This window comes from Bos javanicus, chromosome 23 (genome assembly GCF_032452875.1).
Source record: "Bos javanicus breed banteng chromosome 23, ARS-OSU_banteng_1.0, whole genome shotgun sequence".
Lineage (NCBI taxonomy): Eukaryota > Metazoa > Chordata > Mammalia > Artiodactyla > Bovidae > Bos > Bos javanicus.
The window spans coordinates 42,636,533-42,708,621 of record NC_083890.1 but is presented as its reverse complement, the minus strand read 5'-3'; the positions used below and the strand labels follow the sequence as shown (position 1 = coordinate 42,708,621).

The 72,089-nt window shown below is 46.7% G+C and overlaps 1 pseudogene; it reads right to left on the bottom strand.

The window, feature by feature from the left end:
• Positions 1–49,483: 49,483 nt before the first annotated feature.
• On the bottom strand, positions 49,484–50,480 carry LOC133235968 (tumor suppressor candidate 2-like; annotated as a pseudogene).
• Between the last annotated feature and the right edge of the window lie 21,609 nt (positions 50,481–72,089).

Genomic DNA, 72,089 nt, shown 5'->3' with positions numbered 1-72,089 from the left:
TTTGGGTGAACTCTGGGAGTTGGTGATGGACAGGGAGGCCTGTCCATGTGTGTGCTGCAGCCCATGGGGTCACAAAGAGTCAGACACGACTGAGCAACTGAACTAACTGAACTGAAATCCACACATTTTCATCTTGAGTAGCCTAGTTCTTCCCTGCTCCACAGCTTCCAAACCTGGAGCACAGTTGGGCAGGCATACCAGGTTTCTTCCATGGGAAGGAGATGCTATTCCTGCCTGTGACATCCAGGTGAGGGGCTGTACTGCCCCAGGGAAGAAGGCAGGTGTGGCAGAAAAGTTCTGGACAGCAGTGGAAGGCCTGTCTGACCAGCCGGTGGAGCATGGGGAGAGCAGAGGTAGAGGTCCCGGAGCGAACGACCAGGGAGACAAGTCTTACCCCACCGGCTAGTCGGAGCCTGTGGGGAACCTGAACCGGAGGGCCCAGCTCCCGCTCCGTCTTCGGAACTCCATGGGGGCCTCTCCTGTGGAATGAGCCTGGTGAAACAAGAGTCTGCTCCACAACAGGGACAAAGGTGGTGTGGTGCTATTAGGGCGAAAGCCTGAGGCCGTGCTCCTGAGCCTTTCTTGGTGCCCCTGTATCATGGAAGGATCCAGAACAAGAAAGGTGGCCACAGGAGCTGCCTGACAAGCTGTCAGGAAGGCTGCTGTCAGCACAGCAAGGTGACCAGTAGTCCCTAGTGCTACAGGGCAGAATGTCCAGGGCAGAGATTGACCAGGAAGGATAAGCTGACCCCAGGGAAGGGTGTGCCGTGCTGGCAGGAGCTAAATAAGCTGAACAAATTATAGAGAACAACTGACCTGCCTGAGCCAAGAGAAGAGACCACAAACATCACTTATAGAAGTCTTCATCAGCAGAGACTAGATCGGATGAGTACCCCCTCCCTACCTGGATCATCAAAGAGACCTGGAGGATGCCAAGGCTGCCACACAGGACTCTCTCCTTGACCACCAAGATCACATTACACCAGACACCAGGGAAAAAAGAGGAGAAGCAGGAAAAGCCCAGATGATATATTAGCTACCTATTCTTGTGTAACAAATGACTCCAAAATTTAGAAGCTTAAAAAACAATCAATCTTTATTATTTCAAGGCTTAAAAACTATAAAATTTTATGACCTCGCAGTTTCTATTTTGAGTCAGGAACTGGAGTATGGTTTAGCTGGATAGTTCAGCCTTTGGGTCCCTCACACAGCTGCAGTCAAGATCAAGATGAGTAACTGTTATCTGGGGACTTGACTGGGGTTGGAGGACTCTTTGCACGATGGCTCACTCACCTGTCTGGAAAGTTCATGTTGGTTGTTGACAGGAAACCACGGTTTCCTGGGCCGCTTGGGCATCTTCATGATATGGCAGCCGGCTGCCCTCCAGAGAGAGACAGATCCAAAACAGCAGGGTGGAAGGGGCCGTGTTTTAAGTGACTTTGCCTCAGAAGTCACACCAGGACTTCCACCATATTCCTACTGGTTACAGAGAACCACGCTGGTGCGGTGTGGAAGGAGGCTACACCAGGGTGTGAACACCAGGAAGTGAGGGTCCTTGGGGACTATCTTGAAGGCTGGCTAACATAGTAAAGAGTTTATCTTTGGAATGAATGACCATGACCATGCTGAATCACCATGAAAAAAAAGTGATTTAACCAGAAGAGACTGTATGGGTCTGAAGTCCATAAGTAGAAACTGCTATACATTTAACAGGGAAACTTCCCATTTTTCCTGATCTACCTGACAGACTTTGCTTTCTTGGTCTCCAAAATCACTGCGGATGGTGACTGTAGCCATTAAATTAAAAAGATACTTGCTCCTTGGAAGAAAAGCTATTACAAACCTAGCCAGCCTATTCAAAAGCAGAGACATCACTTTGCCGATAAAAATCCGTCTAGCCGAAGCTATCGGAGAAGGCAGTGACACCCCACTCCAGTACTCTTGCCTGGAAAATCCCATGGACGGAGGAGCCTGATAGGCTGCAGTCCATGGGGTTGCTAGGAGTTGGACATGACCGAGCGACTTCACTTTCACTTTTCACTTTCATGCATGGGAGAAGGATATGGCAACCCACTCCAGTGTTCTTGCCTGGAGAATCCAGGGATGGGGGAGCCTGGTGGGCTGCTGTCTCTGGGGTTGCACAGAGTCGGACATGACTGAAGTGACTTAGCAGTAGCAGTCAAAGCTATGGTTTTTCCAGTAGTCATGTACGGATGTGAGAGTTGGGCCATAAAGAAGGCTGAGCACCAAAGAATTGATGCTTTCGAACTGTGGTGCTTGAGAAGACTCTTGAGAGTCCCTTGGACAGCAAGGAGACCAAACCAGTCAATCCTAGAGGAAATCAATCCTGAATATTCCTTGGAAGGACTGATGCTGAAGCTGACGCTCCAATACTTTGGCCACCTGATGCAAAGAGCCGACTCACTGAAAAAGACCCTGAAGCTGGGAAAGATTGAGGGCAGGAGGAGAAGAGGGCGACAGAGCATAAGATGGCTGGATGGCATCACCGACTCAATGGACATGAGTTTGAGCAAATTCCAGGAGATAGTGAAGGACATGGAAGTCTGGCATGCTGCAGTCCATGGGGTTGAAGAGTTGAACTCGACTTAGCAGCTGAACAACAACCCATAATGATGGGGCTTCAGAAGCAAAGTCGATATCACTTACTTGGAAAATTAAAGGAAAAAAAGCTTTATTATTTGCCCAGTGCTGAGTTGTGACTGCTGCTGCTGCTAAGTCACTTCAGTCGTGTCCGACTCTGTGCGACCCCATAGACGGCAGCCCAACAGGCTCCACCATCCCTGGGATTCTCCAGGCAAGAACACTGGAGTGGGTTGCCACTTCCCTCTCCAATGCATGAAAGTGAAAAGTGAAAGTGAAGTCGCTCAGTCGTGCCCTACCCTCAGCGACCCCATGGACTGCAGCCTACCAGGCTCCTCCACCCATGGGATTTTCCAGGCAAGAGTACTGGAGTGGGGTGCCATTGCCTTTTAGTTAAGCAAATATCTTGTAGGTGTATACTCAAGTTCAGTCCTGTGTTTGATGAATGAGTGTTTCCTCTAGTTCATGGTTTCTTTCCATTCACATCTTTCATGCTTAGTTCTTGATTACTCTTCTTAAAAATGGATAAAGTATTTGATCTTCCCCTTAAGGAGTTTATACTATGGATAAGGAGTGGAAAAAAAGAAAAAGTCTACTTTTGACAAGATGCACCCCGCTCCCCCCCGCCCCCCCAACCCCCCCACCCCCCCAACCCCCCCCCCCCCCGCCCCGCCTCCACGCAGAGCAGCACACTCACTGGCAGGATGGGATCCGTGTGAGGTGACAGCCCAGTGAAGCAGGCTCCCTGCAAATCCACGTTCAGGGACTTCAAGCACCAAGAGGAAACATCAAGTTCCTTGTGCTTCCTGACTACAGGTAGCTCAGACTCTTCACACTGGGATCCTGCTCCTCGCTGGGCGAGCCGGCCATGAAAGGGGAGAAACAAGCCACCTCCCGAGAGGTTCCTTTGCTCACAGTCCTACCCCAGTGGCTCCGGAGAAGGAAAAAACCTTCCAGGACACTGGGTCTGGGGAATGTGTTTTTCTGAAACAGGATTCTCCCAACACATCAGAGCCCAGGCTTCAGGATAATTGAAACCCTTGGTATTAACTGAAGAAGGGGATGGAGTAGAGGAGGTGCGGAGTGGAGAACCTTTTCCTGCTATTGCTGGAAAAGCTAAAGCTGTGGTTTTGGAGAAACAAACAGCCCAGTGTTTGGCTTTGGACCTGAGTGGGGAGGGATGGGGGAAATGCTCGGTTCCATCCACTTTTGGGCTTGGTAGGCGACTGATGGCTCAGCCTGGTGAATCAGGGACGGAATTCCTAAATACTTGTGATTTTAAAATGTGGAGCTTTGCAGCAGGGCACCCAGGGGCCCCTGCGTCAAGCGCGTGTTATGAATTTGTCAGTCTGCAGATATCATGACTTTGCACGGCAACTGGCACATCCACTGAGATACTCAATAAACAGCGCTCGGGGATGATGGAAAGAAGTTACACAGGTTGGTATGTTTGTTTTCATGTTCTCATTGCAACACCATAGGGAGAGCAGAGCAGTCTAGTAGACAGAGCGAGAACTAGAAAAAATTCTCATTCAGCATCATTTGCCTCCCAGTGGTAGCTAGTACCGTGTCTTTGGGATATTGGAGAAGGGCATGCAAACCCACTCTAGTATTTGCTGGAGAATCTCCATGGACAGAGAAGACTGGCAGGCTACCCAGTCCATGGGGTCGAAAAGAGTCGGAAAAGACATGACTGAGTGACTAAGCACAGCACTAAGAACCCCCACAAGCCTGAGAGCTCACATGGAAAGGTATCAAGACAATTGATTTAGAGAAACTTCCAGAAGAATCCTGGGCGGGAGAGTGGATGATCTGGGGTACCTTAGCCTAGAGCTGACTTCCCCAGGGGCTGGGGCGCTGGCCTTGGACTTCAAACACCATATGTAGGATCCTTCCTTCCTCGTGTTCACCAGCTTGACAGCGCTAAGCTTTGTGCCTTATTCCTAAACAAGACTGCTGCCTTAGTTGTCTCATCTGGAAAGTAGATACAAAACTCTGACCTAGGTTATGGGGCTGTAAGATTTTAATAAAAAGATATCTGAAGTAAACAGCGCAGCGCCTGGAGTGAAAACCGCACCTTCTCTCCTTGGCCTAATCTGTAATATGAAGGAAACCTCGCCTCACAAAGTCATGGGGGTTCAACGAAAAACATATAAAAGCACTATTATGTCTGCTATATGGAAGATTTAATAGGCTAAAACTGAGAAATAATAACATTTGCACAATAATAATTATTATTGTGGATTTCCACCTTTATAATTTCAGAAAGGAATTTGAAGCTGTTTGCTCTTATTTCTTCACTCCCGCTGCCCCAATCCCTGCCCTCACTGACATGCCTTTTTTGTAAATTTTTCTGAGTCTTTGAGAGCTTGAGTTACAGACTTCCTTGTCCCAAGGGGAGTCAATAGACTCTCCTGTGCTTCAGGGGCTGCATTTAAAGATAACTGGCAGCTAAACCAGGTTCAGCTAGGGGAATTCATCTTCATGTTGAACAGGCAGGCTGGACTGCCCCTAAAGATGAATATCGAGAGGCTGGGAAGGGGACGGAGAGCAGAGGCGGAGAGGCAAAATCGCCAGCGGTGGCAGACTAGGGCTTCGCTCCGGGGCAACACCTGGCGGGGGGCAAGCCTTTACACAGCTCCAGCTGGGTGGCTCCCCAGGAGAACCAGCCTTCATCTTCATGGCCTGGGGTGCCTCAGGGGTGGTCGCTGTGGTATCGGGGCATTGCCCAGTGAATTCGAAGCAGCAGCAACATCTCACAGTAGACCAACAGCGATGCAGACGGTGATGCCCATCAACAAAGACACAAGACTCCCTCCTCGTGCCCTGCCCTCCCTTTCAACCCATTTCTACCCCGTCCTGGAACTCTCAGACCATAGGAACAAATAGTCTACAAACTTCCTTCATAAAACAAATCAATCCTTCATGATCGAAGGGCTCTGACATTTCCGGCGGGCATAGAGGTGTGAGGTGGGTGGCATGATTGCTCACTCACTTACATCTCATGAGACAGAAAACAGCATCCCCCATTCATCCTGCTGTTGGTTCTGTTCTCCAAGGTGTTTCAGGTAAACAAGACACAGAGTGCCTTCTCTGGGGCCTGATTTCACGTAACCTCTGGATGGTTAATTCTAAGTTCCAGCTTGACTGGGCTCCTGAGGGCTCAGCTATGTGGCCCAACAATTTTCTGGGTGTTTCTATGAGAATGTTTTGGGGATGAGATTAGATTGCCCCTCCTTGATGTGGGCGAGCCTCGTGCCATCAGCTGAAGGCCTGAAATAGAACAAAAAGGTGGGCCCTCCCCTGAAAAGGCGAGAATGCCTGCCTGCCTTCCAACTGGGACATCAGCTTTTTTCAGCTTCAGACACAAACTGAAGCACTGCCTCTTCCTGGATTTTCAGTCTGCCAGTCTTGAGAATGGAAGCGCACCGCCGGTTCTCTTGGTTTGCAGACCTTTGCACTCACCTTGAACTCCACCATCAGCTCCCCTGGGACTGCAACTTACCAACTCTCTTGGGGCTTGCCTGCCTTCATAATGACACGAGTCATTTTTTTAAACAATAAATCTCTCCTGTTATACAGATGTGTGTATCTATCTACACGTGTTACTGTTGGTGTTTAGTTGCTAAGTTATGTTCTGACCCTTTTCGACCCCGGGGACTGTAGCCCACCAGGCTCCTCTGTCCATGGGACTTCCCAGGCAAGAATCCTGGAGTGGGTTGCCATTGCCTTCTCCAGGGGATCTTCCCAACCCGGGGATCAAACCCTGTCTCCTGCTTGGCAGGTGGATTCTTTACCGTTGAGCCACCCAGGAAGTCCCTACATACAGATATAAATACAGACAGATGGCGATCTAGGTGTAGAGACATCCCGCTGGCTCTGTTTCTCTGGAGAACCGTGAGCAACATTTCTCCTTTCACCTACTCCCAAAGCCCATCTGCCTCTTGGTCAAACATTCTCCTTTCTTTCATGCGACTGCACATATTTCAGTAAACGCAACACCGGGAAGCCCTTCAGAGAGTAGCCTGAACTTTAGATCAACTGCTTGAAATTACAACTCCAGCTCCAGGCCTGGGGTTTTTGTGCCAAATTCTGAAAAAAAAAAAAAAAAAGATAAATGAGAGCAAGAGAGGGGAAGAAAATAGAACGTGAGACCTTGATTGATGTGGAACATCTGAAAGCACTCCTGGGTGGGTTATCTTTAGTCCAGAAACTTGTGGTCTCTGTTTGTTTTTGCACTTAACAGATTGCTTCTATTTATACTGGTTTCATTGTCGAAAATCAAAGGGGAAATCCATCCTGAGGAACACAAAAATCACCTCCAAGCTGGACAGTTCATCAAGTGAGCAAGATGAAGTTTCCAGCACTACACACTAGACCAAGTGCTCGGGGCAGGAAAGGGGGCTGATTTCCACAGAAAGAAGCATCTCCCCTGGAGCCCTCGGGCCTGGGGAGGCATGGAGAGTTTTCTCTGAAGCCTCCGTGGCTGGGTTATTAGGTTTGTCTCAAGCTTGTTGAAAAGTATTTATTAGAGGCCTTTTTGATCCTTCTTCTGTCTGATACTCCATAACTTTTACGACATAGAAATAACCAAAATGAAGAAGCTGAGACAACTTGGAGATTATTCGCCAGTTCTCCCAAGACTGCTGGCCATTTACCCGAAGAGGAGGCAGGATAATTTATGGAAGCGCGACTCGTCTGTAGGAGTGAAATAAGGCCCCGTGCTCTGCAGCAGTCATAATGAACAGAATAAATCCCGTCGTTATGCAGATGTTCCACGAGGGCTGTCAGCGCGTCGGGGAGAATTTACTCCCTGTCTCTGATGCTCGGGACAAACAATTCCACAGGATGGAAAACAACACGGGAGGAGAAAGCCGAGCCTGGCTCTCTGTCTGCTCTCGGAAGTTTTGCTCTGCGTGTTTTCCCAGCAACAAAAGACAGGGAAACTTCTTTCTCATCCTAGTGTTTTGACCTGGAAACATTTACAGAACCCTGGGAAACAAGCGAACTCTTCACTTAGGATTTCTGAGTTGTTTGTTGTTGTTTTGAGTGACAGGTTGTATGCGACTGTGGGAGTAGCTAAAATAAGACACTGGCTGGTTGCTTTGTAGAAACTGGAGATGATTTCCATTCTGTTCAGCCTGTGTAACGTAGTGCCCCCTTTAAAGAAATCCAGAAAAGATGCTCTCCAGAGTCTACCGGTCATCTGTGGCCATCAACACCTTTGCCAGTCACAGCAAACTCCGCCAGAAGTCTCAGATACCTAACGGTATCCCCAAGGAGCCATCTCCCCTCACTTCTCTGTCTGGTTTTGTTAAGATTTAGACAACGGCTGTGGTTTTTGGACCGTGCCAAGGAATTATATATATTCAGGTCTCCGAGCCACCTACAATTACTTGTCTTGGCTCTGATCTGCACTGTTCTCAGGCCGGTGGTAATTCCACCATAAACCATGTCTCTCTCCTTTTATTGGATTTTATTCGGAGGGAGGGGCTCCTCACCAGGAATTAGTTTCTCATTAGAGGTCTTCGTCAGAAGCACCAGCTTGCTTTGCTAGAGCAACCTTGCAGGGACCAGGAGTGGCTGTGCTCCGGCTACTCGGCCCCGTGGGTTTACCCTGGCAGGTCCGTCAGCCAGGTTCCCTGCCATGTGGGATGCACCTGACTTGTTTCCCAAAGTGTGTGTATTGGCACCTTTCCTTGGCCTCTTTTTTAAAAAAATAATCTCGTCTGAAAAGCAGAAGTGAACATTAATTTCTCTGGGAAACATTCCAGAGAGCGTAAAGGAGAAGATAGCTTGTTTTTCCTTTTCTGGATTTTCAGGAAATCATACCAAAGAGGAAGCAGTTCTCACCAATTGTTCATTACTCAGAAACATGTAATTTACACCGCAACCCTCACTGACAGATGATCCAACTTACATGGGGGTAGGTAAAAAATTCTCTTTTCACATTTCCTAAAAGAAAGAGAATCACACGAGACAAGGGGTGTGCAGTGGGCTTGGGCTGTTGACCCTTTTTTTTAGAAGCCGAATAACTCCAAACCAGCAGCCTTCTTTAACCTGAGACTCTCTCACAGTTTCTGCATAAATTTACTATAAAAACATAAAGCAAAACATAAAAGGAGGATGGCAACAGTAAAGTAGCTATGCCACAAACTCGACAACAATTATCTGTTCTATCTAGGGCACACTTAACTCTCTAATTGCTAATTGTAATTTAAATGAAAACATGTGTTTCTTGTTAAATTCATCAACTCCATTTTTAAGTGCTACTGAGGAGAGCTGTGATTAAGGCTGACTGCACACCTCGGGTTTTTGCCAGCCCGGGGCTCAGGTAGTTATTGGGATGTCATCTCAATTGGAGGCTCTCAATGGTTGGGCTGCTTTCTGAACCAGACAGCTCAGCAGAATGGAGGGCGGGGGCGACTGGGAGGCATCACTCAGCCAGAATTCTTTTGCACGTCGTCTGCTGCTATCTCCGGGAAGTCCAACTGTTAAGACCCTGAGAAGTTCATCGGGATCCAGCCCTATCTGGAATCCAGCTTTTTGCCTCCTAAAGGTACTCAGTGGTTGTTGTTCAGTCGCTAAGCTGTGTCCAACGCTAAGTGGTGACCCCATGGACTGCCCTGTCCTCAAAATCTCCTGCGTTTTGCTCAGACTCATATCCACTGAGTTGATGATGCCATAAAATCATCTTATCCTTTGTCTCCCCCTTCTCATCCTGCCTTCAATCTTTCCTAGCATCAGGGTCTTATCCAATGAGTTGGTTCTTTGCATCAAGTGGCCAAAGTATTGGAGCTTCAGCTTCAGTGATTCCAATGAACATTCAGGGCTGATTTCCTTTAGGACTGACTGGTTTGATCTCCTTGCTGTCCAAGGGACTCTCAAGAGTATTCTCCAGCACCAATTTCAAAGCATCTATTCTTCTCAGAGGAGTTATCAAATTCTGACCAACTGGAGAAACCTCCTTGCAAAAGAGCTGGTTCTCTCTGTAACTCTGCTGTTCCCACGGATGCCATCCATCCACCACAGGCACAAGAAAAAGAATCAATAACATGATGCTTCTGAAGATTCCGAATGGCAGATACCATGTAAGGACTTCATGCAACGGTCTGATGCCAAGTAGATGCTCAGCAAACATCATTCTCATCCTCTTACCAGATAAGCACAAAGTTGATATGAAGACTTTAAAAGGAAAGAGCTCATTCGTTCAGCTGTGTTTAGGGAAAAGCCAGTCTTAAATCATCGAAGTCTGGAGTAGAGAGAATAGGGTCTAAGTACATTATTGTTATGTTCAATTAGAGACAGTAATTAGAAATGGCTAATTAAATAACATTTTGTTTATTTTCTATTGAGCTAACAAGAATAATCTGTTAATAGTTTATCAATCCTTGTGGGAAAACATTTGTAGAGCATTTGGGAGTCTGTATTTGCCCAGGTTCTCCAGAGAAACAAAACCAATAGGCGATACATATATATATTTATTTATATATGAATTTAAGGAATTGGCCCATGTGACATGGGCTGCTGGTTGCTAAGTTGGAAACAAGGACAAACTGATGGGGTAAGTTCCAGTCTGAGTCCAAAAGCAGGAGAAGACGGGTAGGCTAGTTCAAAGACAGAGAGAATTCCTCCTTCCTCAGCTTTTTTGTTCCATTCAGGCCTGGATGGAACAAAATGGACTGGATGGGGCTCATCCACAAGAGGGCTTCCCTGGTGGCTCAGACAGTAAATGAAGTCGCTGAGTCGTGTCCAACTCTTTGCGACCCCACAGACTGTAGCCCACCAGGCTCCTCCATCTATGGAATTTTCCAGGCAAGAGTACTGGAGTGAGTTGCCATTTCCTTCTCCAGGGGATCTTCCTGACCCAGGGATCGAACCCAAGTCTCTGAACATTGCAGGCAGACGCTTTACCGTCTGAGCCCCCAGGGACGCCCCTGCAATGCAGGAGATGTGGGTTCAATCCCTGAATCAGGGAGATTCCCCTGGAGAAGGGAATGGCAACCCGCTCCACTATTCTTGCTGGGAAATCCCATGGACAGAGGAGCCTGGCGGGCTACAGTCCATGGGGTCACGAAGAGTTGGACTTGACTGAGCAGCTAGTACTTTCATCCACAATAGGGAGGGCGACCTGCTTTACTCAGTGTACTGATTGAAATGATAACCTCATCCAGAAACACTCCCACAGATGCACACAGAACAGCATTTCATCAAATATTTGGGCATCCCGTGGCCTAGTAGACACACAGAACTCACCTTCACAGGTCTAAAGTTATGGTATACGATATGTGAAGCACTGTCTGCGTGGTATGTCATGGAACATGTATGGATTTGGAGCCAGGCATATTTACACTAAATCCCTGTTCCTCTGCCTACTCAGTCTGGGTCCCTGGAGAGTCACATGTCTTCACTAAGACTCAGTGATACTATGGCCACTGGAGATGACAAGTATCTGCTCATTGTGTTTGTTGCCTGTGTGGTTCTGGATGCAGGCAGCGTGCCCCATCCATGGATGAGTCTAGTGCCAGAGCCCCCAGGCCCCAGGCATGTGGGCTCCGGGGAATTAGGATCTGTTTTCTGCTACTGTGACCATGACAGGAGCATTGCTAGCAAAGGACTAGTGACCTGGAGGCCTGGTCCAGTGGGCGGGTCCTCCATCAGCCACTCCCAATCACGTATTCACTTGCTCTTCTTCACCTGTTAGATTGCTCACGGACCCTGGAGGACTTGGTCAGATCTACCCAGCAAACTCACAGGCTTAGGACACCCCAATTCTTCTTCTCCCTCAGTCTCATCTTGGGGCTTAAGAGACTCTTCTTTGGCTCTGTTCTGATGGAATAGTATTATGGTTGAATGCATGCATGCATACTAAGTTGCTTCAGTCATATCTGACATTGTGGCCCCATGGACTGTATAGCCTGCCAGGGTCCTTGTCCATGGGATTCTCCAGGCAAGAATACTGGAGTGGGTTGCCCAGCCCTCCTCCAGGGGATCTTCCCAACCCAGGGATTGAAACTGCAACTCTTGTGTCTCCTGCTTTGGCAGGCGGGTTTTTTTTTTTTTTTTTTTTTTATCACTAGCGTCACCTGGGAAGCCCTATGGTTGAGTATTGTCTTTCTAAAATTTGTATGTTGAAATGCTAACTCCTAATACTTTAGAATGTGACTGTTTTTGCAGATAAGAGCTTGCTAAAAGATGATTAGATTAAAATGAGGCATCAGGGGGTGTCCTTACGAGAAGAGGAAACTCGGACACACAGACAGGCAGCCATCTGCAAGCCAAGAGAAGAGGCCTCAGGAGAAACCAAGCCTGCCCACACCTTGATCTTGGACGTCTAGCCTCCAGAAACCCTGAGAATATAAGTATGTGTTGTTTAAATCACTCAGTCAGTGACAGCCCAGTGTGTGTGTGCTTCCTAAGTCAATTTAGTTGTGTCCGACTCTTTGCGACCCTATGGACCGTAGCTAGCTAGGCTCCATGGTCCATGAGATTCTCCAGGCAAGAATACTGGAGTGCATTGCCATGCCCTTCTCCAGGGGATCTTCCTGACCCAGGGATCAAACCCACATCTCTTATGTCTCCTGCACTGGCAAGTGGGTTCTTTACCACTAATGCCACCTGGGAAGCCCTATGACAGCCCTAGAAAAATAATACGGGACCTTAAAACACTAAAGACCATCCCTGGACAAAACAGTTGTCAGCTCCCCAACCAGCAGCTTGATTGTCCAGAAGTCCTTGTATCATAAGAGCTTGTATCAAAGGATGATGTCCTTCCCTTCAGTGGGACAGGATTAATGATGTGGGTTCTGTTGACAAAAGCTCTGCTCACAGACAAGCAGAAGTGCCTGCCCAGGAACATACTTATAGGTATGTCCTGGTCAAGGATTAAATTTTTTTAACAACAGAATTTGGTCAAGCTGATTATGAACATAGATATAATTCTTACCGATAAACTTCTCGGAGAAGGCAATGGCACCCCACTGCAGTACTCTTGCCTGGAAAATCCCACGGATGGAGGAGCCTGGAAGGCCGCAGTCCATGGGGTCGCTGAGGGTCGGACACGACTGAGCGACTTCACTTTCACTTTTCACTTTCATACATTGGAGAAGGAAACGGCAACCCACTCCAGTGTTCTTGCCTGGAGAATCCCAGGGACGGGGGAGCCTGGTGGGCTGCCGTCTATGGGGTCGCACAGAGTCGGACATGACTGAAGTGACTTAGCATAGCACCAATAAACTTCTGGATGGCTTCCCAGGTGGTGGTAATGGTAAGAAATCCACTTGCCAATGCAGGAGACTTAAGAAACACAGGTTCAATCCCTGGGTCAGGAAGGTCCCCTGGAGAAGGGCATTGCAACCCACTCCAGTGTTCTTGCCTGGAGAACCCCATGGACAGAGGAACCTGGCGGGCTACAGTCCATGGGGTCACACAGAGTCAGAGGCGACTGACACAGCACGGCATGGTGCAAACTTCTGGATAAGTAGAGTTTCAGGTGGTGCATTAGTTTCTCAGGGCTGTCGTAACAAAGTACGCAAACCTGCTGGCTTGCACCACAGAGGTGTTTTATCTTACAGTTCTGGAGGCAAGAAGTCTGTGTCCTGTGTGCCAGCAGGAAGACTGAAGGAAAGTCTTACAGAGTCCAGGTTGACTAGACTGCTCCACTCCAGCAGGAGAAAGAGGTTTAGCTTCTGAAGAGATTTAAGCAAAGGAGCCTTGGGCTTGGGGATTCAGTTCAGTCACTCAGTCGTGTCCAATTCTTGCGACCCCCATGAATCGCAGCACACCAGGCCTCCCTGTTCATCACCAACTCCCGGAGTTCACTCAAACTCACATCCATCGAGTTGGTGATGCCATCCAGCCATCTCATCCTCTGTCCTCCCCTTCTCCTCCTGCCCCCAATCCCTCCAAGCATCAGAGTCTTTTCCAATGAGTCAACTCTTCACATGAGGTGGCCAAAGTACTGGAGTTTCAGCTTTAGCATCATTCCTTCTAAAGAAATCCCAGGACTGATCTCCTTTAGAATGGACTGGTTGGACCTCCTTGCAGTCCAAGGGACTCTCAAGAGTCTTCTCCAACACCACAGTTCAGAAGCATCAATTCTTCAGCACTCAGCTTTCTTCACAGTCCAACTCTCACATCCATACATGACCACTGGAAAAACCATAGCCTTGACTAGACGAACCTTTGTTGGCAAAGTAATGTCTCTGCTTTTGAATATGCTATCTAGGTGTGTCATAACTTTCCTTCCAAGGAGTAAGCGTCTTTTAATTTCATGGCTGCAGTCACCACCTGCAGTGATTTTGGAGCCCAAAAAATAAAGTCTGACACTGTTTCCACTGTTTCTCCATCTATTTTCCATGAAGTGATGGGACCAGATGCCATGACCTTAGTTTTCTGAATGTAGAGCCTTAAGCCAACTTTTTCACTCTCCTCTTTCACTTTCATCAAGAGGCTTTTGAGTTCTTCTTTACTTTCTGCCATAAGGGTGGTGTCATCTGTATATCTGAGGTTATTGATATTTCTCCCGGCAATCTTGATTCCAGCTTGTGCTTCTTCCAGCCCAGCGTTTCTCATGATGTACTCTGCATATAAGTTAAACAAGCAGGGTGACAATATACAGCCTTGATGGACTCCTTTTCCTATTTGGAACCAGTCTGTTGTTCCATGTCCAGTTCTAACTGTTGCTTCCTGACCTGCATATAGGTTTCTCAAGAGGCAGGTCAGGTGGTTTGGTATTCCCATCTCTTTCAGAATTTTCCACAGTTTATTGTGATCCACACAGTCAAAGGTTTTGGCATAGTCAATAAAGCAGAAATAGATGTTTTTCTGGAACTCTCTTGCTTTTTTGATGATCCAGTGGCTGTTGGCAATTTGATCTCTGGTTCCTCTGCCTTTTCTAAAACCAGCTTGAACATCTGGAAGTTCACAGTTCACATACTGCTGAAGACTGGCTTGGAGAATTTTGAGCATTACTTTACTAGCGTGTGAGATGAGTGCAATTGTGCAGTAGTTTGAGCATTCTTTGGCATTGCCTTTCTTTGTGACTGGAATGAAAATTGACGTTTTCCAGTCCTGTGGCCACTGCTGAGTTTTCCAAATTTGCTGGCATATTGAGTGCAGCACTTTCACAGCATCATCTTTCAGGATTTGAAATAGCTCAACCGGAATTCCATCACCTCCACTAGCTTTGTTCATAGTGATGCTTTCTAAGGCCCACTTGACTTCACATTCCAGGATGTCTGGCTCTACGTGAGTGATCACACCATCGTGATTATCTGGGTCATGAAGATCTTTTTTGTATAGTTCTTCTGTGTATTCTTGCCACCTCTTCTTAATATCTTCTGCTTCTGTTAGGTCCATACCATTTCTGTCCTTTATCGAGCCCATCTTTGCATGAAATGTTCCCTTAGTATCTCTAATTTTCTTGAAGAGATCTCTAGTCTTTCCCATTCTGTTGTTTTCATCTATTTCTTTGCATTGATTACTGAGGAAGGCTTTCTTATCTCTTCTTGTTATTCTTTGGAACTCTGCATTCAGATGCTTATATCTTTCTTTTTCTCCTTTGCTTTTCACTTCTCTTCTTTTCACAGCTATTTCTAAGGCCTCCCCAGACAGCCATTTTGCTTTTTTGCATTTCTTTTCCATGGGGATGATCTTGATCCCTGTCTCCTGTACAATGTCACGAACCTCAGTCCATAGTTCATCATGCACTCTATCTATCATATCTAGTCCCTTCAATCTATTTCTCACTTCCACAGTATAATCATAAGGGATTTGATTTAGGTCATATCTGAATGGTCTAGTGGTTTTCCCTACTTTCTTCAATTTAAGTCTGAATTTGGCAATAAGGAGTTCATGATCTGAGCCACAGTCAGCTCCCAGTCTTGTTTTTGCTGACTGTATAGAGCTTCTCCATCTTTGGCTTGGGGATAGCAGACACAAAAGAAGGCAGGAGGAGAGGCACAGAAATGCGGAAATTAGAAACCCTAAAAGTTCCAGACGCTTTCAGAAGCAAGTCACCTACAAAGGATCAGGCATTGAGACCACTAGTGGATTTCTGGCCAGCAATCAATGCCTCTGAAATTTGGAGAAGAAACTTTCCCAGGACCCTAGTTGAAGAATTAGTAAGGATTTCAAATGGCCACAGCAGAGCCTGAAACCAGGCAGCGAGCCCTGGTGGGCTTACGTTACTGATGGCGTCTCACACCCATGGAGTTGGCCGGGGGCAGCATCAAGTCGCAACAACAGCGAGGCTGCTGAATGTTCCCTTTGATAGAAAGGCTGTCTGAACTGGGGTGGAGGACGGCATTTTGCATCCGTTCATTAGACAATCTCACTGGGGTCACCTCCATAGGGACAAGAGCTGTATGTATCTGAAACCAAGGCATGCTTTGTCCTTTGACCTGCGTGACCGTAGTGATGGGCTGGGACTGGGCAGGAAGTGAAATGAGAGCAGACACCAGGCTGTCTGCCCTGGCAGCGGCAGCCGCCTGCCTCCCTATTGATGTGCAGGTTTGGGCTGCTGCCTGGCCTTATCAGCTGGTGACATCGGCGCTGCCCCCTCCTTCTGTGAACTCAGAAAGTGCTTCTGAGGGCAGTGAGCACCCGTTAGCAAAGACTCTGTACCTCCAGATAAACAGCATGCTTGCAAGGAAGCAGAGGCCCTGCTCCCTCAGAGAAAGTATCTTGAGAGCTTTTCCACATAAAGAAAATAAAGGCAAAAATGAAAGGCCTCCCCCCATACATAATATTTCTGCTACAGAGCATCTTGGTGCTGTTTTGACTGCCCTGGACCATACTGAGGGGCTTCCCTGGTGTCTCGGTGGTAAAGAATCTGACTGCAATGCAGGAGACACAAGAGATGTGCGTTCAGTCCCTGGGTCAGGCAGATTCCCTGGAAGAGAGCATGGCAACCTGTTCTAGTATTCTTGCTTGGAGAATCCCATGGACAGAGGAGCCTGGTGGGCTACAGATCATGGGGACAAAAAAGAATGTCATGAGTGAACACTCACACCTGCCACACCAGATTGTACTGACCCTCTCATACAGAAGTTTTCAGATCTAAACAACCTGTAATCCTTGAAGGGATGGAAAACAGAAATCATCACTGCAAGAAACACATATCATCCCTGAAATACACACAGCTTTGACCTGTCTTTTCATTCAATGGACTTGTATTAAAAATAGAAATGTCAATTTTAAAGAGAGACCAAAGGTAATAAGTAAATAATAGACATTTTGGTCACATTCTAAGTAAATGATGTGACATTGCATCCACTTTAAAATGTTGAGTAATTTTTTTAGCCTTGAAAAATATTTTGGTCAGTGTCCTAGGAAAAAGATCATTTTACTAAGTCATCACATCTCCAAAGTAGGTCCGCTGTGGCTTTTATGTTTGATTGTTTGTTTCTGCTCCAATTCAAAAGGTTCTTGGAAATCCAACATACTGCGTAATTGAAGAGGCAAGAGAAACCGGACCTGAGATCCTATCTGAATAAGCTGACGTTCTTCCAGGATTGAAAGAGCATCTATCATCCTAACACTGCTTCTGTTCCTTCAAAATCTGGCTTGAGTTTTACCTCCTTGGAGATCAGTTCTGAATACACATCCTATTCCTTTAGAATGAAATCTTCACCACGTCCAATTTTTTTCTCTTACATTCTCAAACAGGATTATATTTGCTTGTCCTTAATCGTTCTTTAGTTTCTACAAATCTTTGCGTTTTTCTCCCAGTGTACAGGTTATTCATCTATGCTGGAAATCAGTCTCTGAGACTAGCATGGGCCTTCCTAAAGCACCTCAGATAGGACACTGTCCCCAGGGGCTCCAAGCTTCTTGTTGTCCACCTCTCTCACTCTGAATGTTCATGCTAATCATCAAAATAAACTGATCTCCTCCAGGGAAACTGTGATTTAAAATCATGGGAAAATTCTATGCTCAGAGAAATAAATTATGTAAGGATTTTTCCCACAATACCTGAAATCTCATGTATAAAGGGCACACTTACTCTATGAAATATATTGGATAAATACATTATAAGTCCCAGTGGTTGTTAAATAAGAAAAAATACAATTAAGGTAACAGCTGTGATAAATGGCTTAAACCAAACAATAAAATTCTTAGTAGTTTAAAAGAAGCATGGTAAATGGAAAGAGTAGGTGACTAGGAATCAGAACATTGGCATCTTGATTGGGACATCAGTTTCCTCGTCTTAAATAAGGGGAGTGGCTATGATCTTTATGAACTCTGGGAACATTCCACATCTACCTTTTTTGTAGAAGCTGTTTTTAAGCTTACAGAGGTATCCTGTGCCCCTTATAAAAACATACCCTCCCCATTACTCCTCCCCGCCAGGCCCTTTCTGCATAGAGATCTGAGTCCTTGTGGGACCAACCACCTAACTGGCTCCTCATTTCAGAACATCTGGAAAGATGCTTCTTTAATGCAGATTAGGACTTGTGAAGACTTAAAAAAAAATTCAGGTAGAAGAGTAAATTGTTAGTGCCTGGAATGAATTCTCACACCTTCTACTCCCTCTCTCCCCACCTGTGATGGTGGTAGGAATGGAGTCCAAATTTGTCCTGCAATACTAACCCACCCTTCAGATGTGATGTGGTGTTGAAGTAGTTGAAGGAAGATGATTTGTATTGCCTTTAGGAATACTCTGGGTTCTTAAGGAGCTAGCCTGGAAATTCTGCCAGTTTGTAGAATATGAGTTTCTTAGTTGCCTCATCTTAAAGGAAGTTACCCTATTGCTTTGTTACTAACCGTTTCAAAAGTCAGTGGCTTACACCAACAATATTTATTTGGTCACACCTCTCCAATCAAGCTAGGATTAGCAGGGTGGTTCTTCTGCTGGTCTCACTAGTATTCATTATGCAAATGCAATCTTTGGCAGCATGGCCAAGGTCAGGCAGTCCAAGATGGCCTCACGCACAGGTCTGGTGTTTCTCAGGGCTGTCAGCCAGGATGTCTCAGTTTTCTTTCATGTTGTCTTCCTAGCAGGGTATCCTGGGCTTCTAACACGGTGCAGCAGTGTTCTAGAATGAATGCTCCCAGTGCATACGCACTTATCAAATTTTTTCTTGCATTGTGTTCGCTCATGACCCTTGGTCAGAGAAGTGCATTCGGATGGTGGTAATGCATTCTCCTTTTCAGAAGTTAATGTGAACTGGTTTCTGCACTTCTGTCCATTTGCTTTCTCCAGGTAAATCATGACAACCTGAGAATTCTAAGGAAAGTTTATTGGGGTGGAAGGAAAACAAGTTGGGATGCAATAGATAGATACAGAGAGAGGCAGAGAGACCAAAGATCAAAAGAGCATTATTTATGATACTGAAAACTAATGAATAACCCACATGTCCACTGAAAAGACACTTTGTTGTTGTTTTAGTCGCTAAGTCATGTCTGACTCTATTGCGACCCCTAGACTGTAGCCCACCAGGCTCCTCTGTCCATGGGATTTCCCAGGTTAGAATACTGGAGTGGGTTGCCATTTCCTTCTCCAGGGGATCTTCCCAACCCAGGGACTGAACCCAAGTCTCCTGCACTGGTAGGTAGACTCTTTACCACTGAGCCACCAGGGAAGCCCCCAAAGATCCTAATTAAACAAATAAGGATAGGATACATCTATATTATAAACATATTAAAAATGATGTTATATGTTTTTATCCTTTGAGATAGAAAGATATCTACACTATACTGTTAAAAGGGGAAAAAAAAGTTCTATTTAAGAAAAGGAGAAAAAGATAAAGAAAACAAACCATGAAGAAAACTACATGTACATATAGAAAAATGTCCAGAAAGATATAACCAATATGCTAGCAGTGCTTCCTGTGGGGTGTGACTGTGAACATTCTATATGTTACTTTTCTGTGACTTTTCTGAACTCAGTTTTTTACAGTCATCACGTGTTATAAGTACATCAAGCCACAAAGCAACAACAACTGTACAAATTAAAAATTCAACTCGTGGTCTCGGTACAGCACTTCGGCAGATCACAGTCCACTGACCTGCCTTCCCAGACCTAGTGCCAGGGGAGCAGAGAACACGGGGAGGGTGTGATCGGCTTGCGGAAGTCAAGCAAGATGGCAGCGGGCATTTCACACAGAGGCAGTGAGAGTTCGGGGGAGTTGGAGCTAACCACCTACCCAGGCTGCTTACTCCTCATCTCTGCAGTCAAGAGCCCTTCTGCCTTAGGAAGAACGACACTCATATCTGTGCTGTGATTTGGGCTGTGAACCGTCCCCTCTGCTACTGCTAAGTCACTTCAGTCGTGTCTGACTCTGTGCGACCCCATAGACGGCAGCCCACCAGGCTCCCCGTCCCTGGGATTCTTCAGGCAAGAACACTGGAGTGGGTTGCCATTTCCTTCTCCAATGCATGAAAGTGAAAAGTGAAAGTGAAGTCACTCAGTCATGTCCGACTCTTAGCGATTCCATGGACTGCAGCCTTCTAGGCTCCTCCATCCATGGGATTTTCCAGGCAAGAGTACTGGAGTGGGGTGCCATTGCCTTCTCCGGCTGTCCCCTCTGGGCAACCGCTAAAACAGTTTAACTAGGAGAGCACGTGCCAAAGACTCAGTTTGGGTTTATAGCTTCAAGAGCAGCAGAGAGTCTGAAACGTCTCTCTATCTGCAAGCTCACCAAGTAGCCTGACTTGCAACAGTTTCCTGGAAGCTGGTTAAGACAGAAGACCCCTGAGTTCGATGAAGAAGTTTACCTCTCACAGTACCACTGGTATCCAGAGAGTTATCATTTTCCTGGCTGGTTCCCTGAGCCTGGTTCCCACAGGATGCTCCGCAGACCGCCAGGTGATGCCAGCTGCATATGTGGGGGGCTGCGCTGCAGGAGAGGAATCCCAACATGAAACCCGAATCTTTTTCAATGGGCTGCAAACCACTCGCCATCTACCCTGGAAGGAGACTGTCCTTACTGTACGGGACACATCTGCTCTTTGCTTTGGAATGAGACATGCTGTCCACTGTAAGTCCCCAGTAGGTCCATGTTATGAATAGCCTCCCTTAGAGGAAATATCTGGCAGCACTTAGTGAAGCTGTCATTCAGAATACCCAGAGTAGGTGCTGAACAAGCCATCTAAACACAACCAAACAAAAACATACAACCTTAAGCTTGTTCTTACAACTTCAAACTTGTGCTTTGTAAGTGTCTAGGAACTTTCTTGATTGAAATATAAGGATATTTCATTAATTTTTTTATTTTATCCTTTTAAAGGTTTTTTTTTTTTTTAATGTGGACTATTTTTAAAGTCTTTATTGAATTTGTTACAATATTGCTTCTGTTTTCTATGGGTTTTTTTCCTCTGATTTTTTCAACTGCAAGGTATGTGGGATCTTACTTCCCTGACCAGGAATCTAACCCGTGCCCCTCTGCACTGGATGGTTAAGTCTTAACCTCTGGACCCCCAGGGAAGTCCCTAAGGATATTTCAGAAATCTTAAAAATAAACATGGTGAGTGTTGGTTGAAGAGGGGCACTGGGAAACATCCTGGGGTGACCAAAGTGAAGTTCTCTGGCTTCACAGGGTGTGGGTTACCTGGCTGCATCGTTCGTGGAAACTCACGCCGTTCTGCCCTGTGCCTTTCACTAGGCGCACATTATGTGTCAATCAAAAACACACACACAGGCAGTGCTCACACTCACAGCTCTCACATGCTCAGGCCTAAGAACTCACCATAGGACATAAAGATCTCGTTTCACATGCTTTTATTTTTCCTCCCTGTTTTACAAACTTAACATCTCCTCCTCCGTCAGGTCACGTGTAACAACGCCTCTGCTGGATTGAATGCGCTGGCAGGTAGTGGTGGAGAAAGACAACTTAGTTACATAAACTGCTTGTTTAAAAAACCAGCTCAGCACAGTTTCTGGCATCCAGCAAGCGCTCACTGTGTGTTTCCTGAAATGAAAGTCTTGAAAGTTAAGAGTAAAATTGGTGAATGGAGGTTGAATGCAAGATGACAAAGCCCTAGGTCCAGCGTGTTTTGGAGTTATTAGTATATTTTCATTACCTCCTGCATTTTAAAGCCATTGTGCCAATTACTCAAAACACTGGAGGTGAATGAATGGGAGCTCTGAGTCTCATCTTCCATCAGGTAAAGTGTGGGTCCTGAGTGGCAGTGAGGGTCCCTACTCCTTACCTTGATTTGTCTTTTGTTCTAATTATGGAGGGAGGAGGAAGGGACATTAGCAAAGAACAGAGCGGCGGACACTGAAGGTCAGGGTCCCAGATGACAGGCAGAGCAGGGGTAATGGAGTAAGGAGTTAGCACATCCTTCCTCTTTTCTTCTTAGTCTAAACTCCCAGCCACAACAGGCAGTCTGTCCTGTCTCCAACATGAGGATTGGGGATGGGGGGGTGGAGGTTGTGTCACCAGAAATACACGTCACTCAAGCAGCCTAGAATTCCAGAGTTTCTACGTTCAAAATCCAGCATGTTAGCCTTTGTTAACCCCCGAATCAGATAGGGTTAACAGGAATGCCAGACCCTTCAGGGCTTTTCTCCAATATGTCCGCGGGCTCAGGGTCCCTGACAGACCTGCCTCTTTGTCCCTCGTCTCCCATTCTCCGTGACACTCTGCCTTACAAAGTGTCTTGAGGGATTGTCCCCCGCCTCACCACGATGGGCCAACAGCAGGTGACTGATATTCTTGTCAAGCCTTCCGTCTCCTCATACTCCCAAAGCTGGTCGTCTTCGAGCAGCCATCAAAATACAGACAACAATGCAAAAGTGGCCTGAAAAGTTTCCTTCCCAGGCTCTGGCTGTTTCCAGGCCCAGAGCATAACGTCTTGCGTCAGAACAGCTCCGTAGGTTTCCATGCCCTCCTTTCATCAAGTCTGCAAACTGGTCCACATGTCCAGGTGAGGGGCAGGCACCCCATTTCTCCTAGTTGTCCTTCTCTCAGTCAACTCGTACAACCTCACGACTCCCCCACTCCTCAAATTCAAAAGGCCTTGAAGTCATCTGGGACCTAGGAGTCTCACCAGGACTCACAGAACATGTGCTCAATTGCAATCGCTATTCTAAAAGGAGTTTCTCATCATCCTCGTTTTATAGATGAGCCTTCCATGTGTGCATGCTCAGTGATGTCCGACTCTTTGCAATCCCATGGACTGCAGGCTGCCAGGCTTTTGGGATTTTCCAGGCAAGAATATTGGAGTGAGTTGCCATTTCCTGAGGTTAAACGAAAGAATAAAGGTCGTAATGTTTTTAGCATGACAAAAATGGGTTTAGGATTTACTCATGTTTTCGAATGTTTTCATTTTTCTCTTTAGGTCACTTGCGTGTGTGTGCTAAGTCACTTCAGTCCTCTCCGACTCTGTGCAACCCTGTGGACTGCAGCCTGCCAGCTTCCTTTGTCCATGGAATTCTCCAGGCAGGAACACTGGAGTGGGATGCCATTCCCTCCTTTAGGGGATCTTCCCGACCCAAGGACAGGATCGAATCCCTGCCTCTACATCTCCTGCATTGGCAGGCGGGTTCTTTACCACTAGCGTAACCTTTAGGTTGCTTGTTGGTGTTTAGTCGCTCAGTCGTGTCCAGCTTGTACGACCCTATGGACTGCAGCCCACCAGGCTCCCCGGGTGTCCATGGGGTTTCCCAGGCAAGAACACTGGAGTGGCTTGCCATTCCCTTCTCCATTTGATCACGTAGTAATTTTCAATTGTATGAATATACCATAATTTTTTTATCCATTCTTCTGCTGATGGACTTCAGCGTAGTTTGGGATTATGAATAAAGTTGCAGTGAACATTTTTGTGCAAAAGAAACAAAAGTTAAAAATACAGAATCAGGTTTAAGCACAGGCAGTCTGAAAGAGAGCTTGCGTCTATAGTCATCCTACTGCCCCGTCTCGTGGGAGGAGCCTGAGGCCCAGGGTGTGGGAAGAGGAGAGTGAGCCAGATGCTGAAGTTCAAGGTCATCAGAGGAATGTCTGCAATGCCCACCTCCCCATCACCATCAAAAGAGAGAAGATGGCATGTGGAAGGATGGACAGGGCATTCCCTGGGACACTGTGACATCCACACTCTTGGGAGAATGAAAGGGTTTAATTCTGCCCAGGCCAGCCTCTAATTGAAAGTATAGCACATAACTGGACAAGGCGGATTAAGTTGATTTATAGCTTGTGCGGTTTGGGCTCTTAAAAGAAGCCAGACACACACACACAAAAAGCTTTCCTGAGATGCCTGAGAAGAGCTCTGCCTGGAGACAGGGACTAAGAACTCGTGGACGTGTGTCTCTGGTGTGGAGTGCATCTTCCGTGCTCCCCGCACTTAGCGTGTCCTCCGTGACAGGGGGCAGAGAAGAGGGAACGGGGAAGGGCCTGGCCCAGCAGCATCCAACGGCTTGTATCTACGAGGATCACCTCGCCCAGGAGAGAAGTCAGACGACTTGATAAAACTACCTATCCTCTTCTCCTTCCGTGATGCTCTGCAGATGAAGAAGGCAAAGGACGTTTCAACAAGAGGGAAAGACAGACATGTGCAGGTTTGGAGTGAGACCACGTGTGAAGAATGATGGGGATCTGGTGAGGTTGGTGGGCCCTGACTGATAGGAACCAGGACAGGGAGCTAAGGATGCTCCATTTGTGTGTGTGTGGTGAGAGGTGGGGGGTGTGATCTATTAACCACTTACAAAAAGAAGTAGGCTTTCCAGACTCTGTCCCGATCAAATGAATGGTGTTTGTATGACAGAATCTCTCTGATCCAATTCTACATAATAGTCCTCATGGTGTCCCCAACTCTATGCTACACTAAATAAAACAGGATGCTAACACCAGCTCGTGGAGGCCTGTTCTGAGAAGGTCTCTCGTGTCCTTAGTCTCTCAGTCCTGTCCAATTCTTTGTCACCCCATGGACTGCAGCCCGCTAGGCTCCTCTGTCCATGGGGATTCTCCAGGCAAGAACAGTGGGGTGGGTTGCCATACCTTCCTCCAGGGGATCTTCCCAACCCAGGGATCAAACCCAGGTCTCCCACACTGCAGGTGGATTCTTTACTATCTGAGCCAGCAGGGAAGGCCTGGTCCTTTGTAAAGCTGATATCTCCTTAAAGTCCTACAAATCCTGAGGTGAAACAACTAAATTGGGCAATCACAGGGGCATTTTTAGGCAGAACTACCAAGCTGGAATCAAGATTGCCGGGAGAAATCTCAGTAACCTCAGATATGCAGATGACGCCACCCTTATGGCAGAAAGTGAAGAGGAACTCAAAAGCCTCTTGATGAAGGTGAAAGTAGAGAGTGAAAAAGTTGGCTTAAAGCTCAGCATTCAGAAAACGAAGATCACGGCATCCGGTCCCATCACTTCATGGGAAATAGATGGGGAAACAGTGGAAACAGTGTCAGACTTTATTTTTCTGGGCTCCAAAATCACTGCAGATGGTGACTGCAGCCATGAAATTAAAAGACGCTTATTCCTTGGAAGGAAAGTTATGACCAACCTAGACAGCATATTCAAAAGCAGAGACATTACTTTGCCAACAAAGGTCCATCTAGTTAAGGCTATGGTTTTTCCTGTGGTCATGAATGGATGTGAGAGTTGGACTGTGAAGAAGGCTGAGCGCCGAAGAATTGATGCTTTTGAACTGTGGTGCTGGAGAAGACTCTTGAGAGTCCCTTGGACTGCAAGGAGATCCGACCAGTCCATTCTGAAGGAGATCAGCCCTGGGATTTCTTTGGAAGGAATGATGCTAAAGTTGAAACTCCAGTACTTTGGCCACCTCATGCAAAGAGTTGACTCATTGGAAAAGACTCTGATGCTGGGAGGGATTGGGGGCAGGAGGAGAAGGGGACGACAGAGGATGAGATGGCTGGATGGCATCACTGACTCAATGGACGTGAGTCTGAGTGAACTCCGGGAGTTGGTGATGGACAGGGAGGCCTGGCGTGCTGCGATTCATGGGGTCGCAAAGAGTTGGACACAACTGAGCGACTGAACTGAACTGAACCAAGATGTACTGTTATGGGTGGCACTGTGTTTCGCTTATTTCTTGTGTCGATGTTCTGACCCCCAGTACCTCAGAATGTGGCCATACTTAGAGAGGTCATTAAGCAGTAGGGGGGCCTTCCTGCTACATGACTGGCATCCAGACAGGAAGGGGTCAGGACACAGAAAGGCACAGGGGAAGGACCACGGGAGAAAATGGCATCTTCAAGCCAGGACAGAGGCCTCGGACCAAAACCAGACTTGCCCACAGCAAGATCCCAGGTGAGCCTTCCAGAACTGTGAGAACACGCCTTTCTGTGCTCTGAATCCCCAGCCCCAGGGTCTTTGGTCCCTGGCCCCGGCGCAAGAACACGGATACCATTTCTCAGCCACGTGTCAGGACCCCACGCGCCCTGCCTTGTGTCGGGCCTGCATTAATAAGTCAACTCCCCTCCACGTTAAAACCATCCCTCCTTCTGTCACTGGAGGAGACAGAGGCAAACAGTGAGCCGCCCTCTTCCCTGTGCCCCTAATCAAAAATAATCAGGAGGAAGTGGAGGGAGGCAGGAAGGAGGCCCAAGGAGACCCTAAGGTAAAGAAGGGGTCCTTTGAAGGACCAGAGCACAAGGCTGGGTGCAGGGCTGAGGGGCCTTTGTGGGGTCTGTGAGTCAAGACGCTGTCGTAAGCATTGCTTGTTTTGCAAGGAGCGCGGGAGACGGAAGAGGCACTATGTCCGCAGACCCTCCTTTCTCATCTCCGGCAGAACAGCATGCAGCCAGGGGGCGGTGGGCTTCTCCGGGTCTCCGCAGCCGGCAGCCTGGCCCACTCCCTGCTAGCCCAAAGAGACAGGGAGGCAGAGAGGCGCCCCAGGTGCGCGCAGGCTCCGGAGGGTCAAGGCTCATTCGGGAGGTCACTCCATTTAACGCTTCCCTTCTGCCTTTTCCCCTGGCTTCTCGCTGAAGCCCAGAGAGCTTGCCTGGTTGTGATTTCTGTGTATTTATTTTTCCCCATCGAATCCCGCCTTTCGGCTGGTAGTAGCCTGCCGAACCACCCGCAGCAGCGGGCCGGCCACTACAGAATAATTGGGGACGGAGGCTTCTGCTCCCCAACTTCCGTGGGCTCCTTTTGTGGGCTTTCTCCCTCTCTCCCTGCGGCGGGAGCCCCGACTCTGTGGGATGAGTCTTTAACGTGTATGCATTTGAAAGGAGCAGATGAAAGCCACTTCTCTGAGCCACCTAATTGGAGAGAATTGCGGTTTTAGGGGTGAGGGGCGGGCCTCCTAAGTGAGAGGGAGAGGGGGCGTGGGGGCGGGGCGGAGAGAAGGGCCTGGGCTCTTTTTGATGAAAATGCGGGCCTCCCCACAGTCATTCCTCTTCAGCTGCTGCCTCGCAGATGGACCCTTTAATTGAATTTTCCTTCGGGCCTGGGGGAGGGAGCCATTTCGGGCCAGAAGAGCAATTGAAGTGAATCCCCTGGCTTTGGTTTCTTTTCACTGGGAGCTGGAGGGGCAGGTGGGGTGGTTGTCAGTCGGTGTTTTCATCCTAGGCCTGCCATCCTCTTCTTTTCAGTTCACCTGATTTTTTTTTTTCTTTTCAGTTCACCTGATTTTTCTTTTCTGTTTTGAAAATCCCCACTCTGGATTATTTTGCCACACTCTGGTCTTTGTCATCAGGGTATGCGTGGAGGAAGATGCATTAGAATGGCACTAGTGGTGAAGAGCCTGCCTGCCAATGCAGGAGACGATCCCCCGGAGGAGGGCATGGCACCCTACTCCAGTATTCCTGCCTGGAGAATCCCATGGACAGAGGAGCCAGGCAGAGTACAGTTCACGGGGTCACACAGACTCGGACACGACTGAAGCGACACCGCATGCCCGTGTGTTTGATGGCTTGGATCCTGCAGCCCTTGGTGGGGTATCTGCCGGCCCTGCTGGGAAGGAGACGGTGTCAAGATCAGTGCCTGCCTCTGAGAGTCCATCCTCCATCAGGGAGAATGCTCTTTTAAAAAAAAAAGCCAAAAGAAAAACAAAACAAACAAGTAAATAGAACCAGTTGAAGCCTCATAGAAGCCAGCATGAAGTTCTCCGATGAGTAGCAGAGAGGTTAAATGGGGCGAGAGGCAACCAGGACAAGACCCTGGAGGTCGGTGGCACACAGCCTAGGGATTGGCCGGTAGAAAAAAGTGCACATCTAGAAGGCTGAGCATCCCTCAGTCCAGGGAGTGTGCAGGAGAAGAAAGAGAGGGCCTCCTTCTCTGCCCTTGTGACCACAGTGACGTGTGCCCATGATCAGGATTCTGCCGGGCGGACCGCAGAGGCCAGAGATCTGAGTGTGATTCCAGGGGTCCCGTGAGGAAGCCTGGTGGATGTCGTCCCATCCACAGCTTCAGTGGTCTTCTCAGACCTTCATGAGATGAGCAATTTGGTGGTGGAGAGGAGAGGCAAAAACCATTAGTTCAAAGGAGAAAAACAAAAAAAACAACAACAAAAAAATAACTGGTTCCTTTGTGCATCAGGGTTCACTAAGTTTGTCTACACTATTTCTGACTCATTGTTAAAATCTGGAGACACACAGTCAAATATCACATGACCCCTGAGGCTTAGAGGAAGAAAAGCTACGGAGGCACACGTAGCTCTATTAAGTAGTATTTGATAGTAAGAAAACACATTGAAATTTGGGCAAATAGTCCAGAAAGGAAGTGGCATGTGAAGAAGGAGCGCTAACTCCCTCTTTTGGGAGCCCTCCGCAGAGGTAGACACTGAGCAAAGTCCGAGCCCACAGACTCTTCTCTCAGCCCTTCGTGAGGGGTGGTGCTTCCGCTGATACAGTGGCCATTCTCTGATACTCGGGGTGGGGGATAGCAGCTGCAGCTCTCGGGGAAGGTGGGCGACCAGAAGTGGGCCTGGCACCGTCCTTCAGGAGAGGAAGAGGATTTGCGTGGGAAGAGAAAGAAGCCTGCTCTGAGTAGTTCACTGGTGGCCGGGTGTAGAGGCGGTCCCAAGTAGGGAAAGAACGGGAGGTGGCAAGCCCACCCCGGGGAGGACCAAGTCATGTGCGACGGGGGAGTGTTCAGGCAGGTGAAGTAGAACCACTGAGGCAAAGCCTCGCTTTCGTGATAAATTTAGCTATTCTTTAAGAAAATCATAAAATCAAAACAAACCAATGGACTCTTTCAAGTTCCCACTCTGGCCATTTATTTCCCTGCTGCTGCTGCTGCTGCTAAGTTGCTTTAGTCGTGTCTGACTCCTAACGACCCCGTGGACTGCAGCCCACCAGGCTCCTCCGTCCATGGGATTTGGCAGGCAAGAGTACTGGAGTGGGGTGCCATTGCCTTCTCCAGTTATTTCCCTACTGATTATCTATTCTTGTCATTACCACCTTCATCATCGCCCTGAATGTTCATGTAAGTACCATGAAGTAGCTGGTATTATCCACTTTGGAGGGAAGGAAACCAGGGTTCAAGCAGTGCAAGTCACCCACTCAAGGTGGCATTAGTGGCAGACGTGGGCAGGACTCCGAGTCACATGCTACCTTCTACAGCCGCCTCCTGCAATGGTAACAGGAGAAGAGGGTTACGACCACTCCCTCTGGCGGGGTAGGAGTTTTCCAGTCCTCAAAACGAACCTCAGCAAGGCTGGCCCGACTGCCATCCTGAGAACCCCCAGGCAGCCCTGGAGAAGACATTCCAACCCACGGTACCAAGCGAACCACACAGGGTGCCCTGGTGTGTGGTGACAACGCCCTCCGAACAGCACGCAGGTCACTATTGTAACAAACAGGCCGCGCCCCGGGCAACCCTCCAAGGCCAGCCTGTCCTAATCTTTCCCTAATCACAGGACCGCTTAAGTGTCTATTCTGCCACCTGCCGTGTTAGGCACTTTGCATTCATTATTCCAATTAATTCTCACACCAGCCCAGGAAAGTAAGAATTACGACTCTTGTTTTACACACTAGGAGATGGCAGCTCCGAGAAGGGGTCGAGCTGTGAGTCAAAAGCCAGTTCTAACCCCAGTGACTGTGCCCTCTTTCTCCTGGGCAGCCCTGAACTTAGAGCTGCACCCCACCTCCACGTCTGCCAGACTCTTGGGAGTTCAGGCTCCATAAACATCTTCCCAATAAACCAGTTCCTGCCACCCACTGTTGGGTTGTCGTCACCTCGCTTGCCTTGTCTTTCAAAAACAAGAAGAAAACCCTTCAATGAATGTATGGGTTCGTAAGGCGTTGCACATGCTGTGGAGATAGCTAGTGTTGGGGCAGCGATGGATGGCCAGCTTCTGCAGTGGCCTGGCTCCAGTGACCTTGCGGTCACTTCGGGGAGGGAGGATCCAGCTCCTCCCTGCCCCCAGAACCATCTGCCAAGGACTGGCCACTCAGCCATCGTGGAGTAACGCTTCATCAGCCCCTGATTGCTGTGTGCCAGTCACTTGCTAAGAGCCTCCCGTGTCTGGCAGGGTCAAATTTCAAAGCAACTTCTCAGCCTTGGCACCACTGACATTTTGGTCTGATCCCTGGGTGGGGTTCCATCCCTGGATCGAGAAGATCCCCTGGAGAAGGAAATGGCAGCCCACTCCTGGATTCTTGTCTGGGAAATCCCATGGACCGGGGGTCCTGGCAGGCTACAGTCCACGGGGCTGCAGAGAGTCTGACATGACTGAGCGACTACCACATTCTTCCCTGTGGGGCAGTCTGGTGCGTTGTAAGACACTCAGCGGCAGCCCTGGCCTCTCACCTCTCGATGCCAGTATCACACCCCTCCCAGTTATGACAACCAGACATCCCCAAATGCATCCTAGGTCACAATACTGCCCACAGTCGAGGACCACTGTGTTCAAGTACAAACTGAGGAGTCTCTAAAAGGATCCGGGGGCATCACGTGACTTTGGTTCAGGCTGGGGCAGAGTCTAAAGGCAAAGTCAGCTTCGACTTAGGTCATCCCGGGTCGTTCTGCCCATCTGCCCGGAGCTCTGGGAAACAGGGTCATGCCTGCAAGTTGACCTTTCAGGGAGCCAACGTGGAACAATGTGAGTCCCACTAATGAAGGACCCAAAACAGAATGAATGGGCCCCAAACCCCCAGACTTTGGGTTTCCTGAGTTGATTTGCTTGGGAACAGCTGGCAACGGTCGTAAAACCCTGGGGGAACCCTTTTCAAATCCTGCCCGGCTGCTAATTAGACGTGCAGACTTGCGAAGTGACAACCTTTCCAAGCTCAGATATTTTGTCTGTGAAATCAGGATAAACGGAAACGGTGCCTCTGTCACATGGGTTCTTGGGAGGATCAAACAGGGTGTTGAATATAAAGCTCTTACTCCCGTCCAGGCACTTAGTAGGCCTCATAAATCAAAATCGCCTTTGCTCCCACCCTTCTTTCCCCGAGACAGAGCTAGGATTTTATTTGGAACCAAACCAGTGGGGGTGCGCCACGATTTCCAACCAGAAGGGCCTGTGTGATGAAAGGGGGGGTTGTGTTTCCTTCCAAGCATGACGCCTGGCCTTGGCATAATCCAGCTCCTTTGTGAATCTTCAAGTCATCTTTCTTTGACCGTGTGCCCAGCCAGGCCTGTTGGATCAGGACTGCTGTCAGAGGCCTCATGAAAAAGGGCGTGGGCCCCTCTGCAGGTGTCCGCTGTCCGATAAGCTTGTCAGCAGAGGCTTTTCCGTGCCTGGCTCATCTGTCAGAGGTACAGGTGTGCCTGGGCTCCGCTTACACTCTTGAGTCAGGGTCATGGTTGCCAGGACCGAGGAGATTTCCCCCCAGGGAATGGAAGCTTTTATCAACCTGAATAATAGCCTGCTGCAGCCTGGAGCCCACAGAGGTCGATGAATAAGCTTCTCTTTCCCCCTACATCTGAAAACCAAGAGCTCAAGCATCCGTGTGGATCCTATTGCTGCATTCTCCGGGAAATCGGGTCGACGAGGCTCTTGGTAAAGCTGCAGGTCACAGGGCAAAAAAAAATTAAAAGAAACAAGACAAGGAAGTAGATGTGAGCTACCTGGTAAGCTTCTGTGTGTCTTAGAAGGTATGACTCATTAAACGAAGCCCAGGTTATGGCAGGGCTGGGAGTCTGCTCTTGGATAGCATCTTGTCTGCTTTCTCAGGCAAGCATTTCTCTGAAAATCAACAGAGACAGAGAAAAAGGGATAAATGAAGACGGTGCTCAAATCTGAAAATCTTTCTAATACTTGCAAATTAGAAAAATAATTTTGATGGAATAGCTTTGGGCAAGATGGAACTTGGGGAGTAATTCAGATTTCATTTATTCACTTCCTTGTTCTATCTTTAAGTCAGCAAGGCCCTCTAAGTTGCTGTGCACTTAGCAGCTTGCTTTTGCTGTGGTCTGGGGGTGGAGAGGTGGGGGTGGGGGGGGGGTGGGGGGGTGGGGGGGTATTAGTTGCCTGAATAAGAGCCTCGGAGGAAGAACCTCAATACCAGCCTGCAGGGCCCAGCAGAGCCCAGACACGTGGGGCACCTTGCGATGTGACACTTGTGAAAACTGCAGGATTGAAACACAGATTCAGCTGGGCTACTGAGGATAAAACTTCTGACAACCATGGGACAAAACCACCCTGATACCACAGAACAATGCCTGTTTGGGGATTCATGTATGGTGAAATCTATCAAAATGTAAAAGGTGGACATAACTTCTTTGTCCCCCAAGAAAACAGTAGGGTCACTCAGGATCCAGCTGTTTTGTTGTTGTATTTCAGTTGCTCAGTCATGTCCGACTCTCTGTGACCCCGTGGACTGCAGCACGCCAGGCTCCCATCTCCTCCTGCCCTCAATCTTTCCCGGCATTGGGGTCTTTTCCAGTGAGTCGGCTCTTTGCATCAGGTGGCCAAAGTATTAGAGCTTCAGCTTCAGCATCAGTCCTTTCAGTGAATAGTCAGGGTTGAATATCATCTAATAATCAACGGCCCAGACTCCAGGGTCAGAAAGCTCACGATCTGTGAGAGACTTAGGCTGCTTCCCTATCCTGTGTCTCAGTTTCTGCATCCGTCACAGTGGTCCCTGTGTGAGTTTCCTCGCGCCTTAACAAATGATTACACATTTGCTTACTTAAAACAACAGACACTTATCCTCTCACAGGTCTGGTGGCTAGAAGTCCAAAGTCAGTCTATTAGCAAGTCTGTGCTCCTTCTGAAGGCTCTAAGCGACGACTCTTCCTTGTCTCTTCCCCAGCTTCTAAGTGTTGGCCAGACACCCTTGGTGCTTCCTGGCTGTAGGCTGTCTCCACTTCTGATTTATTTTTCTAAGGACCGCCTTACAAGGCCCGCCCTAATCGCATATGACCTCGTCTTAACCAACTGCTTCTGCAAAGACTTGATTTCCAAATCAAATCACATTCATAGGTGTCTGAGGGTAGAAGTTCAACATATCTGTTTGGGAGACACAATTCAACTTGCAATAGTACCTCATGGGGTTGGCTTTGAGGATTAAATGAGATAATGTGAAGAGTTTACACCAGTGCCTGGCAAAGAGTAATACAAACTATAAATCATTGGTATTTCTAAATTTATAGCAGGCTTATAAGGGTGGGCATTATTGTTCTTCTTTGACAAAAGAGGAAGCCCTGGCTGGAGGTTAGGGCCAATGGCCTAAGGTTACCTAGTCAGTGAGTATAAGAGCCAGAACACATGAACTTTTTTTAGTCCATTAGGCACATTCATTCTAGAGCAGCTTGATTTCCCATCATGACCTAGTTCCCTCTTACTTTACTTGTAAGACTTGCTTTCTAATCAACACTGAATGTTCATTGGAAGGGCTGATGCTGAAGCTGAAGCTGAAGCTCCAGTACTTTGGCCAAGAGCCTACTCATTGGAAAAGACCCTGAGGCTGGGAAAGATTGAGGACAGGAGGAGAAGGGGACGACAGAGGATGAAATGGTTGGATGGCACCACCAACTCAATGGACATGAGTTTCAGCAAACTCCAGGAGATAGTGAAGGACAGGGAAGCCTGGCACGTTGCAGTCCATGAGGTCACAAAAAGTCGGACATGACTGAGAGATTAAACCACAAGAAATCAGCTTGATCCTGAGTGACCTCACTGCTTTATTGGGGGAAGTGAACTTTAAATAAAATAATCTAAATTTTATTCACTACTTCAGAACCTAAAATTTAGAAGGAATGAGCTAGAATAGTACTGATTCTTACATTACACAGGTCATTAGTCCTTCACCGCTGTAAGTACCATGCTAGGCCTGAGCACCAGGTAACTCAGTGAAGGAAGTACTAGCTCATTTCCATTTTTACAGAATAGAATATGTAGGCAGAGAGAGGCTAAGATGGGAAAGCTGGAAATGTGCCAGAATGGTCCAGAACTTGGACTTGACCCGGGCCGTCCGACTTTAGGCTCCAGAGTCTGTGCTTCTTCGTGTAGTATCCCGTGTGAAATGGATATATTTAAACCTTCTTTGGACATTGTGTGTGCTCAGTCACTTCAGTCGTGTCCGATTCTTTGTGACCCTATGGACTATAACCCACCAAGCTCCAGTGTCCATGGGATTCTCCAGGCAAGAATACTGGAATGGGTTGCCATGCCCTCCTCCAGGGCATCTTCCTGACCCAGGGATTGAACCCGCATCTCTTACATCTCCTGCATTGGCAGGTGGGCTCTTTACCACTAGCGCCACCTAGGAAGCCCTCTTTGGACATTAGCTTACTTTTAACTTTTTGACATTAGAGACAATACTGCAATAAACAAGCTCAAGCTAAATTTTTATGTGCATCCTGAGTTGTTTTTTTCTTGTAGGAGACGGGCTGTGTCAGAGAGTAGGCATGCTATTAAGGCTTTGGTATATAACGTCAAATTGCAAGAATGAGGGAAGGAGTTCTCAGGAAGAGAAAATGTGATCAAGCAAAAGTATGAAATGGAAAATGGCAACCCCTCCAATCTGAGTGGAATGTAGAGTGCTTGAAGACAGAGACTGAAGCACTGCCTCTAAAGTGGTCTAGAGCCAACTTGCAGAGAGGTTTGAATGTCACACTGTGGAATGTAGACTTTTGCCCAGCAGCACTCCAAAACCAGCCTCAGCTTCTGAATGGGGCAGTGAAATGATCAGATTCTGTCTAAACTAATTTCAAAAATAACTTCCTCTGTCTTCCAAAAGGAGGGTCATTTATCACAATTCAGTGCAGATCGATTGAGGGAGGAGGTTACTAGGAGATAGTAAATACGATATTTTACTTGTTTTTCAACAAAGTACATTCTGGAAATCATCTATTTTGACATATAGAAATTATAGGGAATAATACGAAAAATAATATGATGTATTAATGATATATAGTAATTCTATATCATATTCTTTTGTGTGTTAGTCGCTCAGTCGTGTCCAACTCTTTGTGACCCCCATGGACTGTAGCCCGCCAGGCTCCTCTGTCCATGGGGATTCTCCAGGCAAGAATACTGAAGTGGGTAGTCATTCACTTCTCCAGGGGATCTTCTGGACCCAGGGATCAAACGCAGGTCTCCAGTTGCAGGTAGATTCTTTACTGTCTGAGACACTAGGGAAACCCCAGGGAAGCCCATATATTTATGTGTAGTCTATGATATAAAATATAATATGTAATATATATAATGATATATTTTGGCATAGTAATCATGTTATAAAGAATAAAGGATAGCCACTCTTCTGACTCTGGAGTTTATCATCCTCATGCATTTTTTATACTTTAACTATGTAAGTCTATATGAGCAATAGATAATGGTTTGTTGAGTATTTTAAAACTTCATAGAAATAGAAATATACTCTGTGAATTTTACTGCAATTTGAGTGTTCATTCAAAATGAATTTGTTTATATTTGCCTTTGTTAATTAATATATGTGGCTCTAGATTTTTTTTCCCACTGTTGTACTACAATATTCCATTGCAAGAATATACCAGGTTTCATGCTTTTTCTCTTCCTGATGGATATTTAGGTTGTTTGAGATTTTTTTCTTTTATAAACAATGTCTGTTTATATGTCTTCTTGCGTACCTGCCAAGTGGACAGCCCTTCTCAATCAGGGTTCCTCCTCTGAACTGCAAGACAGAAGCGGTAATCAGAGTAATTCTTAAGTTCCCATGGCTAGTGTGCAACTAGCACCATTCTAGATTCATAAATGAGAAGTTAATTTCTTTCATACGCCAATGCCTGAGAACATACGTTTAATTCTCTGCAAGTGGTTGAGATGTCTTAGGAGAGGAACTGCTGCTCAGTTTGAACAATTTCAGTTTTATCTGATGGTGCCAAATTGCTCTTCGAAGTGCTTCTACCAGTTTACACTCACACCAACAAAGGAAGAGATGTACTGCTCCATAGCGTTGCCAGCCAATGGTACAGTTGGGTTTTTTATATGCTTGTCACTCCTAAAGGAGTGAAACAGTATCTCAGTGTTTTGAACTTGCATGATTACTTGCAAGGAAAAGCTTTCTTTTTTATTTTCATGGATCATTTGGGTTTCCTCCTTTGTGAACTTTCTTTTCAAATGTTAATCCATCCATCCATTTCTCAATGAAATTGTCTATCATTTTGTAGACCTTCTTTACATATTCTGATAGTAATCCTTTATGAGTGATACACATCATGGCAAGTATTAATTAAAGTAATCCTTTATGGTGAATTTTAGGAGGTTCTGAGTTCTGCTATAAGGCTAATACATGGCAGAAAGAGAGGTTTCCCAGAGGGACGGTCAACATGTGGATCACGACTCATTCAGTTCAAATATTGCATATTTTAGATGGATGAGGCTCTGTGGTGGAAGGTCTGGGAACATGAAAATAACCAACAAAGTATTTCTTCATAGTCCCAGAACTGAATTAGAAGTTTCAAGCCTCATTCAATTTTTTTTGAAGACCAGTAAGATAATAAGCTTTCTAGCCTTTTAGCAGTAATACTAGATGCCAGAATAAATGGAGCTATGTCAAAGCTGTGAATGAATATAAATTAGAACTCTAGCATTCTATTCGGATTGGGATGGAGTTCCAGGGATGGACGATGATGGTGGCACAACACGGGGAAAGGGCTTAATCCTCTGAAGTGTACACTTAGAAACGGTTAGGATGCTGCTTTCATGTTATGTGTATTTTACCACAATAAACACTTCAAAAAGAAAGAAGGAAAACAAACAAGACAGAATCTCTGCCTTTAAGGAATCTGCAGTCTTAGAGCACGCAGACAAATAGCCATCTAAATTCTGTTACAACCTTGTCAGCACCATCCTGGTTACCAAAACAGTGTTGCAGGTCTTACCACAGTGATGTCACTGGAGGTTAAAAAGGATAAAAATGCTTCTGCTGGCCATTATCCCATGACTGAAGGAAGAAGAGCTCAGAGGGGAAGGCTTCTCGCCGGGGTGTCGGGTCCCATCTCCCGGGGTAGGGGCAGGCGGCCAGTTCAGGGGTAGGGGCCGTACCTGGCATCCTCTAGAGCTAACACAGCTGGCGGGACCGAAGGCCTGCTTAAAATTACATGCTCTCAAGAATATACGTGTTCTTTGTTCCCGCGCACCTCTGTAAACAAGGCTTTTTGCTCCTGTCCCGATCAAGCTGCTCCCTGTGACTGTGTCTGTAGAAAGACTGTCACAACAGCACTTGTCAGGAGCTGCAGCGGAGCAGGCCGTGACAGCTGGTGGCACGAGGGGGCCAGCTTTCCTCTCTCTGCCAGGCCTCCCTGAATAATGTGAGGTCTTGTGTACACAAGAATGATGCTATTGATCTGCCAACAGTGCGCCCCAAGCTCTGTGTCAGGTTTGTGTTTTTTTCCTTAAATAGCTGGGGGTTGCATTTACACTGGCCGGCTCACACACTGTCACTTCATTCTCCCTGGGATCCAAGGAGCACATTTGCACTTAGTTATAAGTGCAAAGAGCCCCAGAGTGCTTATTGAGAGGATGCGGGGGCTTGATGGTGGCCCTGTCACGTACTAGCTGGGTGGCCCTGGGGAAGTCATTCGGCCTTTCCGAATCTCTTTCCTCACGTGGAAAAGAGGACAATGATACCTGTTCTGTCTCTCTCAGTATATACATCTAAAATTACTTTTTAACGGCTTTGTGTGCTTTAGAGTGTGAAGCAAATATGAGGGATTTAAAAGTATTTGCAAAGATAGAGCAGCTCTGCACTTGACTGTGGAAGGCGCCATTCTAAGGGGTCCATCAATTGCATCTTGTGGTTTCTGAGCCCACATACGTGTGGACTGATACACACGGGCACAAAAATCTCTCCTTGGACAGCCGATGCACTCAGTCCTAGTGCGGGAGTTTAAGGAAGACAACTGAGAAGGTGCCTCAAATACATATAATCGTGGACTATTAGATGCAAAAAGCCCTTCCCATCACCAGGGGAATGACTGGGTGGGGTTATATCTGTGACCTCCAAACTTTCTGTTCAGTTAAAGCATTTTTCAGCATGCTTTTTTAGTAACATGCATGTGTGTTCACTTATAAATGGTAGACATGTGCTTGATGATGTTCAGTCACTCAGTCGTGTACGACACTTTGCGGCCCCATGGACGGCAGCACGCCAGGCCTCCCTATCCCCTGTCCCGTTAGACATGTACCAGTGATTGCAGCCATGAAATTAAAATACGCTTACTCCTTGGAAGGAAAGTTATGACCAACCTAGATAGCATATTCAAAAGCAGAGACATTACTTTGCCAACAAAGGTCCGTCTAGTCAAGGCTATGGTTTTTCCAGTGGTCATGTATGGATGTGAGAGTTGGACTGTGAAGAAAGCTGAGTGCCGAAGAATTGATGCTTTTGAACTGTGATGTTTGAGAGTCCCTTGGACTGCAAGGAGATCCAACCAGTCCATTCCGAAGGAGATCAGCCCTGGGATTTCTTTGGAGGGAATGATGCTGAAACTGAAACCCCAGTACTTTGGCCACCTCATGCGAAGAGTTGACTCATTGGAAAAGACTCTGATGCTGGGAGGGATTGGGGGCAGGAGGAGAAGGGGACGACAGGGAATGAGATGGCTGGATGGCATCAGTGACTCGATGGACGTGAGTCTGAGTGAAGTCCGGGAGTTGGTGATGGACAGGGAGGCCTGGCGTGCTGCGATTCATGGGGTCGCAAAGAGTCGGACACGACTGAGCGACTGAACTGAACTGATGCTGGTATATAACATGCACTGTAAAAACATAAACACACTAAGAAATTTAGAAAGCTCTAACGTGGTCTTCCTGAAGCACAGAGTGGATCCATCGTGCCCACTCCATGAAAGGGCAGGTCTGTAACTTAGGAGTCCGTGAGACAGAAGAGATGGAGACCCAGAGAGGTGACATGATTTATTCAAAGTCACACAGCGGTCTGAGTGAGACAGCTGCTTGTTGACGACATGCGGGATCCTGGAGTTGACCTTACATTGCAAATTGAAATTGTCACACTCATCACACTTTGTTCCTAGTTTATTCCTGATGCATTGAGAGGTTTTTTTTTTTTTTTTTTTTTTCTCCCTATCTTAAAGTTCTTTTTGTTTTTCTTTTAATTTCTGGACACAGACCTGAAAGAGTGGGGTATAGATTTCTTTCATGTAACAATGTGAGAAATAATAGAGCAGGATTGTATGTCACAGATGAAAATGCTGTATTTATGCCTCATTGTAATCCATTCATTGCTTTATGGATCCGAAGTCCCCTCGGGAGTGTCACAAATCCACATAATGTTCCCGAGTGCCGGATTTGGCATTTGGATCTCTGATTTAGCTGTCAGATATGTAAAATCACATGTAGCCAGACAACTCCCCAGGGACTCCACAGCTGCAGAGGCTGAAGCACGCTGGTTATCCCAACAAGGTCGGCATTCATTTACGCCCGCATCACACTCCCCCCAGCTGCCCTCTTGCTGCCCCCTCTGACTTTAAGTGGGGCTCAGAGGGCAGGGTGGCACGAGTCTACAAGAACTCTCTCCTCCAGCCCCACAGGCGTTACTTTCAAAGGAGACGCTTGCCCATAAGAGAGACAACAGCCAACCTAAGATTGCTGGACATCTGAGCTCTGCTTACAACCGACGCGCTCCCTCACCTGCCTTTCAGTGTCCCAGGCGCCTTCACGCGGTGACTCCCCTCTCAGGACCCCGCACAGGCTGTGTAAACAGCTGGGAGGGCGGTTCTCCACCTGGACCAGGTAACGGTCAGCATGCTCTCCCATGTCTGTGCCATGCTCCACGCTCAGTCGCTTCAGTCGTGTCCTACTCTTTGCGACCCCATGGACTGTAGCCTACCAGGCTCCCCTGTCCATGGGATTCTCCAGGCAGGAGTACTGGAGTGGGTTGCCATAGCTTCCTCCAGGGGATCTCCCTGACCCAGGTATCAAACCCATGTCTGTTGTGTCTCCTGCACTGGCAAATGGGTTCTTTACATTAGCGCCACCTGGGAACCCCTACAACGCACCATGCACGTGTGCACGCCAAGTCGCCTCAGTCCTGTCCAACTCTTCGCAACCCTACGGGCTGGAGCCCACCAGGCTCCTCTGTCCATGGGATTCTCCAGGCAAGAACACTGAAGTGGGTTGCCAAGCCCTCCTCCAGGGGATCTTCCCTACTCAGGGACCAAACCCACGTCTCTTATGTCTCCGGCAGGGTTCTAAGTGCCACCCGGGAAACCCAACAGTCCACCATAGCTGACTTTAAACTGACCGGAGTCCTGATTCTGCATCCTTCCTCTTCCCCTCGTTTTTGTGGGAACTCTGTCTTCTCCCACCCTCAGGCTTCCAGTTCCTCCCTGGAGCTCCAAAGGAAAAGTGGCTCCCCTGAGCCCTCTCATTTACTACACAGTGAAGGAACCCCACCCGCTCTAACACGCTGGGCTCAAACCTGATCTCTGCTCCCCAGAAGGCACTTGGCCGTGGGTAAGTCACTTCTCCTTTCTGAACTTGAGTCTTCATTTGTCAACCAGGGATAATGCGCCCAAACTCACAGGGCTTTCTGAGACTCTGGGGACCAGGTGTGTGAAGTGCTTGGCACAGAGTGAGATTACTGTTGTTCAGTTGCCAAGTTGTGTCTGAGTCTTTGTGACCCCCTGGACTGCAGCACGCCAGGCTTCTCTGTCCTCCACTATCTCTCTGAGTTTGCTCAAATTCATGTCCATCCAAGTCAGTGATGCTATCCAGCCATCTCATCCTCTGCCATCCCCTTCTCTTTTGCCTTCAATCTTTCCCAGCATCAGGGTCTTTTCCAATGAGTCGACTCTGGGATTATAGCAAATATAAATTGGTCTCTGCCCTCAGCTCCTGGCACAAAGCTTCTAAAACCCTTGTCATTTCCTCAGTGATAAGAGCACTGAGACGTCTTTTGTTCTGAGACAAAGCTGGGAGGATCCTGGATGGAGTTAGTCACCAAAACTAGAGATTAGGGAATTTTCACCTCCACCCTCCCACTGTGCTTTGTCCAGAGAGGAAAGAAGGGCTATAAATGGAGTTAATAACCAATCAAGCCTACATGAGGAAGCCTCCATACAATTCCAATCGTATGAGGTTCAGAGAGCTTACAGGTAGGCAAACACACCCATAGCGGGAGGGGGACACACCCCAGCTTCACGGGGACAGAAGCTCCTGCACTCAGGACCCTCCCACGTCTTACCCTCCCCCTGAGTATCTCTTATGGATATTCACCTGTGTCCTTTATCATATCCTTTGATAAACTGCAGATGTAAGTGGGCAGTTCTGAGTTCTATGAGCTACTCTAGCAAATTAACCAAACCCAAAGGGGTATGCGGGAACCTCAGCTTCACAGCCAGTTGGTCTAAAGCACGGGGGAAGCCTGGCCTTGTGACTGGCATCTGAAGAGGGATGGGAGCAGAGCTGTGGGACTGAGCCCTAGGCCGAGGGATCTGGCACTACTTCTAGGCAGAGAGGGTTAGAACCGAGTTAAACAGTAGGATGCGAAGAGCCGACTCATTAGAAAAGACCCTGATGCTGGGAAAGACTGAAAGCAGTAGAAGAAGGGGATGGCAGAGGATGAGATGGTTGGATGGCATCACTGACTCAATGGACAGGAGTTTGAGCAAACTCTTCTCAAGTGATGAGTCGGTGATGGACAGGGAAGCCTGGTGTGCTGCAGTCCATGGAGTCGCAAAGAGTTGGACACGACTGAGCGACTGACAAGAAAATTGCAGGACACCGAGCTGGTGTTGCAGAAAACTGCTCGGTATGACGGGAAGATTTCTATGCATTTGGGGATCAGAAGTGTGAGTGTTTTGCGTGAATTGTAAAGGAGACACAGGAGAAAGACTCATAGGAGGAAAGAAGGTCTTTCTAATACAGCACCCAACAAATCACAGACCTGTCTCCCTCACTCCTGAGTGTCACCTGAGCCAGGTCTTGTCAATTTTAACTGGAGTCAGTTCCTTGAACTAAAGGGAGTAAGCACTAATGATCAGTCCTTCCCCTGGATCTCCACGGGGAAGCCAACACCCTTATTTTATAACCCAAGGCGCTATGTATCTCTCCACCGAGCACTTGCAGAATTTTTAAATTATGTGTTTATTGCTACAATCCTGCAGTTAATATCTGCCTCTTCACTAGCCTGTATATGTTTCATGGGGGCTGGGATCAGGCCTCTTTCTATCATATCCCCAGCTGTGTAATGCAGGAAGGAAGGAAGGGAAGTGGGATGCCAAGTGTTAGCAACCAGTTGTGGGAAGGGGATATTTTTGGATATGGTCTTTCTCAGGACCCAGGGCTCTGGTAATGCTGGGACTTGCAGAGAGAAGGGGTCAAGATCTTTAATTCCCTTCTCTTCCCTCCTCCATCCTGTTCAGCTCCTAGCCTCACTGCATCTCCATCTCTACTGGTTAAAGATAATCTGTGGGGATATTTGTGAAAACAATGGCGTGCGTTTCCAAAGCCCCAGGCATGGGAAGAGTAGGGGCAAGGAAGGCACAACAGCAGCTGAGGCCCTCCACCACCCGTGCTCCGCTGTTCTTGAGAGCAGGAGAAGGAATGGACTTTGGTCTTCAAGTGTCTAGACAAACTCAGAGGACGTCTCAGATATTTTTTTTTTTTTCAAACTCTGGATATTACACATAGATAGACCCAATTCACAGATAACAGATACCCTCACAGGCACCCTCCAGAACCCAGATAGCAACATTCCACCTGGGTTTCTCTCACTCCTCCAGGGGGCTAGACTTGATATTCGGATTCTAACCCAATCCAGATTGTCAAGCCTATGCCCCTGGCACCACTCTGCAAGCTCAACAACTAGTTGGCTTCTCACAACACTAGCCTTCACAGAGATTTTGCCAAGTACCATCCTGAAGTCTCTTTAGCCTGAAGCTTCTCAAGGCCAAGTCCAGGCAGAAGAAGGTATGTCATCAGTTGGAACCCACGGCCTATACTAGCTCTTCTAGAACAGTTGATTCTGTTGTAAATGCTTTATGGAGGCAGGTTTTTTCTTTTTAAAGGGCAGGAGAATGAAAAGATTGCCCCAATAAATAACTCACTGGTGTCATAAAAGTAAAAAGAAAAAAAGAAGAAGAATTGCTTATATCTCTAAACCAGGGTTTACAGAAGGCTAAGAATTGCCCCAGTGCACCCTCCTCCTCACAACGCAGCACAATTTTCTAGCATCAGAATCAGAACAGTTACCGGAGTCTGAATAGTCACATCAGCTCCCAGAAGCCAGCCTCCCAATGGACCACACTGCACAGGCACACCACGCTCACTTCTATTTTACATTACAACTTGGGATTTTCACTTGAGGTTTATCTATTACACAGGCCCTGATGCTGGGAAAGATTGAGGGCAAAAGGAGAAGAAGTTGGCAGAGGGTGAGACGGTTAGATAGCATCACCGATTCAGTGGATGTGAATTTAAGCAAACTCCAGGATATATTGAAGGACAGGGAAGCCTGGGGTACTGTAGTCCCAGGGGTTGCAAAGAGTTGCACACGACTTAGTGATTGAACAACTGAACAACAAAAATCACACAGGCTGGTGTTCTGTCTACTGCTGTTGCCGTGCACGAGCATTGACATATTGATGAAGACTGAGACAGAAAAGCGAGGCCTGGTCCTCCTTTAGGACACATTATAGTCTGGCAGATACAGAATCAACCAAGAGATGAAGAGCAACCCAGGAGCAGGGACTGAGTTCCAAAAGGGCGGAAGAACAGAAACCATTGTCAAGGAAAACATCACTCTTCTGTTAGTTACTGCACTGAGGCAAAGCTACAAATGGGAAGACAACACTCCGTCAAACCTTCTCCATACCAAGTATCTCCATACCAAGAGTCCCCATACCAAGCACAGAAGCCAAAGCTGAGTATAGCCTGTGGTTGAATGAGTGCTAATGAGCATAATCCAGGGCCCCTTTCAAAGTGTCCCTTTATAATACTATGCAAACATTTGAAGAGTAATTAGAATGTCTTACGGAAATTTTACAAAAACCTTGTGATCACCTCTCTGAACCACCAATTCCCTCATCTATAAAATAAAGAGACCAAACTGGACAAACCCAATGATGTTTCAGAGACGTGAATAAGGTTTTCCTTTTGTTTCTGACAATAAAAGTAAGGTGGATTCTTATTGTAAAATAATTAAGGTGATAAAGAAAAATGCAAAGAAAAAAGCAAAATTCTTCCAAGATCCCATCATCTGGAAATAACCACTATTAACTTTCATATGCATACTCTTTGAGATATTTTTGCTAATAGTTTTTTCTCCTTTTTATAAATATGTGATTGTATACTGCATAATGTGTTAACCTTTCAAAATCACATATATTGTGGACATATGTCCAGGCAAGTGTAGCTATCTCGATGTTTTGTTTTCAAAGACTGCATATCTTTCTACCAAGCAAATCCATTTAGAGGCTTTCTATTTTCACTATCAAAAATGAGACAGCAATAAATATCATTTGACATGTATCTTTGTCCACTTGTATCTTTATGATTTATTTTTAGAAATGGGATTCCTGGGCCAAATTTATGTGCATTTTTTTCTTTATTTATTTTAAATTGAAGGATAATTACAATATCGTGTTGATTTCTTCCATACATCAACATGAATCAGCCATAGGTATATATATGTCCCCTCCCTCTTGAACCTCCCTCCCAACTCCCACCCCATCCCACCCCTCCAGGTTGTCATGAGTCCCAGCTTGAGTTCCCTGAGACATACAGAGAATTCCCGTTGCTATCCATTTTACATATGTTAGGGTATACATGTCCACACTACTGTCTCCATTAGCCCCACTGTCTCCTTCCTACCAATCGCCCTGAACCCACAAATCTGTTACCTATGTCTGCATCTCCATGATGCAAGACGGTACCCAGCCCTCCAGCAAGGCTGCGGTACCCTCCCGCCCCGGGAGTTGAGCCTGAGAACGCCCATTTTCCTCGCATCACTCTAGGTGTTAACCATTCTTCTTTATCTTTGCCAGTCAAATAGTTGAAAAGGAGAAACCTTTGTTTTCGTAATAGACTTTTTATAACTCAAATGTCATTCATTGTTTAGCATGATGCCCAGCAAATAACTGATACGCAATAGGTCCTCATTCATTTCCATGGGCTCTCGGGTGAAATTAAGTTGTGTGTCCATTAAATGTCTCCATACCAACTCCAGGGTAACTTGATATGATGGAATGACTAATAAATGGACTCGGTAGAGTGTCAGTGAGGTAGAGCTCTCCCCATCACTGGAAGTATTCAAGTATCCTATAGACTAGGGAGAATAATAAAGAATCTGTCAGGATTCCTGTATTAAGAGAAGCGCTTCCTGCATTCCTAGCTGCCAAAGGTATTTTTCATTACCTTAGATGCTGTCGCTATTTGATCAGTCAATTCAGCTCAACAATTAAGTAGGAAGAAAAAGACTCAAACTGATTGTTTTACTTTTTGTAAGAATTGATTGTTCAACTCGGACAAAAATGTTGATCCCATTTTGCATGTGGAGATAGTCAATTTAGAAGAATTGTTCTTGCTGGCCTAAGCCTGGGGAGACAAATTAAATCTGACACTGCAGCAGAGGCTGGCAAGTGGGAGAAGGTGAATAAATCACTAAATCCTTAGAGTTTTTCTCTCTGGTTCCTCAGCGTTTTGCAATCCGGTGGCTGTGGTGGAATAGTGTTACTTATTGACAATTCAATAAGCATTAAACAAACATTTGCAACTGGTGGTAATTTGACGGGGCAAAATCACCAGGTGGTCTTCTGACCAGGGGACCTGTGGGAGTTATCGGACGATGGGGTGACTAAAAAAGTAGTCCTGAGAGCATGGTGTTCCAGAGTCTGGGATGGATATTCTTCCTGTTGGACTCTCAACCCTAACTGGGAAGGGTAGAAGCCACAGGAACTAGACTTGTGACCTGCACTGCGCTGGTGGGAGATGCTTGCAAGGGGAAGCGTTCGCTGTAAATGCAGACCACTGTTCAGAACTGACAGCCAGTGAAGGGCATGAGGACTGTCTCTATGGATGTTACATATTTGGGATAATCTTGAAGAAAACGCAAAGGATAATGCAAAAAGAAAACAAGGAAGTTCAGAATGTGTTGGGTGGGGAGGGGGTTGGGGAGTTAAAACTGGAATCAGGAGAAAGAGATTAAGAAAATGTGACATAGGAAAAGCCAAGGGAAAGAAATTCTTCACTCTCAGAGCTTTGCAGGTGATTTGAGAATGGCCCAGGAAAGGTGAAGCCCAAACTTCTGGAGAAAAAAAGTACAATGATGAGGAGTGTGATCAATCCTTAGTGTAAGGGAACTCCCTAAGAACTTCAGACAAGAGGGGCATGCCATGGCATTGGGACTCTTGGTTGAGGAGTGGAGGGAAGTCCTTCTAGAATAACTGTGATTGACTTTCCGGGATCAAGTATTTGGGATGTAACAGGAGGTCCTTCAGATTAATTAGTTATAAACCACATCCATCTTTACAACTCAGTTCAGTAGCTCAGTTGTGTCCAACTCTTTGTGACCCCATGAACTGCACCATGCCAGGCCTCCCTGTCCATCACCAACTCTCAGAGTCCACCCAAACCCATGTCCATCGAGTTGGTGAGGCCATCCAACCATCTCATCCTCTGTCGTCCCCTTCTCCCCTTCTCCTCCCACCCTCAATCATTCCCAGCATCAGGGTCTTTTCAAGTGAGTCAACTCTCCGCATCAGGTGGCCAAAGTACTGGAGTTTCAGCTTCAACATCAGTCCCTCCAATGAACACCCAAGACTAATCTCCTTTAGGATGGACTGGTTGGATCTCCTTGCGGTCCAAGGGACTCTCAAGAGTCTTCTCCAACACCACAGTTCAAAAGCATCAATTCTTCGGTGCCCAGCTTTCTTTATAGTCCAACTCTCACATCCATACATGACCACTGGACAAAGTAATGTCTCTGCTTTTTAATATGCTGTCTAGGTTGGTCATTACTTTCCTTCCAAGGAGCAAGCATCTTTTAATTTCATGGCTGCAATCACCATCTTAGGGGTACAAATAATACCATTTGAAGTGATCAGAGATAACTTTTTAAGGATTATAAAATTTGAAGCAAGAAACTGAAGGATTTGGAAGCCCAGGTGCTATTTTCACTGATCCTTCAGATCAACACCTAGGATTTAGGAAGAGAAACAGAAGTCAAGAACATGAGCAATGGACTCTGCAGGTGGTACTGGGGCAGGATCTAGACTGCTGGGCCACGGTTTTAGATAGCAACACGATAGGATCCTGGCTGAGAATAGAATGCATTTCATGAGGACAGGAAAGAAAGAATTTGCCCGGAAACTCACTGATCCAATCAGGAGTGTTTTAATAATTCAAGACTTGGAAAATGTTGATGATGATCTTTTTAGAGTAGACACGGAGATTTACTGGTTTCCTCTAAGAAAGGCTGCTTGGCCCAGCTGCAAAGAGAGTGGTTAGAGACAGCCTTCCCTTGTTAACTCCTTCAGGTCAACTTCAGCTTTTGAGTCAAGGCCGCATTCTTCTCAGTGTAGTCACAGCCAGTGACTAAGGAAAACTGTGGTCCAAGCGTTTAGCCATTTAAACCCAATGCAGGACTCCTTTAATGGGTAATTTTTGCTCCAGACCTCTCCACTGGGCTGGCAGAAGGGAACACGGGTGGAGCCAGGAGATCCACTTGGGTGCTTCTTGGGCCAAACCTGCTCAATTGCAATTATGAATAGAAAAGTGCAGCAAGTTAGAGCTGCGTGGCTAGCAGACATCTTTTAGTGGTTACTTCCTTCAAGGGTACTAGAGGTCACAGTCTTCTCAAGATGGCTCTGGCAATAACCGAGTAAGACTGTGACCCAACGGCCCAGCCATTTCTGCCAATATAAGGCTCCTCCAAAGACAATTGATCCAGGGCCTCCTTGTTGAACTGTGATGAACTTTGCCTGACTTGCATCACCCTCTAAAGGCTCCCCTTGCTCCATCCTGCTTCCTCCCATTTCCTTCTGTGGGTGTCACTCCCCAATAAGACGTATGCTCTCCTAACTCCATCTTAGCATGCTTTCTGAAGGATTCAACTGGCATACAGCTGAAGCCAAGAGAGGTACCTTAAACTTCATTATATTAGTCCCTATACTTTGAAGTATTTTTTAGCCTTTTCACAATAAAATGTTTTTTGAAAGGAAAGAGAACTGAAAGGGGAAGAATGCGTTAAACATAAAGTACAGACGACAAATAAAATGTCCAGATAAATCCATAAAACTGATTGCTGTGAAAATCAGAAGATATTACATAGAGCAAATATGTAAGAATGAATAAAGTGTCTGGTGATGCTTTTTAACTAGAAAGCAACTGAGCAGGGGGCAGAAAAAAAATTGTTCTAATCTGAGAAGTCTTATTTTATGCTGTCAGCAAAGCATGAGTAACAAAATAAATTGGGGATAATTTGAAAGAAATTCTTAGAAGATAGGGCAATAAATATGAACTTGTTTCATTCACCAGGCTTGGGAAAGAAGAGATACAGAACTGAAATAGGCTGATGGAAGCATATGCTCTATTTAAGACAAATAGGCCGGTTACAGGAAGAGACTGACCAGACACTGTGCCAAGAAGACAGACATCTTTGTGGAAATTCATGGGCCTGTGGATGGATACGAGCTGAAGAGCCAAGAGATAAGGGGACAAGAATAGAAGTGATGTGGTTGTGGTACAGGTCAGGGCTTATTAAATCTGGCCCATTATCAACATTGTTCAGGGGACTCTTCTTTTTCAGGGTCTACAAATAATTTTATTGAACAAATAACACAACAGCCTTCCTAGATTGAGGAGTACCCTCCCCAAACCATTTCTCAGATGCTTAAAGCACAGAGTTTGCACAGTAAGGAATTTAAAAAAAAAAATAATTTCTATGTAGAAATCAGACTGTACCCCAACAACATCATGGACTGGACTATACAAGCTTTCACATTTTAAATGTTTTCTCTCCTTTCTGCCCCCATCCCAAGGGCTCCCGTACTTTTCTCTTGACCGATCCTGAAGGGATGGGTATACTGTAGGGAAAGGGGTGGTGGGTTCCTCAGAGCTACTGGCACCAGCCCTAGGGTGCTGTGCCTTACCACAGGGTGGTGGATGTGTAAGGGCAAGGGGGATTAGATACAGTAGGTGGGATGGGGCACAGGCATCCGGAGCCCTTCCTGCTCCCCATCGTATGTGCTCTCAACTTGGGGTGGAGGGGCAGCAACTGGTTGCAGTGGGGAGGGATCAGGCCAGCCCTGGGTAGAGGGAGAAACCTCCCACACCCCAGTCCCTACTCCTAATAACAGACAGCAAATTGTCCATCCTGGGAACAAATGGGCAGGTAGGGAGGAAGAATCAGGCTTGTTCTGCCCCAGCCTCTGTCCAACACAGGAGGAATCAAGGTAGCAAACGGCTGGTAAAGGAAGGGAGGGAAAGGACGTTCCCACTTTTGTAGAGCTCCGGTTGCCCTGGGGAGGGAAGAAGGCAGACCTGGCTTGTAAAGTGCTGTAGCCTCTAGCAGGGCTGGGCCCTGGGCAAGCTTGGAAGAATGTAGGCCAGTCAAGGGCACAGGAAGCAGGCATTTCTGACCGGCAGGTGCCCGGCCATGCTCCTTGTTAGGGAAGTTGGACTGGTAACTCTGCCATCAGGCCTTGCCAGCTACCCGTCCATCTCTGCTGCTGCTGCTGCTAAGTCGCTTCAGTCGTGTCCGACTCTGTGTGACCCCATAGACGGCAGCCCACCAGGCTCCCCCGTCCCTGGGATTCTCCAGGCAAGAACACTGGAGTGGGTTGCCATTTCCTTCTCCAATGCATGAAAGTGAAAATGAAGTCGCTGAGTCGTGTCCGACTCTTAGCGACCCCATGGACTGCAGCCCACCAGGCTCCTCCGTCCATGGGATTTTCCAGGCAAGAGTACTGGAGTGGGGTGCCATTGCCTTCTCAACCAGTCATCTCTAGTCCACTTACAAACCAACACCCAACCAGCGCTGTAGGACTGCCCGGCTCACAGCTGAAGGTTCCAGGCCAGTGGAGTTTATTCACGGCTGTGACCGCAGCCTCGGTTCCTCAAAGGCGGCCACACCTTGAGCCTGGGGGTGTCTTGCTGCAGCAGGGGGTGTTTATGCCTGCCACTCCCGCCCCAGTCTCATACCTCATAGAGAATCACAGGGAAATCCAGGTGGGCCCAGCTTCACGGTGCCCTGAGGAATCAGGTTCTGATGCACCCGCCTCAGCTTGGCCAGTTCTTGGTGACGACTGTCTCCTCAGAGACTTCGTGAGGCAGATCTTCATCCTCGTCATTGAACATGGAGCCGCGGGGCATGAATGCGAAGGTGGGGCACGACTCGGCCTGGCTGTCGCACCAAAGCTTGCGCAGCGACCACCGCCTCTGGGCCACCGCCCCTGAGGCTGAGGTCAAGGGCCACAGGCCCCGAGCTTTGGAGCCGCGGGCGCTCATGTCAGGGCTGCCATAGCGGGCCCCGCGGTAATTTGGCTCTGACAGGGCCGTCGGCGCCGCCATGCCCTGACTGGACTCTGGCTCACAGATGCCGCCGCCGCCGCCTTCCAAAGGCTCCTGCAAGGGGCTTTTAAAATGAAATTTCTTGTTACGATTTCTACTAAATCATACATTCTGGGATTAGATCCTAAAATTTGTATTTTTACCACTCTCTGAGCAGCTCTAAGGAAAAATTAGGTTTGTCTGGTGGCTTAGATGGTAAAGAATTCACCTGGAATGCGGAAGACCTGGGTTGGGAAGATCCCCTGGATGAGGGCATGGCAACCCACTCCAGTGTTCTTGCCTGGAGAATCCCATGGACAGAGGAGCCTGGAGGGCTCCAGCCCATGGGGCTACAAAGAGTCTGATATGACTGAGCGACTAAGCACAGAACAGCATGTGCACAATATGCAGATTGGCTTCCCTGTGGCTCAGCAGGAAAGAATCCGCCAGCAGTGCAGGAGATTCTGATTTGATCCCTGGGTCAGGAAGATCTTTTGAAGAAGTAAATGGCAATCCATTCCAGTATTCTTGCCTGGAGAATTCCATGGGCGGAGGAGTCTGGAGGGTTACAGTCCATGGGGTCGTAAGAGTTGGACATGATTTAGCCACTAAACCACCACCAATGTATAGACTGGACCAATGTGCCAAATAAATAAAAAGTGTAATAGGTTCCCAATACATTTAAAAAATGACTACAAGCATGATTTGGTAATGATGGGGAATTTCAACTCTATAAACATCTACTAAAAGCCTCATTTGGCCCAAAGCAGAGCAGCCTAAAACTTGCCTTGCCCAAGTTTCCAAAAAGATTAAGCACACAAATGGAAAAACTACTGTCCTAGATTTAATTCTGACCTACGAGGATAAAGTAATGTTTATCAAAGACGACGAAAAAGGAGTCTTAGGGCAAAGGTCACCGAGCTCACAGACTGTGAGCCAACAGACATGGCGACAGTGTGATTCCCAGATAAGATTCATAGGTAAAGAAAAGCAAAATTCCGAGGCATAGAGAATGAAGGTCCATTGCACTCAAAATGTTTCAGAAATTTCTCAAATGGTCAAATCTCACAATGCAGATACAGGTAAGGTCAATGATAAAGAGAGAGAGAGAAAAAAAATCTAAAACGAATAACAAAAACCTGCACACAAAACCAGAAACAAACAAAACTAATATCACTCCATTACAGTCCCAGCTTTGGCTGTCTGTTGGGGGACTTAAAAAAAGAATACAAATGCTTGCATCACTCTCTGAAGTTTTGATTCAATTTGTCTAGGGTAAGAAATCAGCATAACTTTTTAATGTCCCTGAGTAACCCCAATATTCACTTACAATTGCAATACAGTGCTCTGGAAGCTCTGATTTTAAAGGACAGGATAGGAAGAAGGACACACATTTAAGAGGCATGTAAGAAAGTGACAGAGACAGTATTTTAGCAAAATGACCTCAGGCTGACAGAAAGGCAACAGCAAAAACAAAATGCCTCTCAGTTCTATTTGGGACGAGTTGGGAGATCAGGGACAGGATAGGCATGCTGTTTGGGAAGAAGTCAAGAGATCTTAGAAGGCTGGAAATGAGTAAATAGCCTTCCAATTTTCTAAAATGGAGAGAAAATGGATTCTGTAAACTACGGATGATTGAGCTTGATATGGATCTCAGACAAGATTCCAGAATGTATTACTAAAGCGCTGTTATAATGGGCACCCAAATGACAAAGCAGTGATTATAGAACCCAGCATGGGTTCACAGGAACACACCCCGTTAGTCCAGCCCATTTCCATCCCTCAGTGGGAGGTTGGCAGATAAAGACAATGTTCACACATTCCCATTCAGGCATCTGGACACTAGCAAAACACTTGGTGATGTCTCTAATGATATACTTGTGCTTAACGTAGAGAAAAAATGGGTCTGGTGCTAGAACATGTGAGTGGGTTATTAACTGTTCAGAAATCATATCCAGAGAATACTCATTAATGGAGTTATGTCAAACCTCGTGAGGGCTTTCTAGTCTTCCGGAATGTGTCAGAGAAATGGTTCACAGGCCCTGTATACGCTTGAATACTTCTGATGGGCTGGAATGATAAGCAGAATTTAAAAATAATTAGATTTAATAAAGTTAATAGTCCAGGATCTGAGTGCTAAAATCTTACAGTACATGTAGAGGAGAAATTTGATGTAAAGGCAGCTGACACTTATAAAGAGCCTTGAGAGTGTTAGTCAACAATTGATCCAATATCAGTTGAAAGCAACGTGGCTGCAAAATATTGAAAGTGACCAAAGCTGACTCTAATAAAAGTAAAGAATTGATAATGGAGGGCAGCATTTCCATCCTGTACTATGTGCTACTCAGAACATACCCGGAATTTTGCGTTCATTTCTGGGTTCCACATTTTAAAAGTGAGGCATACAATCTGAAGTGCATTTCAGGGAGAACGGCTAGCAAGGTGAAGAAAACTAAAACCAAGCTATACATAGAACAAACGAAGGAATCATCTTGCTTATTAAGAGAAGACATAGAGGGATAGGATGCCTGTCTTCAAATAATTGAAAGATTGCCTTATGGAAAAGAAATTAAACTTACCTTATGTGTTCCGAAGTGCTTAAACCAGAAGAGTACCTGCAAGCTTTGGGAAGGCAGAAAGACTTTCCATGTGTAGAGCCAGACATCAGCAATAAGCTATCTGAAAATAGAAACAGAATCCTAAGGAAACCAAGTTCTCCATCACTGGCTATATTAGGGCAGAAGCTGGGTGCTCACTACAAGGGATGCTGTACAGGAAAATCAGGTGGCAGATGAAACTGGGTGCCTCTGAAGGACGTTTAGATCCTGACACGTCATGTCACTAAGAATGCAGAATAGACTTGGACAGCACACCTCTGTCTCTCGGGGAAGATGGGAGGTGTCTCTGCCTACAACGAGGGTAGGGGCAACAGAGTCTTACCATCTCCCTGGATGGGAAACTGGTCATCCATTGATTGGCAGTCCTCTCTACCCAGCTATCTAAAATAGGACATCCCTTTGCCCACCAGGTGGTTTTGGAATAGGAGTTACGCTTTTCCACCAGGTCCATGTGCCCAGATTAAATACACACTGAAAACCAACGGAGAACTGTAACTATCGTTAAGAAATATTCAACCTGAGAAGTTATTATAAACCTGGAGAAATTTTTAAGGCATGCAGGCTTGAGAATAAATTGTAACTTGTGCATTATAATTATATTACTAATTATAGCTTCCGTTTACATTGAAAGCAGAAAACCAGCAAATGGGAGTAACGATTATAGACGATAATGATGGTGATGATGGTGACAAATACTCATTTGGCACTTATTATGTTCCTGGCACTGTTCTAAGGGCTTTACTTGTAACAGTTTAACCCTCACAACAACCCTGTGAAGTAAGCACATGACCCCCATTTCACAGAGCAGGAAACTGACGCAGAGAGTTGTTAAGCCACTTGCCTGTGGTCACATGGCTAATAAGTGGTAGATCTTGTGCTCAGATTCAGGCAGTCTCTTGACCACTATGGCACACCACCTCTCCCAAGCTTCTGGGGGCACATTCTCAACCTCAGGAAGGGAACACCAGATTAGGCTCAACCCTGAATATTCACTGGAAGGACTGATGCTGGAGCCAAAGTTTCAATACTTTGGCCACCTGATGCAAAGAACTGACTCACTGGAAAAGCCCCTGATGCTGGGAAAGATTGAGGGCAGGAGGGAGAGGGGGCAACAGAGGATGAGATGGTTGGATGGCATCACTGACTCAATGGACACGAATTTGAGCCAACTCTGGGAGATGGTGAAGGACAGGGAAGCCTGGAGTGCTGCAGTCCACGGGGTCAAAAAGAGTTAGACGTGACTTAGCGACTGAACAACGACAACATATTGATGGAGAAGTTGATCCTCAGGGGCAGGGTCTCTAGGGGAAGGAGCTTGGTGTGGTCCAGGGAGGGCAGATCTCACATGCCTTTGCCCTTTCTCACAGTCTATATCTTTTCTTCTTTTATACCCCCAGAAAACCCTTCCACAGGAGGAAAGAGGCTGGTCAGACAAGAAGATACAGGAGTGAAGAGCAATGCATCAGATACTCGACTCTTCTGGCCTCTATCCTATCCCTCCAGACCCAAATCTAGTTCGATGACAAATCTCAGGGCTATTCTGAGACTTGAATCTCACTTGTCTTCCCAACTCTGTGTCCAGTGACATCACAGTGATACCTTGAAATCAGCCTCTGGGGGAGTATTGACACCATGAAGTCAGCAGATGCTACAAACTAAGGCATGTGTGTGTGTGTGCATGCATGTGTGTGTGTGTGTGTGTGTAGAGCAGTTTACCAGCCCATCACTCCACACACTACTGGCTGCCTCCCCGAGAGACAGAATGACAAGCCTCGCATCCTCCTGCTCTCTCCAGTAACTGCGTCAGGATAATGCACAGCACACACTTGTCTTCCCTCGTGAGTCCCTCCAGAGCCTTTATCATCTGTCAAGCAGAACTTTCATTATGAACATTTTTACTCCAAAGAGGCACCAACCACCAGAGTCAGCCCCTCACGACTTTCTCTGGTCATGTCCTTGTGCACAGACCCGGAATTTCTTCACATCTGCCGGCTCCTTCCTCAAATCCCCAGCTCCCAGGCTCTTTCACCCAACTCAGCCCTCCTGAATTCTCCACTCCTGATGTCAGTTAGAGTCAGCCCTGCATTCAAATCCTAGTTTCCTCCCTGTCGATCCCTTTTGGCCTCAGTTTCATCAACTGTAAAATGGGGATTATGGTAATGCTTGACCTCACAGACTCAGTTTGAAGAATAAACTTGTAAACGTATGCAGAGCACACAGGAGTCTCTGGTGGAGATGGCTATTGTTACACACTCTCTCATAGGCACCTCTGGGCACTGACTCTCGTGGGCTGCTGTCCCACCCAGGGATATTATAGACAGGGCACCTGTGCCACCCACTTCCCCACCCCCTTGACTTGTTCCCATTGCCCCCTTATTCTGGAGGGCCTTTCCCCATCTATTGAAATCCTTCACGTCCCTCAAAACGCTACACAACGCCTCTGCTGTAGGAAGTCTTTGCTCTCCTCCCAGTTGTACTCTTGGCTCCCCAGGAGGCCAAAGGTGACTCAGATGGCAGCCTCCACCCCATCTTTTTCACTTTGGCTGAGAGGCTGATGAAACCCCACTTCTTTGGGCTAAGGTGAGCAAAAGCTTTGCTCAAAAGGTGAATGTGTGCAGGGAGGGAGCCTCCCATTCCTACACTGGTGTGTTGTCAGGAGATCCTTAGCACCGACCCAGCCCCCAGCCGCAGGGCATCTAGTGCTGGAAGGTCTCCCAGAGGTCATGGTCTGCCTCCACATTTCACAGATGAAGGCACGGAGGCCTAGGGAGCCACCTGGCCGATGTCGCGCAGCTGGACTTGGAACTGGCATGCTATGCCTCCCCACCCCCGCCTGATGCTCTGGCCATCCTGCCAGGCTCCTGGATGATCAGGACAAAGCCTGATGGAAGCAGGTTGAGGGATAACAGTCTGAGCATGGAGCTTCCAAAGAAGGCTGGTGGGGCCGCCAGGAGGGCCAGAGAGCCAGGGCAACATGAGGCCGTGGGCCTCAGGGAGAGGAGAGACTCGGACATAAAGGCTCATAAGAGTTTCTGGAGCCAAAGTCCTGGAGACCCCTTATCTAACCTGCATCATCCTGTTGTCCAAATTTTTGCAGCCTGCTTACCCACAACCTTGGCCCGGCCACAAATGGCTGCGTGCAGAAGGCATCAGGCTGGGAGCTCATCCCAACTCTATTACTTAGGATGTGGGCTTTTTCCATTTCCTAATGGCGGCATGAGTTCCTGTCCTTGGAAGAATCCTGAAGTCTAAAATAGCCACCACCAACTCGCCCTCTCTCCTGGGTCTCTGTTGCTTTACACTGCTGCATGTTCTTCAAGTTCAATGTGCTTCTCTCCTCTTGTAATTGTTATTCATTCATTCATTTTCTTATGTACCATCTGGTCCCAAGAAGAAAAGCTTGAGGGTTAGGATTTCGTCTTTTCCTAGTACATATTAGATCATGCTAAGTTGCTTCGTTGTGTCTGACTCTTTGTGACCCTTTGGACTGTAGCCCATTAGGCTCCTCTGTCTATTGGATTCTCCAGGCAAGAATAATGGAGTGGGTTGCCATGCCCTCCTCCAAGGGATCTTCCTAACCCAGGGATCGAACTAGGGTCTCCTGCATCTCTTGCATTGGCAGGCAGGTTCTTTACCACTTGTACCATCTGGGAAGCTCTCATTTAACATATCATTTGTATCTTTATTTGTGGTTTGAGACCACAATATGGGTGAGTACAATCTTTTGAAATCCAGTTTTATGGCCTAGCATTCCAACAATCTGCATTACTATTTCATATGCTTTGGGGGAAAAGGACATTTTCTCCTACAGTTGGGTGCCATGCTCTACACAGATCCATTTGGTCAGGGTCACTAATTGTGCTGATTCAATCTGCATCCATTCCTTTTTCTGGATCGGTGATTATTTATTTCTTTTCCTATTCCACTTTGTATGAAAGTTAAAGGCTTTGGTCTATTCTTTAGCGTTTACTTTTCCAGTTAAATAAGATAAGGACCTCATATCTCTGTAACTGTGGTCAAGGTTTTTCCAGCTTACATGCTGTTATTCTATAATACATTAGCTTTTCTGATCTAGATTTCCACACAAACTAGACATTATTTTTATAGTTTTACACAGTCATTACTTTGGTTTACCTAAATCTTTGCTGTTTATTTCTACTTGTATCTCAGAATGCTCACCTTGAATGATTTTCCTTATTTATTTATTTATTATTTTTTTTTATGATTATCCTTCTTAAAATGATCTTTTGAAATTTTCTAAGGTGGTAGTCTTTCCTTGGGAAGCGCCACCAGATATGGTTTGTCTGTAGAAGTCTTTATTGTGGCTGCATACTTAAAAGGTAGTTTTACAGCACAGTATTGTAGATTGACAAATTTTCTCTAAGTACATTGAAGATATGGATCCTTTGTCCGGGAATTTCCACCAACGTCAATGAGAAACAGGTATCAGTCTCATCGCCAATCCTTTGTGGATGATCTGGTTTGTCTCACTGGCTGCTTTGTAAAAAACCTTCTTTTTTCCCTTTGGTATTCTGCGGTCTGCCTATGGAGAGATCACAGTGTATACTTCTTTTCATTTAATTTGTTTAGATTTAAGGGCTTCCTAGAATAAATATTGGGGTCTTTATTCTGGAAAATTCTCAGCCATGATCTCTTTGGATATTGCCTCTTCCCCACTCTAATTATCTCCTTCTGGAACACAGACTGCTGCTGCTAAGTCGCTTCAGTCGTGTCCGACTCTGTGCGACCCCATAGACAGAAGCCCACCAGGCTCCGCCATCCCTGGGATTCTCTAGGCAAGAATACTGGAGTGGGTTGCCATTTCCTTCTCCAATGCATGAAAGTGAAAAGTGAAAGTGAAGTCAGTCAATCATGTCTGACTCTTAGCCACCCCATGGACTGCAGCCTACCGGCTCCTCCATCCATGGGATTTTCCAGGCAAGAGTACTGGAGTGGGGTGCCATTGCCTTCTCTGGGAACACAGATTAGGCAGAGGTAAACCTCTCAAGTCCAAAATAATAGTTACTAATCACAGGTGGTGATTTGGGACACTTCCATCAACAGGGAAGATTTTACTGGACAGCATTGGCAGAGATCATCATTCTAGTCCTGTTTTCTCTTAACTTTCCCTTCATATTTTCCAAATCTTTGTCTCACAGGATCACAGACTGAATGACTCACTTAATCTTCAGTTTCAAAATTTCTCAGTTTCTTGAGTCTGCTTCATAATTTTTTAAATGTCAACTATTATATATATATATATATATATATATATATGTATATATAGGTTGTTGTTGCTCACATACACTCATATATATATATATATATATATATGTATATATATGGAGAAAGAAATGGCAACCCACTCCAGTGTTCTTGCCTGGAGAATCCCAGGGATGAGGAGTCTGGTGGGCTGCTGTCTATGAGGTCACACAGAGTCGGACACGACTGAAGCGACTTAGCAGCAGCAGCATATATATATATACATACATGAGGCAAAACATATCAATCTTTCTCTTGAATAGAGTTTGTTAAGGATTGAGTTGTGTCCCCAACCCCAAATTTAAATGGTACCTCATAATGTGATGTTATTTGGATACAAGGTCTTTATAGAGGTACTCAAGTTAAAGTTGAGGTCATTAGGGTGGGTCCTAATCCAACACGACTGCTGTCCTTATAGACAGGGAAAACCTGGACACAGACACGGGCACAGCGTGTGAAGATGGAGGCAGAAATCAGGGCGATGCATCTACAAGCTGAGCAGCACCAACCCACAGAGCCTAGGATAGAGGCCTCGAGCAGATTCTAAGACCTCACAGTCCTCAGAAGAGACCAGCCCTTTTCACATCTTGACCTCAGACTTACAAAGCTGTGAGACCATACACTTCTGTTGTTCAAGCCCCCAGCCTGTGGTTCTTTGTTGTGTCAGCCCTAACAAACTCAGACTCTACATAATATCTTCTAGGACAGACAGCCCACCAGGGTCTCCTCTGTGGTGCTGGTTCAGACCACGTGTTGTTCAACAGTCTGGAGGAACCTGGAGGGGCAAGAGCGTTCACTGCTGCCTTCTGCAACATCCCCAGAATTGGGTAGCGTCCTCTTCTATTAATATCCAGTATCCCAGAGAGGCGTGGAACACCATCAATTACTCTCCTTCAGAGTGCTCTCTACCTGAAAAAGCACGATGTTCTTATTGACACTGCACTTAAAAAAATGTTCTGAAGTAAATCTACAGCACACTCTGGCTCTTTAGATCCGGAAACTGGTTAACCAGTAAGGATATAAAGACACAGAGAGATGCTTTGGCAAGGTTGCAGAACAATTTGTGCCAGAGATTAGAACAGAATCAATGCTCCGTTGCAGCATATTGGCCAAGGGCCTGGATAACCTCCAACTATTGACTTTGTCAGTCCTGGGGTTATTGGCCAGTGGTAGGCTCTTTAGACCTGGGAGCTCCTATCATCTTGTCTAGTCCAATAAAGCCCAGTTTCAGTCTCTCACAAGTCAAAAAGATAAAGATAACGGGTTACCCCAAAATTCACCTAGCAAGGACCCTAAATCATATAGAGTGACAGAGACTTGCTAGAACCTCAGACCTTCTGGCAGAGTATGTGGAATATGTCCTCAACTTTCCTAAAGAGATAAGATAGACCTTTGCTCTGCTGTCTTTATGGGTGCCCCTTCCATTTCTCTTAGCAACCTTCTTCCCTCCCACTCCTTCCCATCCATGCTCTAATATTAGCTGCAAAAGTGATGCCAACACTCCAGAGAATCCTGAACCAAAAAGCTTTGGATGGGAGGAGGGTATAACTAAATCATTATCACACGTTACTCACTAAGAATTCACATCAACACCACAGTCACAGGGCTGCTCGGCACACACGCCCCCTCCTCTGGATCCTGAGCTCTGGCACCACCTCTTCTCCAACTGAGCTCCCTCCGGCCTCACTCTAGACCCTCTCAGCAGAGTGAAGGTAGAGGAAAGCACGCTGGCTGTGGTCCTCCCGACATCCCTTGACCCCGTTCCTTCTTCCTCTTCCACAGTGCTGATGCCAGAGCAGCCTCCAAACCAGCGCTGCCCAAGAGGGAGATGGCACAAGCCACGAAGACAGACCACCGAGAGGATTTTAAACTTAGCGGCCCCTTTAAAAACATAAAAAAGAAATAGCTGAAATCAATCTTAATTAGGTATTATTTTTAATTCATTATATCAAAAATATCATTTCAACATGTAGTAGATACCAAACGTTATTAACAGGATATTTACCTGTTTTTGGTTACGTCTTCGAATTTTGGTGTGTATTTTACACTCACAGCACATTTAATTTGGACGACCCAGATTTCAAGAATGGACTGTGTTCTTCTGCCTAGTGACTACCATACTGAACAGCACTGGTCTAAGAGTTTCGACAGATCTGTTTTGAAGCTTCGAGTCTTGGGAAGTGTGTGATTTTAGAGGACAGATGTTTCCTCCAATATATATTTTATTTTTTCAGTGGAGCCCATTAAAATGCCAATAAATTCTTCTTTTTTCCGATAAATCCTTACTGATCCCAATTCCCTCTCTCTGTATGTCCAGTTGTCTGCCTGAAAGGACCCCCTCTCCCTTCACCTTTCCCTATATGCCTCAAAGGCACCTACTTTCTTCTTCTTTGGTTCAAAAGGGTCTTCAGCAAACCAAAGTTGAAATGTATGTAGCCTCCTTGAATGTTCCTGGAAAGTCTGCTTTTTCCACTGTTATCTTACACAGTATGGGCTTTCCCTGGTGGCTCGTCAGGAAAGAACCTCCCCCCTTGCCAATGCAGGAGATGCGGATTTGATCCCTGTGCAGGGAAGATCCCATGGAGGCGGAAATGGCAACCCACTCCAGCATTCTTGTCTAGGAAATCCCATGGGTAGATGAGCCTGGTAGACTACAGTTCATGGGGTCACAAAGAGTGGGACACAACTTAACGACTAAGCATGCACAATTATACAGTACCCTGCACAGCATTTACTTGAGAACATTCTGTCTTCTTAAGAGACAGGATTACATTAAAAAGAGGGGTTGTGCCTTCTCTCTTGTGTTCCCCATACTTAACACAGGAACCCACACACGGTTGCTCTTAACATGACAGGTCGGTTCCCTAGGGGGTGGATGGTCTGAGAAAGAAAGAAATGTGAGCAAGCATCCAAGACAAGAGCCAAGGTGTTTTCAGAACTTGACCTTGGACGTGACACACCATCACTTCTGCCGTATTCTTATGATCACACAGATCACCCCTGGCCCAGTGCGGGAGGAGACTACACAGATGTGAGTACCTGGAGGTGGGCATCCTTGGGAGCCATCATGAAGGATGGTGAGCAATGGAATTCACCACTGCTAGACAACAGATCCCTGAATTCAGGCCTTGATGGCACATAAGTCACTGATCTTAAGAACCTATGCAACTATCGAAGCCCAGCCCTTCCTGTTCTCTCCACGCGTATTCACCTGTCACACTGACCCTGCAGCGCAGTGTCTGTGCTGTTCACTTCTTGCCTGCTTCGGCGTGACCTCACATGAATCCACCTCAGCAAGGCAGCCCTGAAGTCTGTCTGGTGAGTCAGCAACCACAACGAATGATGTGTAAGTGGACCTTCCTGTGGATAATACAGTTCCATTTACTGGGACGAATGAATTCCTTTGTCTGGGTTTTTTCACATTTCTGAAGATTTGGAAGAAATTTTGAAAATGGAACCTATAACATCAAGGCTTTCTGCTATTGAAAGCAATTAACTACACCGCAGTTGTAAACAAATGTAAAAACAAAACAAAAAAACCCAGCTGTTTCACAAGTTGGAAAAAATACTGAAATTTATCTCAATGAAGGCAACAAGATTAGTTAATAACAGTATTAATAAGTTCAAATGTTATCTGTTTTAAATATTAATGTTTGCATGGACCTATTAAAGACTTGGTAGGCAAATGTGGTGTGAATTTCCTGAAAACTCAAAAGCAAAACAGTTTTGCCACCCTATTGATAAATAAAAAAGAGTAAACAGGTCTTTCCTGGTGGCTCAGTGGTAAAGAATCTGCCTGACAGTACGAGAGACACAGGTTCGATCCCTGATCCAGGAAGATCCCACATGCCTCAGAGTAAGCCTGTGTACCACAACTATTGAGCGTGTGCTCCAGAGCCCAGGTGCTACAACTGCTGAAGCCCACATGCCCTGGAGTCTGTGCTCTGGAACAAAAGAAGCCACCACAATGAGAAACCTGCACACAGCAACGAGAGAGAAAAGCCCACATAGCGGTGAAGATCCAGGACAGCCCTAAGTAAATAAATAAAATTAGTTTTTAAAAAGAGTAAACAGGCATAATATCCACATGAAAGTGTACCACGGTGAACCTACAAATGTAAATTATTAAATACACAAACATAATGAGGGTTCTGAGGCCTCTGAGTCCCCCAGGTCCATATTGTGGACAGTACTGGTTTGCCTACCCTAATTTTAAACAAATGTTCAAAACAATGTTTGACCATGGCTAGTACATAGTAAAACATGCATGTAAAAAAATTTAAAGCATGAGATTAGAAAATAAAGAGAGATCCCAGTTTTTAAAATTTCCATACCACCCTGTGAGGCTCACACAGTTTTGCCTTAGACAAAACTGTCCCACACGGCTGTAGTTGGACTTGCCTGTGGGACATGGCTGGCTCCTGAAATTGGGACAGAGGGGTGGGGAAGGGTGACTGACCCCCCAGCTCTCATCTGAATTTAGACATCTATGTAGGAATTCAGTGGAGGGAAAAGTGGATTGAGCTCTTATATCCCTTGGGTTTCTAGAATACAGAAGCATGGCTGGTGGGGCTTCCCAGGTGGCGTTAATGGTAAAGAACCCACCTGCCAATGCAGGAGATGGAAGAGACCCAGGTTCAATCCCTGGGTCGGGAAGATCCCTTGGAGGAGGGCATGGCAACCCACTCCAGTATTCTTGCCTGGAGAATCCCATGGACAGAGAAACCTGGAAGGCTACAGTCCATGGGGTCGCACAGAGTTGGACATGGCTGAAGCAACTTAGCACACAGGCCCCGGTGCAGAGTAGCAGTCCTGGGTGGAGGCTGGTAGAAAGAGCCTCCAGTACGTCTCAGAGAGGAAACTGACTTGAAAGGGCTAGAATGTGAGTGAGGAGGCTGGGTGCTGGGGTGGAGGTGGAAGTGTGAGTGGATACAGCCGATTACATCAGCTCCGGGCAAATTTACTGTGAACCTCTTGCTGTTACAATGCAGCTGGGCAGGGCATGTGAGGAGGGGCGTCATTCTCTCTCTTAACCTGGAGACCTTGTCTGGAGAAACTGACAAAGGTCTCCAGAGAGGGGCCGGAGGTCTCTGCCTGAGGGATGCCCCATCCCAACAGGTCTGTTAGGGCTTGAGCTGGAAAGTCAAAGCTCAGCCACACCAGGTTAGAGGTAAGTGGTAACATCCAGACCTGCCCCAACACCGGAACTTGTTTCTCATCTCCGATGGGCAACTGATATAGGGGCTCAGGGATCTGCCTCATTTTCTCTGCTTTTGGGAGTGGAAGGGGACTGTTCTCACCAACAATGAAACCTCTAACTGCACTGCAGTGGGAAAAATAGTCCAGCTTGAGAGTGACCACCTAATGGAAATTTCCAGCTCGAGACTATTGTGTGGTCCTGGCTTGGCCAGCAATGGATTTACAAATGGCCAGAACTGATTTCCAGACACATGTGAATACCCCTAGGGATTCTTAGAAAAAACTGAGAAAAGAATCCTGGAAGCAAATCATTTTTCTACAGCCAGGAAGGGTATGTTTATAACCCTGGTTTCCCTTGTACGAGCAGGCGAGTAGGAATGCAGCAGGAACTGAGGGGTAGGTTCCTGTCAAGCACCCGTGACTGTCCTTCCAGAGCCACCAGATGAAGCCTGAAGACAGCGCCGTGAAAATGGACCAACGAATTCTGGCCCCCTCACAGATATCCTGCTCCTCGACAGAATAAATAATGCAACGGCAGCTAGTACACTAACTTTCATTTTAGAGCAGCACAAAAACATCTGTAGGGGAAATAAACAATCCCATGCCTTTGGCGAAAGAGTTGGACAAAGTGAGTATGGAAACCAAGTAATCAAGCTGCCGGCTTGGAGGCGCTGACACACCCATTCTTCTCTCGCTGCCGGAACGTCACTAAAATGCAGGCAAGAAATAAAAAGTGGCTCCAAGCCACGTGGCCAAAGACACCTGAAGAGGAGACGACAGCACACAACTGATGTCAATAAAAATTGAGAGCCAAAAGGTAGATTGCAGCTGATTTAGAAGCCCAGGGAGAGCTGAAATGTAAACTTGTAGCCGAGAGAGCCAAAAAAAAAAAACTGTTTCCCCTAAAAGATCTTGGAAAAACCCAGCTCTTTGAGTTCCAGCCCCCTTAGAAGGCAAGGAAAACAGGAGGACCAGTTGGAAGACTTTGTAAGTAGCACCAAGATCCCCAGATTTCATCCCTGATTTTGTGCAGTCATGTGACTCTCCCCCTCCCCTCCACGCCCCCTGAAGACTAGAAGTTTAGAGAAGTAGACTTTGATTTCCAAAGTCAAAAAGTAAACCGTACTCAGAACAGCTGAGGGCAGACCGAGGGCCTTGCTGCAAAAGGCAATTTAGGTGTAAGTCTGTACCCTGGATAGTGAGGCCCCCAACTTTTCCTCCATCTTGGTGAGGAGATGATTAGTAGCCAATGCAGAAGATTAGAGTTGAGTTGTCCAATATGGTAGCCACTAGTCAAAATAAGTAGCAATTATTTAAGCTTAAATTAGGTAAAATTAAACAAAATTTAAAATCCACTTTCCCAGCCATACTAGTCACTTTGCTAGTACTGAAGAGCCACATGTGACTACAGGCTACCATATTGGATGGGGCTGATAGTGAACATTTCCATCACCACACAAGTTGGACAGCATTGGATTAGAAAATTTCTCTGGGGAAACTGATCAGACTGACAGAAAAAAACCTACGGAGACTGACAATTTTTGATCACTCAAGAGTGAAACCCAAGGGTTAACAAGCTCCATTCATGCAAACAGAGCTTTCTATCAGAAATTTGGTGACTCATCCTTAAGCATAGATGGCAAATCTGAATGACCTAAAATTTTAAGTAAGTCCTAATCAGACTTTATTTTTTTGGGCTCCAAAATCACTGCAGATGGTGACTGCAGCCATGAAATTAAAAGACACTTACTCCTTGGAAGAAAAGTTATGACCAACCTAGATAGCATATTCAAAAGCAGAGATATTACTTTGCCAACAAAGGTCCGTCTAGTCAAAGCTATGGTTTTTCCAGTGGTCATGTATGGATGTGAGAGTTGGACTGTGAAGAAAGCTGAGCGCCGAAGAATTGATGCTTTTGAACTGTGGTGTTTGAGAGTCCCTTGGACTGCAAGGAGATCCAACCAGTCCATTCTGAAGGAGATCAGCCCTGGGATTTCTTTGGAAGGAATGATGCTAAAGCTAAAACTCCAGTACTTTGGCCACCTCATGCGAAGAGTTGACTCATTGGAAAAGACTCTGATGCTGGGAGGGATTGGGGGCAGGAGGAGAAGGGGACGACAGAGGATGAGATGGCTGGATGGCATCAGTGACTTGATGGACGTGAGTCTGAGTGAAGTCCGGGAGTTGGTGATGGACAGGGAAGCCTGGCATGCTGCGATTCATGGGGTCGCAAAGAGTCGGACACGACTGAGCGACTGAACTGACTGAACCATAGGAGACAAAAGGAGATAATATAAAGTATGTTGCATCCATGAAAGAAAAATAGGAAAGTATAAAAATGCATGTTTAGTTGCTAAGTCATGTCTGACTCTGTAAAACCCCATGGCTTGTAGTCTGCCAGGCTCCTCTGTCCATGTGGTTTTCCAGGCAAGAACACTGGAGTGGCTTGCTATTTCCTTCTCCAGGGGATCTTACCGACCCAGGGATCAAACCCACATCTCCTGCATCGTCAGGTAGATTCTTTACCGCTGAGCCACCAAAAGAAGCCCACTATCAAAATATGATATGCAAATAAAAAATGAAATGGATTAGGTGGTAAAGTCTCTTGGAGTGCCAAACAAAAAGTTTAAAAATAAGAGGAAAAGCTCAAGATAGTTAACATACCTGTCCATGAGATTCATCTTTCAACTAAAAGGATTTCCAGCAAAAGAGAAATGGAAATAAGGGGGAGGAAGAAAATTATCAAAAGAACAAGAAAATAAAATTCTCAGAACTTTTCAGATGGAAGGGGCCACTGACTGTATAGCACTCTGAGTAAGACAAAATAAACATGTACCAAAGCGCAGCATGACATTTTGAAAACTGGAGATAAAGAGCAGATATCTGCGTCTTCCTCAGAGCAAATGAGTCCCATACAAAGGATCAGGCATCAGGATCACACTCGTGTCATCAAAAGTGACCATGAAAGCTGTAAGGCAGAACCGTACCTCTAAAGTGCTATGCAAAAATGACTTTCAACCTCGAATTCTACACCCAAGGGTGAGGATGGAATAAAGATATTTTCAAACTTGCAGTGAATTCAAAATTTACTTCTTGTGTCAGTCAGAGTGGAAAAGAGCGGGCTCACTCAGACTGGGGAGATTCACTATTTATTGGGGAAGCCAACTAGAAATGGTAAGATTCCCCAGGGCTGCCCAGAGTGGAGAGCTGTCACAGAGCTGAGTGCCCCAAACTGGAGAGAGCTGCAGCCACAGGAGACAGCCACTGACAGAGGCGATGGCCACCACCAACTCATAGCTCAAAAAGAAGAGAGCCGGAGAACAAAGACCCCGAGTTCCTTTTCCTCCCACTCAACTTCCGTATCTCCCACTCACCAAAGTCAACTGGAAGTCAGAAGGCAAGGAGGCTACCCATGTTGTCTCCATAAATGTCAGCCTCCCAGGCCACAGAGCAGGAGGAGATGGCTCTGGGGTAAACCACTGGAGAACTTCCCTCTCTGTGTTCTTGCTCAAGATGCCACTGAAAGATGTGGTTCAGTAACACAAGAGAGTAAATCAGAGAGAAAAAAACACAAGATCCTAGAAACAGAGAGTCTAAAACTATACAAAATGGGATCAGGGGCAACCATTGGGAAATTGCAGGATAATAGTGAAGGAAGTCTCATATCTATGTGCCATCCCCAAAGAGCAAAATTCCAAACTGGAGAAGACAGAATGCTCTGGAGAAGTGGCACTAAGAAAAGAAAGATGAAGACTAGTTGGCATGTTTGGGCTCCCCAGGTGGCTTAGTGGTAAAGAATCCACCTGCATTGCAGGAGATAAAGGTTCAAACTCTGGGTCGGGAAGATCCCCTGGAGAAGGAAATGGCAATCCACTCCAGCATCCTTTCCTGGGAAATCCCATGGGCAGAGGAACCTGGCCGGCTACAGCTCATGGGGTCGCAAAAGGGTCGGATACGACTGAGCAACTAAACAACAAAAGTTGGCCTGTTTAGGACTTAGGAGAAGATTATCAGGTTTATCAGACAGGAACGAATTAATGAGATAGTTGTTTTTTAAAAAAAAAATAAGCAAGTGGGGGAAAAGATAATTATTAGCTTCAAAGAAAACTTAAAAGTTGTACAGAAAGGGAATACAATGATTCACCACGACATACATTAGAGTAATGTATTGAGCGGTATTTACATAGCTGTGGTAGGTAGAACAATGGCCACCAAGGATGTTCACATCCTAATCCTTGGAACCTGGGAATTCTATCAGCATGGCGAAAGAGATTTGCAGATGTGAACAAGTTAGTCTTGAAATGTGTAGATTCTCCTGGAGGACCTGGCTGGGCCCAATCTGATCCCAAGAGGGAGAGGGAGGCAGAAGGACAAGTCAGAGGAGACATGATGATGAAAGCAGAGGTCAGCGTGAGGCAGCGTGAGAAAAAGTCAATCCACCATCGCTGGATTTGAAGACGGAAAGGGGCTCCAAGCTGAGGGCTGTGGGCAGTAAGTGTTACATTTGAATTTTAAACTAAATGCATCCTATTCTTTTCTACAATAAAAATTTTAAAAGCAACTTTCATGGGCTTCCCCACAGGAGCTGGTGTCACCTTGCTCAGAGAGAAGTTTCCAGCTCTTTGATTCAAGAAGAGTATTAAGAGGGAGCACATTCTGAGATGAGTGTCCCAGCATCCCAGGAGGAGAGACTCTGGGAGAAGAGAACCAGAGTTGGATGACCTATGTGCTATGACCAGCACAGGTCATAAAGTCTAGGAGATCCATAGCAATGTGGAGACTAATAATGGAGCATGAAATAAAGACTAGGGTCCTTGTGTGGAAAAGATGGCCAGGAGATGTCAGACCAAGCAACAGAATCCTTCCAGGATCCTGGGGAGGATGTCGATACTAGTGAAGCAGAACTGGACCAAGTTAAACTATGAGCACTGGAGAAATACTTAACTGGTTTTACGTATCTTTACTGGACATCTAATGTGACAAATGCACAAAGTGGCTCTTGTTCTGCGTTACTACATTATCATCTGCGAACAGATGATGCTAGTACACCTCCTTCACTAAAAACTCTCTGCTGAGTGGACTGCGTGTGTGTGTGTTGCTCAGTTGTATCTGACTCTTTGTAACCCCATGGACTGTAGCCTGCCAGGCTCCTCTGTCCATGGGAATCTCCAGGCAAGAATACTGGAGTGGATCCTTCTGACCCAGGGACTGAACCCGGGTCTCCTGCACTGCAGGCAGATTCTTTACTGACTGGGCCACCAGGGAAGCCCATGCTGAGTGGATTACTTTAAACAATTCACCTTCCGGTTACAATAGTTGACATTATTATTATTCCATATAGTCTTGATATTGTTTTTCAGGGGAACGCGTATTTTAAATTGTTGAACTAAGTCCTGGAATTCATCGCTACATGCCCAGAAGCACTGTCTTCTGAATCAAGGCCAGATTCCCATAAAATGAATCACCAGCACCATAAGGTTTTTAGTGTCTCATATATGCGATCCTCCATTGCCAAAATGACGATCATTGTTATCTTAATCTACTCTGAATCTTGTACCTTTCCAGGGCAGCTCCTGCCATGAGAAGCTCGTGGTGGTCTGCTGGGAACGGTTCCTACAACCCTCTGCCCCATATCATGAAGGAATCGCTTAGCGGGGAAAAGAGTGGAACAATAACCGAAGTCTCAGAGACTTACTGCTTCCATTGGGTGGCCTCATCATTCACGACTGCCTGAGGAAGTGCAGACAGGAGAACGGGAAAAGGCCACCCATACTGAAGGGAGGGCCAATCTCGGGGCTGATAGTCCTTATTTGCCTCACACAGCTCCTGGCTTTCACTTGACATGCTTTTAGGCTCTGCTCATTCTTTAGTCATCTCCCCATCTCTCTTGTCTCGTTGCATCCAGCCTCTCCCAACCTATGCACGATGCTCTGGGCTCTAGCCTTGCCTCTCAGAACTGGCTGCCCCTCCTCCAACTCCTCTTACCCTACTTCCTTCTTTCTTACCTCTTCCTAGCTGTGTCTCTCTGCTCTTTTGGCACCCAATCACCAATGCACACTGAAGTACGAGATGTGAATACAAGAGCATTCTGAATGTCCTCTTCGTGCACCTCCACATCCATCTCCAGGTCTCCTTCGACCCCAGGAACTCCTCACTTCCTTACTCATGCCAGCATAACCTAGGATGTCATTTCCAAGCAGACATTCGTCCCAGCCAGATTGGCTCAACCAACTTGCTTACTTCTGCATTTGCTAACATCTACTAGATGGTTTTTAAATACAAAAAGACATCTCCCTAAAGGCCCATGGTAAGGATAAAAGTGTTAATTTGTTAGCAGAGAATTAGGTACTTTTCAATGGTAAAGCCCCAAGTCAAGCCATAAACTATTTCTCCATTGCTGTGTAGACAATAAGGTCTGGGCAATAAACCCCATCAACAAGCAAGGAGACAGAGGAGCGGAAGGGGAGTTCCTGCCCCTGGAGGGGCCTTGCGTGAGTTCAGGAAAAGACCCAGAGAAGCAACAGTCATTTACAGCAGGCATCAGAAGGACATAGAGGTCTTCATAAAAGTCTAACACCTACTGGAACCTAAGAAGCAGACTGCAGTTCAGGATGGGGACATATCAGGGAGGACACGACCCCTGTAACAGGGCTAAAGGAGGAATCAGCAGACAGTGGGAAGGTTCGGCAGGTCCACCTTCAGAAGAGGACCAAAGTTACCTTTGAGGTTTCCACTCGTGAACCTAGAGGGAGTTAAAAACTATATCCAAGGGATCAAGACAATAAGAACTTCGTTAAGATGTTGAGCTACTTACTGCTTCTCCATCTTGGTAATTTTTTTTTGGTTACTGCTTTCCTTTTTCGATCAGCAGTCAAGGGCCTTACAAACAAAAAGCTCATCTGCGGTTGTCTTTGGAGGGTATTAATGTGGCAGCTTCTGAAGGAGAAGGGAAGTGGAGCTTCAGCATGGCGGGCAAAGGAGACAACGGCTGCTGAGTGGGATCTTAGGAGAAAACCTGGAGCTGCAGTAGATAATACATCTCGGAGTTCCACCAACCTGGTGACAGAGCGTGTGGTTCTGCGACGCCTTTGCTCCAGAGGACGAACGATGTGACTTTCCCCTTGGGTCTCACCGCCCCTCTGAGGAGCACTGCTTTGGGCTGGAAGAGTGTCCAAAGCCAGTTGGTGGCATAAAAATGCTACAAGGCCCAGAGTCCCCTATCCCTCCCGGCTGTCAGCTGCATTCCTCTGGCCCTGTTACAAAACCATCAAAAATGCACCTTCAACCTCGGGCTGGGAGGGGTCCGTCCAGGGTCAGGACACACTCTTTATCTGCATGGAAAATCTACCGAGTTCATTGCGTGTCCAGCTCCACAGCAGCCTCTAAGACTACAAGGGAGCCTTAGAGATTTGTGTCTTTTCTTTAATATAAAAGATAGACTGTTCTAATGGGAGCAGTTGCATGTGTAAAGGTTAGGAGTGCTGGTTTGGGAGCCAGTTCAGATCACAGCTCTGTATCTTACTGACTCTACGATTTTCGGTTAGTCATCTGACCTCTCTGTGACCAATTCCTCATCCATATAGTTGAGACAGGGCACCTACGCCGCTCATGGGGTAGTGTTCCCAGGAAGAGGTGCACCTTGATCTGAGCCTGAAGGAAACGTGGAACATGTTTAAGTAAGGAGACAGACAGGAGCAGGCCAGGCAAAGGGGTCGGCCGAAGGCACAGTCGAGTCTGAAGCAGAAGACAGACCCCATGCAGCACCTAATTGCTTCTGTGACCCTCCAAGCTGACCACAGGAAGCGTGGACTGTGGAAACCGAACACACGCCTCCAAGGCTGGGATTGTCGTCCTCCCAGGACCCAGTGCAGCTCACACACAAAAAGGGGGGACCCTCTTGTACAGATGAATGATAACAGATGGACATCTTAGTCCACCTTCTTTCACTGAGTACCCTGGGGAGGTGGCAGAGGAAGGACAGCTCAAGAGGTTGGTCTGGCTCAAAGCCTACTCTGTCACAGATTTAACTTCACCCTTGGAGTCTCAGTTTCTCTCAGGAGAAATGATTCTGCATGATTCTCCTACAAAACCATGCAGACCCAGGGCTCAAGTGAATTCATTGGTTTGCAGCTCCTCAAACTCCACCCTCTCCTGCCGCTGTGCCTTGGGAGATGGCTGTAGTGGAAGTGGGACCTGGGGATCCAAGTCCATCGAGGGCACCCTGTGAGCTTCACACCTGCTACAGCAGGGCGGGGCATGTCGAGAGTGGTCAACACCTACATAACGACGCATCAGAGCCATGTCTCTGAAACCTGGGCTCGTGGCTCATACATGAACTCAAATCCGCATGGGCAGACTGCAGGCTAGTTTTCCAAGGGACCAGAAACCGCCCCCAACATCTCAGGAGAGGCTGATAATTGAGCACAGCGGCTCCTGCTCTCTCACACGCACAATTGCCCGGGTTTTCACATGCAAATAGCCATCTGCACATGGTTTCTTTGGTAAATGCCAACTTCATAGGTGCAATCCAGGTGCCCGGATTTGAGAACTTGGCATAGAGAGGAGCACGCAAGCTTTGAGTCCGTGACGGCCTGGCATCGTCACTGTAATTA